The sequence below is a fragment of the Rhodamnia argentea genome, chromosome 1, assembly GCF_020921035.1.
Source record: "Rhodamnia argentea isolate NSW1041297 chromosome 1, ASM2092103v1, whole genome shotgun sequence".
Classification (NCBI taxonomy): domain Eukaryota; kingdom Viridiplantae; phylum Streptophyta; class Magnoliopsida; order Myrtales; family Myrtaceae; genus Rhodamnia; species Rhodamnia argentea.
This window is the reverse complement of record NC_063150.1, coordinates 24531751-24585799: the sequence shown is the minus strand read 5'-3', so window position 1 is coordinate 24585799 and position 54049 is coordinate 24531751. Positions and strand designations below refer to the sequence as shown.

The window sequence follows — 54049 nt, the reverse complement described above, 5'->3', positions numbered from 1 at the left end:
TTTTTTTTGCTGTCCACTGACTATTTTCGAGGAGAAAGGGAGAATAATTCGTGCTACATTAATTCATGTAAGCAAAACTTTGGGGCTGAAAAGTTGTATTATTTAAGAGAACCGACGATTTCTTATTTCGCCAGGAAATTGATTAGAAGAGGTATTGGTGCTTTGGAAAGTTTTTTGCGTGGAGGATAAAATTTCCTGACTTTAGTGACAATAATCGTCCTTCTCTCACAAAAAAAAAAAATAAAAAATAAAGCCTTTGAAATTTTGTTTGTCTTTCCCTATCTAGAATTTGCTTAAGTCTAATGACCGGCAAAGGTATTGGTTTGAACTGAAATCAAGATTAGTTATTCGGGGCAATAAACTATCCTTTTTTTTTAATTAAGGAAAGTATAAATTAAGTTTTAAATTAAATCATTTTATCACGGATAAACGAGAATAAAAATGAAGAAGGGCACCCGATAATAAGAATATGGTAACAAAAAAAAGGAAAAAAAAAGTGTAAAAAAAAAAAACCTTTTTAAAACAACAAGCACCCCGATACGCCGCCTTTAGCGCCCGCCGCCAGCGGCACCCCGCCGCGTGCGGATCTTCATATTAGTAAAAAAATTTTTTTTTTACTTGCCAAACTTTTTTGTTTGAAACAAAAAAAAAAATTTGTTCCGAAAAGAAACGTTACCATACACAGCCTTAGTTTAATTTGATGGACTTTCCTTTCGGGTGCGCTTCTCCCATGGAAAATTCAAAATTTTAAAAATATTTTATCAAAAATAAATGAATGAAATATATTTTCATTACCACTTTTCTCACTTGGGAAGGGGTAGGTGAGAGGGTTCGAATCCTCACTTTCAAGGGGAGTTGGGGTGAGGACGCATGAGAAGAGAGCAATGTTTTATAACCTGTGCATACACACAACATATATGGTGGCTTGTAAATAAATAGGATATGGCCAAAACATATATTTTCATTACCATTTTTGAAAAATATTTTATAAATTTTAAAATTTTCGTAAAACAAAGGAAAAATTTTAAATAAGGACATAAAATGCCAAATCGGTCTCAAATAAAGGCTCGAGTTTGTTCGCCGATCAAATGCTCGCCAACCAGCAAGCATGTGACTTTTCCAGCAAGTGGAACAAGGGCATTTTTTATCGGCCGACGAACTCAAGTCCTTATGTGAGATTGATTTGGCGCTTCAGGCTTTTATTTAAGATTGATTTGATACTTTAGGCCTTTATTTGAAATAATATCCACTCCCGATCATTTTTCGAGAAAATCAATCCATTTTAAGTCTTTTATTTGAAATTTTCTCCGAAACAAACGGGCCGTTAAACATCTCCTTCATTTAATTAGCAAAAGGAAAGGAATTCTTTTGTTCTTGCATAATCACGAGCGGAAAAAAAAAAAAAATGAAAATCCCAAAAAGGGAGATGAAAAGAGAATCGGGATTTGCTTAAGCTGGCGGATCTGGGCATTCGAGGGTCACATGGAAATCGAAGTTTTCGAATCTCTCTCTCTCTCTCTCTCTTCGATATATAAAAAAAATATTCTCTCTCTGCACGTGCGAGTCACGTGCCTCGGACGAGAAATGTGGGGGATGGATCGCGCCGGGTCGGACGAGAAAAGAGCCATTGCCCGTTATGATCCGTGCTGCAGCGAAGACGGTGCGAGTAAGATCCTGATCTTTGACCCCCCAAAAAAAAAAAAACCGGATCAATTCGGGACGGGTTTGTACCCGATCCCCGCGAAGGCCTAGTCTCCCCGACGGCGACAGAATGAGTCCATCGCCGGTTCGATCTTTCATTGCTCGCGGAGTGATCCCGGGGGGAACCGGACCTCGCCCGCGGCTCTTCGCCCCCGCCACTTCGCAGCTGCATCGCTCTTTCGAGGCTCGAACCCCCCGTACGCTCTCGATAGTGATTGCAGCGGGACAAGACAGAGACTAGCGATGACGAACGAGCGGAGCGCGCGCCCCTCAACAACACTAGCGTGATAAGTTTTTGGGCAATTCTGCAAAACTTACTGCACCTATAATTATCTGCAGAATCATTTCTTTAAAGCAAAAAGGGCTTTCGATCTTTTACCATGTTTGGCAAAGATTCCGGGACCAGCGTCACAGCTGTTGCAATCTCTCAATTCGAGCATTTAAGGTTGTCAGCTATGATTACATGTGTAGCTTCGCATCGGAAGTTGGAAAAAAAATCCCCCCAAAAAAAAAAAAAAAAAAACCTCGCTTGCGTTGTATAAAAGTCACATTGTTGTGTTGTAATCGATCATCATTATTCAAGAAAACAGATTATCTTTAGAAGTATCGATTATCTAAATGACCCTCCGCTTGGAGATCTGCCAAAAATTTTAGGGTTTTTTTTCACCTTGCTATAATGGGGATACAAATCTCAGGATCTTCACAGGTTTTATTAATGGCGGGGCGGGCCACATGCAATGTCAGCAGCAGCAGCACCCTACACGGAAAAGAACATGGCGATTACGCTCTCCAAAACGCTCTTTTATCAGCAAAAGTGAACAGTTCGAATTAAACCTAGTGACAGCTTCTTGATCATGGGCGTGGCACCTAGCTTAAGTGCAGAGATTAGGTTCTTGATGAGATGACGATGAGGAGCTTGATCTTGGGTTAATAGCACTTTTTTTAAGGACAAATTGCTTCCGAGCCATGGTTTACTTAAAGTCGCGGGGGAAGAGTTTTGGAGAATATGTTTTGCGTGAAATACGTAGTGATGTACTCGGATGTGCATGTACGTCCGCCAAGATTCAACTTAAAAAGATGTTGAAACAGGGAAAAAGTGACAAGAAAGTCGTAAACCTATTGTGTCGGTGCAAATCAAATCCCAAATCTTTCGATTGGATCGATATGGTACTAAGCCTTTTTCATTTATGCCATCATTTTGGCCGGCGAGGGTGAGTACATCACGGAGGATAGTTGGCGTCAATGTCGGTGACTTTCGGCTAGAATTGGCCATATGAATCTAATTAAAACAAATACAAAATGTTTAGTATTAAATTGATTTGAGAGTTGAATTTGACACTGATACAAATAGTTTTCACCGTCAAAAATGGGAAGTTTCATCAAGAAGGTGCGTCAGCTGCACCACAAAAGAATATCAAAGAAGGCGTGTATGGCGAGATTCGAGAAGGGTTTCGCTGTATTGAAGTGGCCTAGCACGACAAGGTACGGATTAATGATGTTTTACTATCGAGGGAGGAGAAAAAGAAAACGCCACCGCCCTTCGCTTCCTTGCTGTCTCCTTCTTCCTCGGAACAAATGATTGAGTTTGTTTATCCTTCTGACCAAGAAAAAACATTTATAATCGTTAATTCATAATTTCGACAGTCAGTCTCCTCGGTCTGTCGGCTCCCTTCGAGCGGCCAAGCGTTTTCGTTAGAAATCAACCCCGAGAAGCTTAAATCAAGCCGTTTGGAGGGAAGAGAGACAACATGAATATGAATCGCGAAGATAAGAGCCTCGCTGTCCGTGCGCTCCTTTTTATTGCATGTGAAGCAATTGGTCCGTCCTCTAACCTAAAACAAGTTCACAGATGTTAGGATTCGACATGCAATCACGACGAAGTAAATAGTAAAAGCAAGAAAGATAAATCGAGACGCGAGATTTTATCCCGATTCATCCTTAAACTATAGCTGCATCTAACATAGGACCCACTATAATTAGCACATCGCAACTCTTGTTATATCACTTAATTACAAGAAAAAAAAACATGCATATATATATTAGTAATTATTCATGGACCCAAAGCCCAAACTACTAATGAAAAATATGAATTCAAATTATAAAAACTTTACGGCGGCTCGAAGGCACCGCCCCACGACCCCTATAGAGGCAGCCCTCGGGCTCCTACCCGCTTATTAGGAAATGGGACCCGATGATTTTCAGTTGAAGGGGAGTGTGAACTCATACCTCAACGAGAGAGATTGTAAGGCCTAGGACTGACCAAGGTTTTACGGAGGAGGAATTGGGAGTGGTGGGAGACTTGAACTAGTCTCTCCCTCTCTCTCTCGTTCTCCAACACTCCATCGCTCTATTCTGGTCCCTTCTTGTTCAACATTTCCATCTTGGAATTTCTCCACACATCACAACACAACCTGCCTTAAACTTTCTCATGCCGATATGGTCTCTAGGATTTGGAAAGGAAGCAATTGTTCGATCACGTCGCGGCCTCCTGATTACGAATTAATTTCCCTCCAAGTTAGCCAACATCACAGTGTTATTCGCCCGTTGATTCGCATTTACTCTGGTCTTGCTGACTTCTGTTGCTGCATTACGAAAAATTTCATTCATCGGTATCCTTAGTCTTGCGGTAAGTTGCTTCTGTTTGCGAATTTGGTGCTTGTTTACTTCGTCTACTTGGTGAATCGGCAAGGAATTTATCACGCTTCACGTGATTGCCGGCAAATGTTTGTTTGAGAAGATGCAGTGGTTTCTCTTCTTCTTTCTGGTGCTGTATGTTTAAATGTAGCAGTAGCTTCTTTCCTTAATTCTGTCATGCAGCATTTGCATGGACTTCCTTTGTTTCGGGATCATAGTCAGTCCTATATCAGAGGAAATGCCGATACTTTGATCATTTCGTTTACTCGAGGGACCTCGGCAAATTCAAGATGGCCTCGAATGCCAAAGAGCCTCAGCACGACTAGAGGCCCAATTTAGAGGAAGGGCATTTTGGGCTTGGGCTCGCACTATCCAATCCGCAACCTCAATTTGGGTTGTCGAACAGAATGAGCCCAACGAAGGCCCATTACACTACTAAGTCGCTGGTGGCACACTCCGATGAGCGCACTGACTTCCCAACTGAAGGATACTAAATCCTTGTTTCTAAACGAAACACGTGCGGAAAACATGCCCAAAGTAAACTTGAATCACCGATCGTTCACGAATATCACATGAGGGACGTATCAAATAAGCCACAAATTAGATGTCGCCTTTGCAGTCTTGAGAGGTTCGTCGCTTTGATCACGCGTTGGAGAATGGAATGGAGTTTCCCGTCTCTTTTTTTTTTTTTTTTACTGCGTTCTATGTCTATACTCAAAACTGATCGTTAGAGAAGATGGGAACTAACGACGTTTTATTAAAGTGATATCTTCTCGTTCAAACTTGATGATAATTGCCCTGTCTTTAGGGGAAAAGGGGAGTGGTTGCCTCTATGGGGGGACCACCGTAACCCCTATAAAACCCAACACCAACAAACTTGATATGGACCATAGGAGCATATTGATTGAAGTTGAATTGTCTGACTCCACTTCCACACAATCTAAATCACATTCTCAAACCCATATCAAAGCCCGGGAAAGATAGGGTTTCGGCATAGAGGGCCTGTCGGACCTGCATGGTGCTCGCAAACCCCTCGATCAGCTTCTCAAAGGAGTCTCAATACACTCAAGAGACTTTGTCAGTATTTTTACTCGCCTGAAAATGACCCGTCGACTACGCATCTAATCGGAGCAAATCCTGATAATCAGGCCACGCAATTATGGATCATAGATCAATCAATACCCCATGTAAAGATTGCTTTTATCAAGTCGTGGCCGATCTTTGAAAAAGAGCAGACCTGCTTGGTTGATTCGGTAGAGCCGCAAGTATGTTATCAAATTTGATCATCATGTTTCCGAAAGCGATCAGGACCCCGAACACGCAGAGTTACAGGAGCATCCACGAAGGAAAACAGATTAAAAGGCATCATTAAAACCTTGAAACAACCCTTAACCCGCACGCGACCGATATGAACATCTCTCGTTGCCATCCTCTTACCCCACATTGCACATTGGATGGTCATAATCTCTTCTCCCAGCTTCGTGTGGCCCTTTTTGGATTGATTCGCATAATCAATCCAAAAAGGAAACCACGGATTTTGGTCCAGTTCTGAAACTGGGCCATGAAGCCCATAGTACTGGGCCGATCACAGGCCCAATAACAGCCCAAAATCTTCTCGAGCCCAGCGACTCCGGCTACGCGAGTACGCACCGCGCGCGTGGATGGCGTACCCCCCACCCAACCCACCTAGAGAAGAACCAAAGTGGATTAGGCTTGCCGAACACGGGAAGAGAAAAACAAATACAAGAATCAACGAAAGGGGTTGGCGTTTCGGGAATTAGGTCAACACATTCCCATAAATATCAAGATCTCTCCTTCCCCTTCCGCCCATCGCTCAGCTTCTCCTTCATCCGTCGTTTATCTGTCACCTGTTGCCTTTGAATTGAGATCTCGATTTCTCTCCTGTAAGATCGAATTCTGTGAGGAAGCTTTGAAGGCCTGTTTGACGAGGTAAATCGATTTCTCTTCCGTATTTTTTTTTTTTTGGGAAGGGGGGTTGTTGGGGTGGGTAGGTGACGCTGAATTTTGCGTTTATGGGGCTTGTGGAATTTTATGTTTTGAAGTTTTCTTTATTTTGAGGCTGGCCATCTTGATCGGTTTGATCTTGTGTAGCTGATCCGCTTCCCTTCGTGCAAGATTATTAAATATGGGATTTTGAGGACGTTGTCGTGTTCCATCTGCGGTTTCATCGAGGGTGTTAGATGTCGGGTGGATCCAAGGTTTTGATTTTTATGTGAGCACGAAGTCGCTCCTTCCCCGGCCGTCTCGATTTTTGGAGGGATTTTCCGTGTGGCGACACGTAATATGTTGTTGAGCTAATTAATCGCCTTCTTGGGATTTTTTTTTTAATGCAAATCGTCTTCTTGGTTGATTGCTGTGTTCAGGTAGGCATACAGAAGTAATAGAGGGGAGTGGATTTAATAGTTGATGAAGAAAAATTGACTAGCTTCTTTCTGTGGGTTGTAGATTTTGTGAGTTGTTCAGATCACCTTGTTCTACTTAAATAGTAATTGATGACTGTAAACTAAACTAGCGTTTTTCCTAAGGATAGTAGGAGTTGTTGTGATTGCTTTATTCCCCTTGTCTAAATTAAATTTGGCTGTGAAAAAGTAAAGTCTGTTGATTGATGCATGAGAAATATCAAGTCGCAATTTAGCAATTAAATCCATGATTACCTGGATTTTAAGAATACCATAGTGAGTCGTTACGGAATTTAGGCGAGGTTTAAGGCGATCCATGTTGCTGATGTGATAATCACGTGGCCATCATTCTCCCTCTAAAATTTTCTTTGGAATGGAACTTGCAGGAATGATGTCCTTCACAAGGAATTATGAGATGAAAGGGGGTACATACCATGATGGTTATTGGCCATCCAGTATAAACAGCTTCAGCAATAATAATTACAGAACCAGAAACAGAAATAGCAGTTATTTTGCGAATTATGACTGTTTCCATGGAAACTCCAGGGAAATCAGGGATCTTGTTGACAATTTCAACTTTGAACATATGAAGCCCAATGATGTGCCTTCCATGAAAAGAAGAAAATATTCATCGTCCTCGTGGGGAGCTTATGATAACGCATCTCTTGCTTGGAACAATAGAATACCTCTTCCTGCAAGAATAAATGCGGATGCATCTACTTCTAGCAGTGGGAAGCGTGAGAGGTCTCGACTAGAGGATGATGAGGTGGTATTCATGTCAAGGGATGAGATTGAGAGACTTTCTCCATCTAGAAAGGATGGCATTGATGCCCTACGAGAAACCCAATTGCGATACTCGTATTGTGCTTTTCTTCAAGATCTTGGATTGCGTCTCGACTTGTAAGTCCTTGTTCTTGTGCACTATACTTCTTATGCTGCACATAAGTAGATGCAAGTGGCTTCATGTTTAGTAATTCTGTTTTTTGATTAGTATGAATGTTCCCTGTAAAACCAGTTACTCTCTATTATGCTAAGAAAATCGGTTATTTAATGCAGGCCCCAGACCACCATCGGAACTGCCATGGTTCTTTGCCACCGGTTTTTTGTCCGAAGGTCTCATGCTTGCCATGATAGATTTGTGAGTTTCCGATTATCCTTTACAGCCTAAGAATTTTTTAAGCTGAATGAATTCTATGTTATCGAAATACTGTAACTGATCTAGTTGTTAAAAGGTGCTTCTATGAGCTAAGTGGAGCCTGCCTATTACATTTGTCTTGATGGATCTCTCTCTCTCTCTGGGCATCTGAACCTCTTCCTTGATTTGCTCTGAAGTTGTGTACTGTTCAGCCATATATGTGCCTTAGTGAGTCCTCTTGAAGCCATTTTCATGTCTCTGATGCGATAAATTGAGTTATCTGCTCTGGTGAGAACAGTTTTTTGCACTTGTGAAGTGAAGTTTTTCCATTAGATTTTTCATGAGGGGATATGGAACTATCTTTTTATCATGTGATATTATCAAACAAATTTCTTCTTGGTATGCTTTATAGTTGTGTTCAATTCAGCCTTGGGATGTGTTTGAATGGTTCGCATCTAGTCTATTTTCTTCTTTTTTATTGATATTTCTTTGCTGGTAAGCTCTCATGTGATTTACCAATAACTTTTTAACTGATATCTTTGTTCCAGTTAATTGCCACTGCTGCTCTGTTTCTAGCTGCTAAGTCAGAGGAGACACCACGTCCTCTGAACAATGTCTTGCGGGCATCCTGCGAAATCTTTCACAAACAGGACATTTCTTTTTTGTCCTATCTACTCCCTGTTGTAAGTATCATAGACCTTCTCTCTATTGGAAAAGTTGGTGCAGAAACTATTGAGATGCATAAATGTCATGCACAGTTCAATTTGCATAAATACTGGTTTTTCACTGAGCCAGATCTGCAAATTTTTACTCTCTGTAACAGTTCTTATTTTTGGCTTCTGTCAATTCACATAGGTTGTGGAAAGATGCATCTGGCTGTATTAACTCTTGATTACGTTGAGCAGGATTGGTTTGAACGATATCGGGAGCGAGTAACTGAGGCTGAGCAATTGATTTTGACGACATTGAACTTTGAGCTCAATGTGCAACATCCATACACTCCACTTACCTCGACCCTTAACAAGCTGGGTCTTTCTCAAGGTGTTCTGTTGAATCTGGCTCTGAACCTGATCAGTGAAGGGTAAGTTGACAATTTTAGTGCTTTATTTGCTGTTACCTTGTCGATGGGAATCTTGGAAGCTCAAGCGCACCTTGAACCAATGATGATATGTACTGTACCTTCATCTTGTACATTAGAATTTAGCACCACCATGTTGTATTGCTACATTTTGCTTTATCAAACTGCAATTTGACATAAATTAGTAAATTGAGGTTGGGCTTCTCAATGTTTGGTGTGGGCATTAGGACATTAGCTGAATTTATATAGGTTGGAGAAATCTTCATGTCAGTGTGCAAGTTGAGGTATGGGTTTCTTCGGAGACGAATTCTTCATGCTTCTTTATATGATTCTCTGTGCTTTCTGTTTGATTTCCCTCTTTTGAGCAATGGGGTATTGATTTGTTTGGAATGGCATATAATTGCAGGGTCTATACCAGATTAGAGTGCTCGTTCTTAATGATATACTATGCTGGCGGATTGATGTGCTGTTCATGGAAAGTTTTATTTTCCACTGGAGTGCTGGTTTATGTTGACTGGCTTTATCTTGAACACATTCCTTCACATTTGTTCCTCCTCGTCAAGGATCACCCCATCATGTTTAGAGCCCACTTATCTATCCAAACAGCTTCCACTTTTTGGGTTGCTTTTGCCATCAATTTGCAAGTTGCCTTGTTTTCGAGCGAACAATTCTTCAAGTAGTGCGTAGTATTGGACTTCGTCTACTGACTTTTCTGCCGACTTCGAGTGCATGACTATCGTTTGACATGATTTAAGATGGTAACTATGTTCTTTTCTGAATAGGGGTTTCCAGTCTTTGTTAGTTATCCCTGCTTCTGGAACAAATTATCTACTTTGCAGCATTATCGCTGCAGATTTTTGTCAGCAGAGTCTTTTCATTAAGTTCCCGTTACTGCTGCTTTTTCCCTCCTTATTTTGAGGAGGCATTTAGGAACCTTCTCCGTGTTTAAGCACTCGCCTCTCCTCTTGACCGTAGTGGTTGACATGACTCGTATATGTACTGGGTATTGGTTGTGAGGTAGGTTGGTCTTGGTTTTTAGTGTTGCTCGCGAGAAGGTGCTTGCAATCCAGTCATCCAAAGGAGTAGGGTAATCGACATTGACTTGCGTCAAGCGAAGGCCTTTTTATGGAGATTTAATCATTCTTTTATCTCATCTTAATTGCCTGGCTTCCTAATGCATAATAAGCATAATTTGTTCAATTAATCAGCGATTTGGCTACTTTTTGGAGAAAATTTAGGATCTAGCTGATCTTTAGTGGAGCTTGAGCCAGACCAGCTGTAAACATCCGTCTATCTTTATGCATAAATCATGTCTATTCTTGTTTTTCTTCGGACTTTTCAAAATATAAGTTCCCATTGATGTTTTTCTTTCATGTTTCGTTATGCTTCAGCTTATCTGTGGATTAAGCACTTTCCAATACTAGTTTTTAAGCCCGAGTATGGAGTTCATGGTGGTCGTCTAGCAAGGTTTTGAAGGGTTATAATGTAGAATCATTGCTTATTGACTGGTGGCAATAAACTTGCTCTCATATCATACTTTTGTCGGTACCCCTTTTTTGTGATAGACTTTTATGTCAGTTCAGTACTCTCACTTTTTCTTCTTTTCTTTACCTTTTCAGAAAAAAAGATAATGATCTATTCTCATGTCATGTGAAAACCTATTTTTCGGATGGAGGGAACTTAACTTCTCTCTTGGTATATTGATATCCGTCTTACCTTTTGCCTTTTAGAAGAATTTCTAGAGGAAAAATTGTCTCCACATACTGAAGTGGTAGTTTATCAAGTCTACTCATGCTACTAGGATCGATTGAGTCTGGTATATAAGTAGTAGGTCTGTTTTTCTACCTGAAAATAGAAGTTCTCTGACCAAAGTCATCTTTTGTGGGGCCATATGGAACCATTTTATGTTGGCCGGCGGCTATGCCATGTAAAATATCTCATGATCAGTTTCTTTCTTCTTCTTTTTTTTCCCCCAATTGGATGTTGGCAATTGGATGGGATGCAACGAAGTTGGTTGTTGGGTTCACATTCTTAAAATGTCTAGGGTGTGTTATGATTGCTTAATACAAGCAGGAGTGCTGTTATAGCTGACTGGTTTTTGTGTTCATACCGTCCATCAAAGGTCATGGGACAATGCTGTGGGATGTACCTCTCCAAATCTTTTTCCTTTCTAGTTGGAAAAATGATTTTTGCTAAAGCTTTATTTGGGGTCCTCCGCGAATCCTTACTGTATCAGTTTTTAATTCTTTATGGCCGTCAATGTAGGTTATGTGGCTCCTTTGTTTATCTGCAAAAGGGCTATATAGCTCCTTCAACAATACTTAGTACTGCTGCCAACCATTAAAAGTTTCAGAAAATTTTCGAGAAGTTGATGAATCCAACAGTTGACACTTGTCGTGGCAAAATAAAAAGAATAGTTGGACGATTCTATACCAATTAAAATAACCATGAGCCATGCCATGGAATTTCTAGGTTAGCTCATGAGTCTTAAAATTAAATCCAATTCTGGAGCTCTGATGTGGTGTTCTTTTTTCCCATAATCTAGAGAAATCTCATCTCTCTCTCTGCGCCCTCACAGTATATATAATTTATAAATATTGTGTATATGATACAACATATGATTATGGTATTGTATTCTTAACTTTCATTACTTTTTCTCTATTCTCTTTCTGCATTCATTTCCATCATTTTCTATTACCATCACATCTACTGAGAAAACGATTGATCTCACTTTTACACACGGTTGGGTATGTTCACCAATAAATCATTTTTCTCTCGAGATGAATTCTCAGTATTCTTATTTGACGATTCCCTATGATTTTAAGAATACTTGAATTCTTGAATCGTGGGAGTAACATTGGCTCACTGCATGCATTGTCCCTTCAAAAAAGAAAAAAGAGGCTGTTGGGGAAAAATGAATGGGGAAAGGAGGAAAAACAAAAGAATGGTGGATGAGTGGAAAGATAGAAAGGAAAGGTTCATGTTCTTTATATTTTCTTTTGAGTATTTTTTCTGAAATTTACAAGAAAACCACTCTGACATCTTGTTAGAAATCCCTTGAGGAGCTTTTCTTATGTCACTGGCTTCCTGCGAATGTTTTCCCTGGTTGTGTAACTTTACGAAGTTGCATTCGAAAGAACCTCGAACTGTAACACATGAAGTACAACAGAAATTCGGCCCACGGAAATGCCTCATATGCTCCTTTCTGCCCCTACTATTGTTGGATCGGGTCTTGCTTCATAATCCCTTAGTCAGGCTTATGCATGCCGCGTGACATGAGGATAGGCATGTCAATCTTGAGGATTGCTGAGCGGAAGATTCTGGCACTTGCACGAGCAGTCTAGCATTGCTGTGAATTGTGCTGCTGTCCTATTTACTTTCTCATTTAAATTCAATGTGTCCGTGGAGTCCAAAGAGAGCCCCTGCTGCTGAATTTGGAGTTGATATGTCATCTGTATGGAATTAGATGTTTGCATAGTTGCTACTGTTATCATCACCTCATCCAAGAATGTTGGAACATAATCCACCAGGGTTGCTGCTATACAAATTGGTAAGGGTATAAACTTGACATGCATTTATTTTCTCGCATACAGTTGCTCTTGTTGTCTCAGGACCAGTTGGTAACATGTCGAATATGCACGTTCATGCAAAGCTGATGTGAATCTTGCTGTCGTGGGACTAGTTAAGGAGATAATATAATTATGGAGATAATGCCTAATACTAATTTTGTATGACATCTATATGGCGAGGGTATTGTTATTTCATGATTGCCATTGCAACTTTTGTGCGTTGTTTATACTTTTTCCCTTGACAATGTCAATCTAATGTGTATCGGTTTTTAGGCTTCGGAGCTCGCTTTGGCTCCAATTTAAACCCCATCAGATTGCTGCTGGAGCTGCGTACCTTGCTGCTAAATTCCTCAATATGGATCTTGCATCTTACCATAGTATCTGGCAAGAATTTCAAGTAACACCATCTATTCTCCAAGGTAATAAAATGGCATATAAGTCTGCTTTCATTATGTTAATCATCACAGCTGCTTCTTTAGATTTAGATAAGATTCTATTCTTTATACATGCATATGCTCTTGCCAAGAAAATTACATGGCAAGAGCCAAGAGCTCTCCCTAACTTCCCTTTGTAAGTTTAGGAGGTTTCACTAGGAGCTTAACATGTAGAGTCTTTTGCAGGCGAGGATGAACATATTTATATGGTTTTGAGCATTGTGGCTCTTACTTGTGGTTGTGGATATATGTCAGCAGTTAGCTTGTCACGATTGCTTTTCAATGTTAAATGTCCACCCAAGTTTGTGACAGACCATAGCCTGATTGCATCCGCGATTTTTTTTTTTTTTTTTTTTTTGCAGATGTAGCCCAACAATTGATGGAGCTGTTTTAGGAAATCACAAGCTGCTATTGCTTGGCGATATTGTGGCTGCTCCTTCTAATCTTTTTTGAAAGATAGAGGCCTTTTAATGTCACGAGGCCGGGGGGCCGGAGAGGCACCCTGTGGTGGATGTCAGCTTCGCGATGCATGTCTTATCAACAACATTGTTGTTGTAATTGTGTCTTGAGTTTGAGTAGGTGGGTTGTACAGTGAGCAGAAAGCAATGAAAATGCAGTCACTGAAAAAAGCTCCTAGTTGAGTTATGCATTTCGTAGAAAAAAAGGTATGACATTGTGGAACATACTTTGCAAATGAAATGAGCTTTGAGACTCTGCTTTCCCAATACCCTACTTCCACTCGCAACTTGTTTACTTCTACCGTTGGCCGGTACATTTTGTCACAGCGGCCTCGGTCATATTCTTGAACTTGGGACTTTTGCTAGAAGGCTGAGAGTTTTGCTGGAGGCCAGAGACTATATCGTCAAATGTTTTTTAGTCTCGACTTAATTCGGAGACAGCGGTTATGTTCCAAGTGATTACACGCATGAGCATAAATTTGAATTGCTTAGGCAGGGTTGAAGACAAGATAGAGGTCTAATGGTGGAGTGTCGTCAGATGTCTTTGGAGCCTCTTTTCCTTCGTTGGCCGAACTCAGTGCAGTCCCGCGGTCGAAAGTGAATCTAGGCTTTACCTAGCGCAAGGTTGAGCTTGTTTCATGGAAAAGCAACAATAAGAAAGAAATTTTCCTAACTTAGATAATCTATATCACTTAGAAAATCGAACTAACATAAAATAGTTCTACTGTCAATGAAAACGCTTCGGCATATAAAAGTTGATACTTTAGAAACTTTTTTATTCTTGAAGTTAGTGATTTTTTGCGGAACTTACCATTTATGGCCTGTTTGGTAACGATTTTGATTTTTCGATTCTGTTTCCCTAAACAAAAAATGATGAGAAACCTGTTTGATAATTTAAATAATTTTGATTTTCAAATTCTTTAATTCTATTATTGGGAATAGATTTGTAGCAAAAACAAGAATAAAAAAACGTTGATACTTTGTTCTAGAATCACTTTTCAGAAACAAAACCAATAAAGTGAAAATGTTCAAAGAAGGCTCTCACTTTGTTCCCTCAACAAAAAAAAAAAGGACGAAGTTTGAGGGAAGAATGCTCGACTAGCCGCCTTCTTCGCTCTTCCGCCACTCTCGTCACTCGACCCGCCGGCTCCACCATTGCCCGTACGCCGCCAATCGTCGACCCCCCCATCCACCATTGTCGGTACTTGACTGCGGTCGGCCATTGCTTGTCGACGAGGAAAAAGGAAAACAAAATAGAACTTAAAAATTAAAATAATGTTTTTAAAAAATATTTTAAAATAATAATAATAAAATCAATAAATTTGTATTTCATGGAAAGGTTTTAGCAATATCATTTTTCTTAACAGATTATAAGAAACAAATATTTCATAAAGTAAATAGACAATTACAACAACACAAAATAAATAGATTAATTACATATTAATTGGTGATGCTATATAGCTTGAATTTATAGTGATAAGACGTAATTATTTGACTTAAAAGAAAAAATTGAAAAGAGAAATTGTTCCCGGAAATTCAGAAATTTTGTACAGTTACCAAATGCATTGTTATTTCGTAATAAGAATTTTATGCGATTATCAAACTTGTTCCGATTCTCTAAAACTTATTTGGTGAATAGAAATTTTTTGGATCAAACATAGGCATTTAATGGCCATGAATGACTATGGATAATGTGAGTTTCGTCACGGGGTTAACACATTCAATGGCCATGATCATATCAGTCTACATGAATCAAGTCATTTCAGTCCACATCCTCAAGGTTGAACTAAAGGGAGGGTGGAAAAACTGAAGCAAGCAGTCAATTTTTTTTTTTTTTTTTTTTTTTGGGTCGAAGCAACAGTCAAATTGAAAACGCTTAGGGCTCGTATGGTAACACTTCTCTACCAAAAATCAACTTCTGACCAAAAGTTGATTTCTCTACTTCTCCTCAAAAGCAGAAGTTGATTTTTTTACCTCTGCTTCAAATTTACTTTTGATCGGAGTAATTCGTTTGTTAATGATTGAAAATTTCTACTTTTAAAATATTATTAGAAAAATCTTCGGCGGGCGGGTGGCGGCTGTCGGACGGTGGGCGAGTGGACGGCGGGCGGTGGCGGAGGTCAATTGGCGTTGGTCGGCGGAGGTCGGTGTGGTTGAAGAAGTGATTCTAAAGCGGAGAAGTAAAAAATTTTTACTTCTCAAAGTTGACCAAAAACCTTGCCGAAAGTTGAAAATCCTACTAGAAATCAATTTTTTTACTAAACGAATTTCTATTTCAATAAGATTTTTACAAAAAGGATTTCCCTGCAAACTTGACTTCCGGCAAAGAAATTCAAAAGCAGAAGTGTTATCATGCAGCTCGTTAACTTTTAGGCTATGGTGCCCCCCAAACCTACTTTTGATCATTCAAGGTTTGCCAAGTCAAACATGTCGACCTCAAACAATTTCTCTATCTTTGGGATTGTGATCTTCTCTCCGGCACAATGATTTCCCCGGACTCTATTCTTGAGACAAAGACACTATAAGTATTATTATTCTTATAATACGCTAATTTGAGTGTCATAATTTTTTTTTCAACCACTCAAGTGTCATAATTTATGTACGATACTCATTTATAAGTGTCATAAGTTTTTTTTTTCTCACTTGAATACCGTATAACTTTCAATCGATCACTTTAGTATCATAACTTTTTAAAAAAATATTTAGCACAAGTGTCATGGCATGTCAGATTTCATTTTTAAAAAAATGGTACTTAAATAATCGATTTGAAGTTAGGACACTTAAAGTGAATTCTTTTTAAAGTTTTGACTTTAAAAAAAATTATGTGTCTTACAAAAATTATGATATTTGTGACGTCATTGTCTTAAAAAAAATTAAAATTTACCTGCGAGGCGGAACGCCCTCCCGTTTTCGGCATGAAGAGTCCGAGGAAAGTCAAAAGTGGTCGGGGGGACAAGACATGGCGGTGACAGCGATTCGTTGAACACGTGTTCGAATTCCAGTACGGAACGATTCGACCTCGTACTATGCAAAAGGGCTTGTCGTGATAAATCGAGCGATGTGCTTGTATGCAATTTAACCACGATGTGAAATGGGTATCACGCCGTGCCCGTAATTGCGAATATTAGGTTAGTTTCTTGTCCCAAAAATTCTACTTTTCTTTCGCGTTCTCTCTACAAAAGTTCCCACTTTTAATTTGCATGCCACAAAAATTTCTAAATTCTGTTTACCGTGACACGATAACTCTCAACTTATTTTTTTTACCGCTAAAAATTCTAAACTCGTTGCCTTTTCTAATCCTACATATGATAGAAAGAAGAGTGCAAGTCTCTTTATTAGTTAGAAGTCTACTATGATCTTTTAGAATAAATAAATGGGCAAGTGGACTAGTCCCCACTATACCCGCATGCGGGTGCTCGTGTGATTGTGCGATTTTGACGCGATTAGTAAACGCAGTTAGCACTTTGCATCTTGCGGTCCACAATTGGCACTATTCAACATCTATTTTTTCTTATTTTGTTTTTTCGAAATTACAATATTAATTAACTGTTGAACTCTATCGAAATAGTGCAACTGTTCATGTAGGAGTTGAAGTTAATTTCTCTTTTATTATTATTTTTATTATTCAATTGCAAATTTTTAGTACTCTCGGACAATGAAAAGTTGCAATTCTTCAGACTTGACAGTTTAGACATGAAGAATTGCGTCCGTTCGAGTCATCAATTTTATACCTTCAAAAGTTAGCAATTTTAGACCTTCGAAAAGTGGCAATCTTTCATACAAAACAGTTTTCGGAAAATGAAAAGGTGTAATCGAATTAGCCGTTATTGGATACAAAGAGGTGTATGAGAATTAATCATTTTTCAAACGCGAAAAGGTTTGTTCTTTTCTCATTATATATTCACTTATTCTTTTCATTTTAAAAGATTACTCTTCTTCAAATTTTCAGAGTTTCACTTCTTTTTAAAATAGATACAACCTTTCTTTCTAATTGTTTCCTAAAAAGTTGTCAGAGAATTATTAGAATTGCTATCTAATAATCTTGCTCGAGACTCTGTTGTATCCTGGATGATCTTTACCGGTAACCATTAGTAACGTTGTGGGGCAAATAATTCCTTAAAGAAGGTGCTATCACGCCTCATAGTCTGATTCTATTGTTCATTCTATTCTCATCGAAATTTCCCAACATTTGTATCATAGTGGGTATAGCTTGAGATTTTTTTTGTGATATTAACCCTTTGCTTAAATAAATTTTTCTGGTTTACGAATTTTCTTATCAAGTCCATCTGACTTACTCCAGCTAATGTAGTGATTGGACGATCTTTGTCCGTGACGTGAATAATTTTTCTTTTTCTTTTTTAATTTAACATCCACGCAGGCATCCATATCGGCTAAATTTTATCCGCATCACATACGTGCGCCATTTACTTGGCCGAACCTTTCCACCCACGTCCATGTAGGCATTAACATATTTTTTTTTATCCATATCGTACTTTGGTATCGTTCGACGACTCCACACATGCATTGATCCTGTTGGAGAACCTGCTCCAGATCGGAGCGACCACTCAACCTAGCATATCCTCCTACCCGTCTCGAGTTCTCTCTGCTCGGTTCCACAATCAATCCTAGATCCATCCATTCGAGGGAGGTCTAACAACCTGAGATCCTGTTTCAAGGGTGCTGTGAGGTAGAGGTATGGTCAATTACATTTCTACCTCATTTTGCACTTTTGTTGCTTTGAAGATTATCGTCTAGTTTTGTTAGAGCAGGTTCGATGCTCTCGATTTGATGAGCCAAGCGGGAAAGGGACTCGGAGGCGTAGCGAATAGATTGACAACTATGCTGCTCCTTAAGAGATTGGCGGAATCTGGTCAGTTTCGATATCGGATGGGAATTTTTTAGAATATCTTGCCAAATATAAAATAATCGATCAAACGGTTTAGAAAAATACGTGGAATTGGTTTGGAAAAACGTGAAAGTTGAATTTTTCCTAAACCATTGAATAATAGTTGTTCTCATCTCCGTGATTGTTAGAAATAGCTCCCGTCCGCTTGAAAATAGAACAAAATAATTGTCTAAAAAGTCGTAGACTTATTATAAGGCGACCAATTCGGTTCTAAATCTTTCGATTGTGCCGGTTTAGTCATAAACTTTTCAATTATGGCAATTGAGTCTCAAATCTTTTGATGATTTGCCGTTTTAGTGATAAACCTTTTAACAATTTTCGAATTTAGTTTTTTTTTTTTGCCAATTATCCAAATAATATGTTTAAGATTAAATTGGCAAAACTTCAAAAGATTTTGGACTAAATTGACATAATTGAAAGGTTTAGGACTAAATTGACAAATCATCAAAATGTTCAAGAGTAAATTGATAAAATTGAAATGTTTAGAATTGAATTGACCGTCATTCGGTGTGTTTATGACTTTTTAAACAATCTTGTCAAGAAAAAGCAAATGAAAGAACCAAACGGCTTAGGATATTCACAGAATGATTCCCAAATACCTTAAATTAAGACTATTGCGAAAGATGCTTGAAATGAACCTCTTTTGGCTTTAGATCTTACGAAAAGGACATGCACATATCTATAAAAGAAAAATTAGTTTTTAATCTATAGCTTAACAATTCATTAAAAATCATGTTAATGGCCTCTGTCGGACGGGCAATTTGGAATGACCTATGTTCGTTTTTATTATTGTCTTTTTCACCTGTTGCGGTAGACATCTTTGACCTTTTTGATGGAAAGTAGCTTAGGATGCGTATGGTAACACTTCTGGAAATGAATTTCTACTCCGGAAGTGCTTCTGGAGTAAAAATCCGTTTAGTAATGTAATTTCCGAAGTAGAAATCCGTTTGATAAAAACTTTTACTTCTAAAAGAAATTTCTATTTCTGAAGTTATTTTTTTCCCAATTTGAGAAGTTAAAAAAAGTAGCTTATTAACTCAAGAAATACTTTTTGGACAAAAAAAAAAATTCACAAAGTACTACTCGCCTCATCTTCTTTTCATTATGGCCTCACTCTCTTTTCGATTAGGCATCGTCTCTGCTGACTTCCGCCGCTGCCCACCGCCGACCACCGACACCCGCCGTCGCCCCTGACAATCGCCAACCACCGCCGGCCACCACCCATCGTTGCATGCAACCATCGCCAACCTTCAACCATCGATCGTAGCTTCCCACCGTTTGCCTCCGGCCGTGACCGCCCGCCACTTGCCGTGCCCTCCGCCCTTTGCCGGTCATGATCGCCCACCACCACCATCCGTTGGCTGCTGAGTCGCCATCTCCGGCCTCGGAGTAAAAAAATAAATAATAATTTTTTAAAAAGTAAATAATATTTTTTAATAATAAAAATGGTTTTTTAAATAAATTTTAAAATTTTCAAAATGAAGTGGAAATATTTCTACCACCGACAATAATTCTGGTAGAAATATTTCTCACGCCGACAATAATTCTTCATAGAACATTTTCTATTAATAATATTTTAGAAGTAAAAATTTTTAATCGTTATCAAACGAATTTCTATAATCAGAAATCAACTTCTGAAGCAGAAGTAGAAAAATCAACTTCTACTTTTGAGTAGAAGTAGAAAAATCGACTTCTGACCGGAAGTTAATTTCTGAAGCAGGAGTGTTATCATGCGCGCCCTTAGATTTCCATGACTTATGGTGTTGACATGTAAATTCACCTAGTATTATTGGTATGACATATAAAATATCAAGGAGAATGAAGAAAATGACTTCTTATTTTCGTATAAAACCTGAATAGGACAAGGCACAATACGCTCGGCTTCATTTGTCGACACGGATCAACATTTGTCTCGTCGCAATTCAATTATTTACTATGCAGGTAGACACGAATTGTCATGAATTATTGAATACGATTATGATATGCTAACACAAATTGGTGGTCACCTAATGATAATACCGAGACAAATTGTGCACGTGAACGTGTTAAAATGTTATCCTTTCATTAATTCAAATTTAGCAGTCACGTCCAATATTTCCATATAGTTTGGGGTCTATATTTAACATAAATCAAAAGTTTAGGGATCATATTGATTGAATTAAAAATTTAATGATTATATTGTATATTAAAATAAAGTTTAGATATATAAAATAAATTAAAAATTTAAGGATCACGTTAAATATCGGGTAATAATTCATAAAAAAATGAAATGAGAAGTTGCCTTTCCTATTGGACCCCGAAGTTGTACGAGAGTACTCTGAAAGCGCGGGAGGCACTTTGCCATTTCAGCCCCGCCCATAAAAAAGGTGTTTCCATGATCGGATCATCCGGATTTGGACAGCCCACCATCATGGGCCCCAACCATACTTTTCATAATTCTTTTTTTTTTCTGGGTCGGAAAAAAATCATAAATCATAATTCTTTTAGTTATACAAAATGTACCGATCTTACCCAAAAAAAAAAAAAAAAATCTAACCGGGTCCATTGTTCGCGTCGAAACTACGTGCTCCTCGAACATCGCTAATTGAAAGATTTCGATCTGAGCATATACGTCCCGTGAGAATAAGCCCTTGAGGTGTAGACCCGAGCTTCAAGCAAGAATTAAACTTTTTAGGACCCCTGATTGTCTACTCACATCGAGTCGACGAAAACAGTACTCGTAAAAGGGATCGAACAAAGAGATCTCATGAACTTTTAATGTGATTTCATTCGTCTCTATTTTTATTAAAATTAAGCTATTTATTGACTCTTTTTTCCATTAATTACCCGGATATCTTCGGATCGTGAAAAGTTAAAATCAGCGGCGTATATCCGTATGTCGATAAATAATTTTCACTTCAATTTTTTTTTTTTTGGTCAGAATTTTCACTTTAATTAAATCAGATGGTTTTGCGTTAAAAAAAAAAGTCAAACTCGGACCAAGTTGTAGAACGTTCAAGCTTTGACCGATAAAAGACCACTTTGCTCAGTTATCTTAAAGTTAATCTCGTGATTAAGTTGTATAATTGCGAGCGACATCTCAACGCCACGACCGGCGTACGTAATCCTCGTCGTCTTCTTCTTCATCGCCATACTCCCTCCTTTGGAACGCGTGCCGTACCGGATTTTCTCGCCCAAATAAATTTTCCCAGGAAAGAGACAGAAAATTATTGACATTACCCGGAAAGCTTACCGAGAGGGAGCGGCAGAGAGAAAATCTCCGTTTTCGCGCGACCCGGATCAGCAGAATATCACGATGGACGTTTCATCGCCGGCTCAACGACGCCTCAGGGCCGTTCGCCGCCACCTCGCCGCGGCCGCCGATGGCTCCGGCTCTGGCTCTCGGCTCGCCGCGAGCCCCACGGCCGGCGAGTTCTTCGTAGGTGAGCTACGTCTGGCTTCACACCTCTCTCTCACACTCTCTCCTTCTCCCTCTCCATGAATTTTATGCGTCTGAGCGGTGGTGAAGCAGTGGCTTCTTGACGGCGGCGTGGTTGTGGTCTCTTGGAGACGGGGAAGAATGAGGTGGCTTTCGATTTAGCTTCGGCGTTATTTTGAAAGCAGTGTTGGCGAAGGCTTGACTTTTGCTTTCGTGGTCTGATCTTTGTTGATACCGCGACATGGTTACTACTCGAGAGGACGCCGTGAATACGACTCCCTCTTTTTTGGATTCTCAGGTTGCTTGGCAAATTTATGATTTCCGTTTGTGCTTTTTGTCCTTTTGTTGCTATGAATGCCTTTAGACTTTAATCTTTCATGTGCGGTTCCCCAGGTCCACTATCGGTACAACGCAGATTGCTTTGAGTGGGATCTGTGGTGTCATTTTGTTGCTATGAATTCCTTTAGACTTTGATCTGTTTGCGCTTCACTTTTTGGTGATTGTAACGCATGGTGTTGATGATCTCACTTATATTGATTTCTGAACGACCTGAGTGACTCTTTTTTTTTTTTTTTTTTTTGGGATTGCCTTGACTTATTGAGGTGACATGGATTTTTGTTTGTAAGGGGACTTTGCATTGTCAAATCTGTAGAGTCAGTTCAGGTTCTTGATTACAATTTGTTTGGATTGTCCTTCCACGGGGCCGCTTTACTTGAATTCACATCTGATGATATCCTCCCTGGGAAGAGGTTTCCTTTCCTGAACATGAAGTGCCTTTGTGATCGTAATGATTAGTTGCATCTTTGGTGAACAAACGGGAAGTATAGGGTGAAATTTGCACCAGTGACCTTTTTCCCTGGATCCCTCTTGAAAGAACAAGATGGATATAAATAGTGGAGGACATAGGGACAAGAAATGTGAGCCATATTTTACTTTGATGTCATTTTTTAGGAGGGAATGCACATGCAATTTATCTTGTATGGCCTATCGATTAGTTGGTATTTGACATATAATTTGAAAATCGTTTACTTTCTTTTTCTCTTTGGCTTGTTACTGTTGAAACCTTGTGCATCAAGCCCTATTGTGTTGCATAGGGCTAGTGCATACGTGCCTTACTAGAAAGTTTAACCAATCGATAGCCTATGGGGCGACCAATCGATAGCATTAATTGGTTGGTTAGGAAGAATATCAAAGTGTTGTTCATATGTTGATACGAGATGCACATACAATTGATATAGTATAGCCTATCAATTAGTTGGTATTTGGAAATAATTTCAGAATCATTTATTACTTTTTCTCCTCTGGCTTATTACTGTGGAAACAAGGTGCATCAATCCCTATCATGCTGCATAGGGCTAGTGCATACGCGCCTTACTAGAAAGTTTGACCAATCGATAGCCTATGGGGTGACCTGCGTATTGTTGAATTACATGATGCGAGCATTACTTTTTTGAATTTCTATATTTGGGAGGTGATGAAATCCTTCCTCCTGTTCAAGTTAATAATCCGGCATTTCTATTTCAAATTAGTGTAACAGCTTGTCCATTTCATTGTAATGTGCTGAAATATTTGGTATTTTACCCTTGCTAGTTGCCACCATATATAAAATGAGAGTACTTTAGTCAATATGGTCTCATATCTACATTAATCATATCAGTTGCTCGTATTGTACTCTGAGCAGAGCAAGGGTATAGCGTTGTGCTTCCAGAGAAGTTGCAGACCGGAAAGTGGAATGTATACCGGTATGTTGTTATATATGTCTTCAACTCTTTGCTGTATTGCTTCATCACACTAAGCTAAAGTTTGGTTGAATGATAACAGATCTGCGAGTGCTCCTTTGAAGCTTGTGAGCAGATTCCCTGACCATCCTGAAATTCGTACATTGCACGATAATTTTGTGTAAGCATTCCCCATTTGCTGGGTTAAAGCTTTTCATTCTTCCATGTTTTCATCTTGAAATGCTTTCAGACTGCTGCACCAATCTTTTCCTTTTTCTCTTGTGACTTGGGTACTGTATGATCCTTCTCTGCATTCATTTTGTTGAGAAAATAGTCTAAAATGTCCTCTCTGATAATTGTCATACAGGCACTCCGTAGAAACCTTTCGAGATTACAAATATTTGGGTACTCGAGTACGGGTAGATGGAACCGTTGGAGAGTAAGTTTAGTGTTTGCTTTCCTTGTCTATGCATACTTTGCTATTTGGCGTTGGTACTCTTTAGTGACATTATTCCAATATGTGCTAAAAGGTACAAATGGATGACATATGGAGAGGCAGGCACTGCTCGAGCAGCTTTAGGTTCCGGGCTATTATATCATGGCATTCAAAAGGTGAACTATATGCTCTCGATCTTGTTTATTTCTATTCTACCTCAACTTGGAAGCATGTACTTGACTTTTCCTTTGCAAAAGTAACTCCGAAATCAATCTATATATGTTTCTTTTCAGGGATCTTCAATAGGATTGTACTTTATCAACAGACCAGAGTGGCTTATTACTGATCATGCGTGCTCCGCATACTCTTACGTTTCTGTTCCTCTATATGACACTCTAGGTATACACTTGCTTGTCGAGAGAGCTCTGTTTGAAGCCTGAGCACTCCATATTTATCTTTTTTACTGGATGTACTTTCGTTCCTATCTTTGCAGGACCAGATGCTGTCAAGTATATTGTGAACCATGCTGCAGTACAAGCCATATTTTGTGTTCCCCAAACACTCAATGTGGTTAGTCCATCCCTTTTCCGTCTGGGTGATGACTGTTTATTTGAATTGGTCTGAAAAGTGGAATTGACTAGTATTATGATTTGGTCTCATTGGTGCCGGATGGTTTGAGGAGGAAATGGGGAATTCCTCTTAAGACTTTCTTTTTTCAGCAGCATAGATGTTATGTTGCCTTATATGTTCTGATTGCTCTTTCTAAATTCTGCTTCATTTGTATTTAGTTGTTGAGTTCTGTCGTCCTCACTTTCCTTTGAGTTTATGCTGAATTTGCAGTTGTTGAGCTTCCTTTCTGAGATTCCAACCGTGCGGCTTATAGTGGTAATTAACCAAGCCTAATCTTCTATTTAACCTGCAAGAGATGATAATATGCTGCCAGATGTTTAATCTCTTTTATCTTTCTCAACCCTATGCTTGTTTATTTCATAGGTGGTTGGAGGCATAGATGAGCAAATTCCATCACTTCCATCTACAACTGGAGTAAAAGTCTTAACATATTCCAAACTAATTAGTCAGGTATGGCATAATTTGAGGCAATACATTTCTTCTGTAAAATGAAAATTAAGCTGATCTATAATTGTTGGCGTCTATCCTGAAGATAATGCATCAAGTTGATCTTATCTTCCTTAGTGAAGTCACCAAAATTATAAATCTCTCATCGTTAGGAGGGGCTCCGAATAATGTTTATTACGTTTAAGATTGTCTATCTGAAGGTTGAAAGCTCTAGAACCGTCAAGCCTTTGCTGGGGGAATAATTGTTTATGAAGAAACAGTGAGAATGAGTGCCATGCTGTAAATAATTTATTCATGGAGGATAGTGAGTGTACTCGAAGCCATGATTCTTGACTTTAGTTATCTCCATGTCGACATTGATTTGTTCCTAATGGCCATGTAGAAGACGGGAGATTTCTTCGTCCACATATAAGCATTGTTGATAGCTGAGGCAATCATCTTTGGTCACATGGAATTTTCCTGTTTCCAGTGTCTGAAGAAAGAGTTCATCATTATATTTGCACATTTATTTACTTTATCTGTCACCTACCGTGACTCCCAATCTTGTACTATGCTTAATATATGTTTTCCTGAGAGAGCAATTTCTCTTAATCATGTATATTTGTTAGGGTCATAGTAGCATTCAGCCATTCTGCCCACCGAAACCAGATGATGTTGCAACAATTTGTTACACAAGTGGTACAACTGGAACACCAAAGGTAAATACTGCTTTCAGTGAATTTCCAGTCCTTTTGTTTGAGCTTTGATCCTTGCAACGGTCGAATACTTACGGTGACTCCTTGTTTCTTCTGTTAACTGCTTAGGGAGCTGTACTGACCCATGGAAACTTCATAGCTAATGTTGCTGGCTCCACTTATAGTACTAAATTCTACCCTTCTGATGTGTAAGTAGCGGGCTTTCTGACTAGTAGGTGGCATATGGTCATCTTGTTTGCCACCTTCTAATTACTTGTTCTGTCTTTGCTCACATGACCTTTTATTTGTGCAGCTACATATCATATCTTCCGCTCGCACATATCTATGAAAGAGCCAACCAAATCATGACAGTTTATTTCGGAGTTGCTGTTGGATTCTACCAGGGGGTACGCTTATTGAGACATTACTAATTAGTTAATTTTTCTATTACTTCTAGTGAATGATGCATGTCGACATGTTTGTTTTGATGTTTGTGATTTTAGAAGTTCCATGCTACTGATGAGGTGATTGAGGAGAAAAACAAAAATGTGAGTTGTGAGGGAACAAAGTCAGTATTTGCTGTTTAAGAACAGATTATTAGTCAGTGGGGTTAATTGATGAATTTAACTGAAGGCCTTGAATGCTTATTTGGATCCATTGTATTGACATTTTCATTTGGAAGGTTCCCTTGGGAAACACATGTTTAAGTACTTTACAGGGTTGTGTAAGGACTTAACTTTGAAGTAGTTCATTAGGCACATGGGAGAGCCATGTTACAGATTTTCTTAGGGTCAGATCTGTATTGAGATTTTCTCTCTCTGCCAATGTAAGAGACACTGCTGCAGCCACTCAGAAACGAACTTTCTTTCAAATAAATCATTGAAGTTGCATATCTTTTGAGCACATTCGTGACTTAAATGAAATGATAGAACAGTGTCTGTCTGTAAATTGCATTTAATCAGTTACAGTGGCTAGAGTTTCTTCACTGAATTTACCATGAAGACAGTTCATGTTTACCAGGTTGTTGCCATGAATTTTGATTTGATCCAATCCATTAGTTATAGAGCTATCAACTCGATGGCAGACATTTCTGGAGCACCTGTAATAGAGGGACAGATAGTTGAATTTTACAGTTTACTTATTGTTCTCTTTTTTCGCCCTGTTCCGTACTCCTTATTCTCCTTGTCTAGGTTGTTTCTAAGTTGAGATATGATCTCAATTTGAGTGGGAATCTGGAAATTCTTATGAGCTAATATTTTTTCAGAATAAGGAACTTGCTTCTCCAAACATTTATTTTTTCGTGAATGAGATAATTCATATAAATCAATGCGAGGTAGAGTGGAGGAGAGTGCAGCAACGGCATATTCATTACGTGTGGAAACATGTCCGAATACATGTAGTGCTGTCGTGAAGTTAATGGTTAAGATGTGATATGTTTCTGCACTCGCATATTATGTACTGTTTTCATCTTGTTATTGGATAACTTTTTAGGAAAGCAGAGACATGTCATTGGGATTCACGGTACATTATAGGATAGACCTTAGTTTCATAAAGTTATTGGATATAGCCATCGGCAATTGTAAAAGAACTAATGATTTTGCATTATAGTTCCATTTTTTGCTTCTAGTGGCTTGAGATTTTACTTATGTGCATCCTTGATAAGAGTGGCCTTACATGCTCCTATATTTTTCTGTACAGGATAATCTGAAATTAATGGATGATATGGCTGCCCTAAGACCTACCATATTTTGCAGCGTACCTCGCTTGTACAATAGGATATATGCTGGGTAAGATAGAAAGTAAATTTATTTGTTGTCAGATGCATAGTCATGCAGTCAATTCAATGAGTGCCTCAAACTTTGCAGTATTATGAGTGCTGTGAAAACTTCTGGTGGACTGAGGGAGAGGCTATTTAATGCTGCATACAATGCCAAGAAGCAGGCGATGTTGAATGGTAAAAAAGCTATGCTAGTCATTCTTCCAAAGTTTATTGTGTTTATCTCTTAAGGTTTCACCTTGAAGGCATTTTCGTGTGTTTTCTTCTTTCCGGGGAAATGGATGTTTCAAAGATCATAGCAGTGCATACTCTGCCTATGTTGTCATAGCTGCGAACTGTTTCTGAATGCTAAAGATGTACTATTTTGCTAAAGAGTGAAAAGGCAAGAAAGGGAGGGAAATGGAAAAACGATCTTTTAACTATGTTGCAGACGGCTAAAGAGATAGAACTTTCAAGTCTGTCAAGGATATTGCTCGTTCAACTATTAAAACACATCAAAGAGGCTTGGAGGCTTAAAATTTACTAAAATGATAAGCAGTCAGCACCTCCAGAGGGTTCTAATGCAGCTTCATTGTTCTGCTTGGCAGTTTGCTACAAGTTCCATACCTGTTATTTGATGGTACTGCCCTTTTCTTCGCTTAGGGGCACATTTTTAAGAACCTGGCATTTGCACTTAATTTCTGGCACTGTGAAATGGTATCCTTGATTTATCTGCCTTGTAGATATGTTAGAACTACTCTTGATTTTTGTAAAGCTTTATTAACTCTCTTTGTGGAGTTTGCCACCCCCTGGTTCCCTTGCAGGTAGATTCTTGTTTACCTATCAACTGAAAAGCTTATTAGTATCTGCATAAATAATAATTTCAGGCAGGAACCCATCTCCCATGTGGGATAGATTGGTTTTCAACAAGATTAGGGAAAAGCTCGGTGGAAGGGTACGTTTTCTCGCATCAGGCGCTTCTCCCTTGTCTCCGGATGTGATGGAGTTCTTGAAGATGTAAGTCGACTTCTTTTCTGGAAATTTTCATTTGTCGTCTGCTGATTGAGTGCTACACTTCTAATAGATCAATGCTAGCTTGTTAGCTTGTTCACTCCATGGGTATTATACACTTACGTGGTTATAATTGAAAATTTTTTCAAGGAAAAGCATTCTCTTCACTTCTTTCAATGTTATCAACATTATTTGAGACCGATAAATGTGAACTTCATTTTTGGTATGTAAGTGGTCAATAGGTGAAAGGTGAGGTATGTTTTTGGTAATTTTTTTCGATGTATTTGTTTTCGTTAGATATGAATCTGCTTTGGTGATGGGAAGTGCTTTACATTTTCTAAACTTACCTCTTAATTTCTTTTCAATGATGGACAAATTTGGTTTTCATATTACCTAAATGACGTTTTTGGTCTCTTTTTTAGAATTTCAAGAAGGCAATTTGTCATTTTGTGCACCTCATTAATTAGAGGAGTTGACTTTGCATAGTATATATTATTTCAAGAAGGCTATTTTGTCATTTTGTGCACCTCATTAACTAGAGGAGTCAACTTTGTATGGTGCATACAGATGTATAGATCATTATTATGTTATTCTAACGGGCATGTTGAATTTTTCTTCAGCTGCTTTGGTGGTCGGGTAGCTGAAGGATATGGAATGACGGAGACTTCTTGTGTCATAAGTGCTATGGATGATGGTGACAACCTATCTGGTCATGTTGGCTCTCCTAATCCAGCCTGTGGTATGTTGAACATTATGACGTGATTGTCATTGGTCTTCTGTTTTTGCAATCGACATCGCTTACTCCATAACATTAGCATTATGACAGTGCGGCTCCTGTTTGCATACGATTTTAGTTTACTTTTACTTCTTATTGACTACACATCACACAAAATCAATCATCTTATTTCCAAAAAAAAAAAAAAAAAATTTCATTTCTGCTTTTTCGGTCCTGCTTTACTGGATCGTGAGACAAATATCTTACATTTAATCAGGTTTTATTCTTGGTTATAGAGTATAGGGAGTTATTGGTTGTTGTGCTGTTGCGGTAATAAAGAGTGAAGGCATTTAATTCTGGCAAATAACGAGTTCATGAAAAGTTTTGGTGATTTCCTATGTGAAATTAAAAACAAATGCCTAATTGTAAAATTTCGCATTATTTCACCACACTCATTATATTTTGGAACCAAGGATTATCTCAACTTGGTTCTCATTTGGGGACTGATATTTAATTTATGGAGATTTTGGACCTGATAGCTTGCATGAATTAATTCACGAAGTAGAAATAGTATCTTAGATTGGGTCTCTTTATGAATCTGAACTTTTTTGTTCCCTGCCTATTCTTGTTTTGGGTCGATATGACAATTAAGTTTCTCTGTTTCAGAAATTAAACTTGTGGATGTTCCAGAGATGAACTACACCTCTGAGGATCAGCCTTATCCTCGTGGTGAAATCTGTGTCAGGGGTCCTATTATTTTCCGAGGCTATCATAAAGATGAAGTGCAGACGTATGTTATTTACTTTGTTTCTGGATTCCTTTTTATGGTTACATTTCAAGAAAGTATTGTATGTGCTGAATTTTGTAGGAGAGAAGTAGTTGATGAAGATGGATGGCTTCATACTGGAGACATAGGATTGTGGTTGCCTGGAGGCCGTCTCAAGATCATTGACAGGTGAGATCATTTAGTTTTGCAACTTACTTATTTGATGAATCAACCAGCTTCTTCTGAGATAATTAACAGTTTGTAGTTGATATAATCTATGCTCTGCGAATAAGTGTGCAGAGGACATGATTTTAGTTTGGTCAGTTCTGCATTCAAGCTTGCTCCTTGTCAAAATTTATGGCTCCAGTAACTGCCATGTTTACCTTGGTTACTGGTTCTAAGACAAATTAATAGCTGGCAAAATGTTCCAGCTCCCAAAAATGTTTTCACTCCGTAAATTGTCAGGCCACAGTCTCTGTTACTCCTGCACTTGGTGTGTCACCTTGTTTTTTGTTGTATTAGGATGAGGTGAATGAATCTGGAGATATGATTTCTGTATCTCCAGTATCATGACAATAGAGCTATGTCATATATTGCTTTGAGGATAACAGGACACAATGATGAGTATATGTTTGGTGTAGCCTTTAGCTATTTCTTTGACTTTTTGAAATTGTAAATTCACTTTTGTTTAACGTCAAGTGTCTCACTCTTAGGTCAAAAGACGTATGAATGATAACATTTAATATCACCTTAAGTATTCAAGAAGAGCTTTTTGGTTTGGTTTCAGACCAAACACTCTATGCAATGAGCAAGGGAAAGGTTTTAGAGTTCCATTTGTAGTGTGTAGTGTACTAGGACCAGTGAGATGGATATAAGAAGCAGTTTCTTCAAGTAATTTTTTGCTTTTTCAGGAAAAAGAACATCTTCAAATTAGCACAGGGAGAGTACATTGCTCCCGAGAAAATTGAGAATGTTTATGCGAAGTGCAAGTTCATCGGACAATGTTTTATTTATGGTAAGATGGTATGCTATGATTGATAACCCCAACCCCCTCCTCTCTCAGCACTTCCCTCTTCTTCAAGGATCACTAAGAAACCTATCCGTTTGCTTGTGATAGGTGACAGCCTGAACTCTTCTTTGGTAGCAATTGTCTCTGTGGACCCAGATGCATTGAAAGCATGGGCTGCTTCTGAAGGAATAGAGGTGATTTGTCCAATTTTTTGTTTGGTTTAGACCAAAGGGATTCTAAGTATTTGCAATTGTGAAATTGGCGGTTCTTGCTTGGTCTGTTTGCATAATAGTGTTGTACGATATAGCTGGCCACTTTACTGGTAAGTTACGCTGGCAACAAAATATGTCTTATGGAGGATGACATACTTGAGGAACAATTTGTTTTATGGTTTGTTTTGCCATGTTCAAATATCTCACGTAACATTTATACAAACCCCATCTACCCACAGACCAAAAGGAAAACACAGGCATGAAAGTAAAATGGACTGACATGAAGGAATTAATTATTTTGCTAGAACTTGCAAGATGTATTTTGCCTCTGTATTTTTGTCTGCTTGGATGACATGCAGCGGGCTGTGGGTAGAAAACTGCATACAGACTTATGCTTCTGTGATTGCCAAAATGCAGTATGCAGATTTAGGACAACTGTGCAACGATCCAAGAGCACGATCCGCTGTTCTTGCTGACATGGATGCCATTGGTAGAGAAGCACAGGCAAGTCCCCTCTGAAGTGTGCCAGATTTACCTATATCCTTTTTTCCCGTTCTCACAGTTCGAGTCAACTTGAATATTATGACAACTTGAACAATAAACTGATATTAACACTTGAATTTGACTCCATATTTCAGCTAAGAGGCTTCGAGTTTGCGAAAGCAGTGACATTGGTGCCGGAACCACTTACAGTCGAGAATGGGCTTCTTACGCCAACCTTCAAGGCAAGTCATTCGACATGGAAAGCTGAGATTCTTATTAGATTCCAGACAGATCAGTACTATGATGAATGCTTCATCATCCTGGAATCTCTCATCATTTCTTTTCTTGGTCGACAGATAAAGAGGCCTCAGGCCAAGGAGTATTTTGCACAGTCCATAAGTAACATGTACGCGGAACTTTCTTCGTCGGATCCCTCTCAAAAGATGTTATGATGCAGAGCATGAATCAAAATTGACGATTCTACAAGGAATGACAGGACAACAGCGGAACTTCTTTAAGAACCCAATCTGGCATTCTACTTCGGTTGTGTCCTTGTTCTTCTCCAAATAAGCTTGTATCATAATTGGAGGAAAATTCTGTGATCAATCAAGGTCAACAATTCTTTATCCTAATAGCATGTGATTTTTTCTTTTTGTCACGCCAACCATAATCTTCGAAAGAGCCTAGTGTCCCTCTTATCTTTTTTGGATATGCGGAAGGGATGGATGAACCGGGTGGCTGGAGAGCTTTTCATAGACTCTGGATGTTGTTCTCAGAATCAATAGAGCGGCCAATCGAATCTGGCTGGGGAGACCATGGATGCTGAATTTATTCTCGGATTGGTTTTCGTTCGGCAAAAGTACAACATGAGTGCCAATATTTATGTACAACGCTCACTTTAGTGTCAATATTTTTTTTTTCAGGTCACTTAAGTGTTAATTTTTTTTTAAAAACGGCTATTTGAGTGCGAACTCCGGCGAACTTCGCCGGAAATCCTACGTGGCGTCCACGTGACTCGCTGGAGCTTCCAAGTCAGCAATAAGAAAAAGCAAAAAGTTAAAAACATTAAAAAAAGTCAAAATAAAAAATAAAAAATAAAAAAAAGAAGTCTAGTGCAGTGGAGCCCTTGCTGTCGCCGCCTCCACCATCGCCAGCAATGGCCGGCGAGGGGTGGGGGATGGCCGAGGGGGATCGCCGAGCCCCGGCGACCCCTCCCGGGGTCGGCAAGGCCCAGCTGTTGCTGACCTCGCAAACCCACGACGAGGTGTGGTTGGCCTCACCTAGCGACGGCCAAGCCTCGCCGAGTAGTCGCCGGGCGAGGCTGGCCGCGCCTAGCCTCGGCTCGGCTCGGCTCGACCTTGCAGATTTGGGTGAGGTCGGCCTCGCCGACTTTGACGAGGTCTCTGCGGGGTCATCGGGGCTTGGTGACCCCCCTTGGCCATCCCCCCACCATTGTTGATTGTTGTCAGCCAGGGTTAGGGGCGGAGCCCTCGTTGCTGCAAACTCATGGTTCACTTTTTTTTTTAGGCTATTTTTCTTTTTAACTTTAATTTTTTTAAAAAATGATTATTTTTAAGTTGAACAACCATGTGGGTTGATTTTTTTTAAAAAATTGACACGTAACATTAAAAATTTAATAAAAAATATCACGTGTCTTGTTTGGCTGGAATTAGCACTTAAATAATCATTTTTGGGTTGCATTGACACTTCGGTGATCGTTTTTTCTTTGATTTGGTACTTAAGTGATCCGAAATAAAATATTGGCACTAAAGTGAGCGCCGTACATAAATATTGGCACTCCTGCTATACTTTTGCCATTTTTGTTCTCTCTAATCACTCCCATAACTAGGAACTAAGTAGGCCTTTTGAATTGAAACCGAGCAAGAATAGTACTTCCATATTGTTTGTGATGGTTGCTTGAAGTTGTTCCTTAGTTTATAAGTGATACTGCATGTATGAGTTCGGCGCCATGGTCATCATAGTCAACATCTCTCCCACTTACATTGCCACCTTCATAGGCACCACCACCATTGCCACACCACAGCTAACCTACCACAAGTTTTCCATTCATACCGTTATGCGAGGGATGCACGATCTCTAACACGACAGAATAACACGACTTAAACATGACACGGGACTAAGATTAACAGGTGCAGTATCAAAGGTAATCGTGTTCGGCTCAATATCATGTCAACCAGTAAGACTTGATTAATAATCGTGTCGTGTGCGTGTCCAATTTTGTCAGATACAAGATACAAAATCCACTCGGACAACCTGTACTTTGACCCGTTTAGACACGATTAATTAGAAGGTTATTTCTTTCGTATCATTCAATCTTAAGATTTTAAGTGGGTGATGCCACGTATGAAAACGCCATGTAATTTGATTTGACAAATATTTTGTTGAGGGATCATTGTGATTTGTCATATGAAATAATAAGAATATTTCATGTCAGAGTTCGTGTCGGCCGATTGATTTGGTGTTTTGAGAGGTCATGCGACCGCGTCAAGTCATTGAGCTATTATTTAATCATGTTACAGAGGTTGCGTCGTGGCCTTCCGTTAATTTTTCGGATCGTAATTGTGTCACAAAGATCGATTTACAGTTAACTGATCCTATTACATTCGGATTGGACCATTTCGGGACGTACCTTTATATCGACACAACACGAACATAGCAAAAAATCAGAATCACCGCCCCTATACCAATGGCCTCCATCGTCTAGCTACGTTCGCCATTCTCTAACTTCACCCCTACCAGGAGTCGACCACTCTGCCATCGCCACCACTGCATCACTAGCATTATCATGAGCTCCACTATCACCGCAATAAGGCCAACTCTTACCACCCAGTCCACCATCACCAACAGGCAACAACTAGTAGCAAAAGTTTTTTTTTTTTTTATAACCGAGATTTTCGGACCAGCTTGCGCGCACCTCGACTATTTCTCGAGGGAGACTAGCACAGCAATCCATAGCCGTGACCCTCCACTTAAATCATAGGTGCTCAGCTGGGGCATCAAACTAGTAATAAAAGATTTATATGAAAATTATCCAAAATTTTTTAAATTTATTAAAATTATGTCAATTTAATTATATATATATTTTGGCCAAAGGTGTCCTAAAATTTTTACATTATTGTCAATTCAATCCATCAATTGGCAGGAAATTGCTAACGTGACGCGACCAATGCTGACATGGATTTTTGTTTTTTCAAAAATCGGAGTCGAATTACTTTATGAAAAGAAGATATCAATGAATTTCTATAAAATGGTTATTGTCTTCATCGTAAGATATTATTGAGAAATAGGAATCGGTGTAATCAAAAGATTTGTTGACATTGTTTTTTTTTTTTGGTAAGGAAAGGTTCACAGCTCTTGTTGACATTGTTTTTTCTTTTCCTTTTTCATTTTTTTTCTTTCTCTTTTGTTTTGTAGTGATCGGTTGGAGGAAGAAAGAGAGGAAGAAGAAAAAAAGAGAAAGAAAAAGAATAAATACATATCAAATAATGGGAAAAAAAATCAATAATGACACATGATTGAGCAAGGAAATATATATTGAAAGTATTTGGATCTTTTAAGGAAGTTTATTTAGGATTAAAAAAAACATTCTAACGTTAAGTTAATATCAAAATATGAGTGAGGGAGAGAATACATAATACGGTTTTTAACTTTACGCATTTGTCCAGGGATTCACAATTTGTAAGATAAGCAATAATGGACATGTGAGAAAGGAGAAAATGATCTGAGATCCATTAAAAATAAGAAATCCTCTGTGCTTTGCAGAAGAGTACGGACTACTTCATGTAGGGAAGAATAGATGGACGCACATCGGTGGAAACTGGAAAGCATTCTCCACCTGTTCTGACACATTCTGACGAGCTGGATGTACCAATCCCTGTCACATCCATCTAGAAATCTTGGTTTAAACACTCTGCTACTTGGTGAAAGATGCATCCTCTTTGCATTTATTTTGTTTCATTCTCCACGAGTATTGGAATAATCTTGTCGCCCCAAAGAAACATATTACCATTTTTTTCAAAAGGAAATCCAATATTATTCTTGTTTCTATATTTTCATTATATGTGTGAATGCGAATCTTTCTGTTCGGCCATATTGAATTTCGAAGTTGGTCTTTCCGATCAAGACGAGGCAAATTCATGCCGGTAAGAATGTGAAGAAGAACGAAAACAGAATGGTTCCGCCCATTAAAAACTAAGAGAGGATGCCAACTAGAAAGAAGGCATTCACTCAAATAGTTGAATGGAGACCTTACCCCCCTAGCAAGCATGGTCCTCTACCGATGTTTTTTTACATCCCACGGTTTTGACGGATCGCTTAGCCTTGTTCGTCTTCGGCGCAAGAGCACTCGATCGCTGAACTATTGCTATTATGCACTCTTTCAAGAGTGGCTAGTTCTAGGCAAAACCTCTTGGCTGTCTTTGCACCCTTGTGATGACTAGGGTTGCCATTTCCATTATTAAATAATTTCAAGACTAAAATGGATCTTTAATAAGATCGTTTATTTACAACGGAATGGTATACAAAGTCAACGGATCTCGCGGCCGGTTGACCAAAATGTGGATCCCAAATTCCATGAGCAATATGTCTTACTTGTAAGGTGTCCTGTAACCATGCCTCAAAATTTCCTTGCTAAGCTACATGAAACAAATTTTCGAAAGTCCACAGAAAAATTATTACTAATTGCCCGAAGTGAGAAGTAAAAATATTATGATAAAGTCGTTCCTCAGTAGTATCATCATGACTCTCAAAGTCATGCATGGTTGCAATACCAAATCAAATACGATGAGTAGTGGGGTTCCGAGCCAAGCCTTGCCTAATCACCATGATACTTAATCCCGATCACTGGATCGTTACAGGCCTCTTGAATCTTCTATTTACCTACTTATTTTTCTTTGATTTGTTATTTTTATTTATTTTTGTGTGTACAGAGTTCCAAGATGAAAACAAACTTAAGGCGGAAGATGGATGTTCTAGGCATTTAGAGGTAAAGCCTTGTTTCGGTGCGGGCCGCTAGAGTGGTACCAAATCGAGGCAAACTTTGAATACTAAATATGACCTTCAAATAGTAGAGGTTAAGGTCGGCCGTTTGGATGATGGGGGATAAGTTTCATTGTCAAGAGGAAAGTAGGTTCTTTCAAAATTGACCATCTGTCACTCTGTTAGAGGTGCTCCGAAATGTCTCATGAGTCGGTGCCTTTCGAAGCACTTTCGGGTGTGCGCTAACGTTTGATTGCAACTAAAGCTTATAGCATATGTTTCTCTGGTAAATCCATTTCCTTTTCTTCACTCCTTATCATGATTGTTTTTTATAGTAATTCGTATGTATCTAAGTTTTGCACCGATCTCGAAAGTTATGACATTACTACCGCTCTTTCGTAATTGCAACAACCATCATGCTTAGAGCCCAACAGCACACTACAAGTAAGGGCATATCGTAATCGTAGCATTCGTTGTTCTTAGTCTTCCGCAATTAACAATAGTACCTGTCACTATAGCCGTTGATATCCTCTCTTATGAATTGCCGAAAAGCAGTCGTGACCAAGGCTTTGTTTATTTTGCGGTAAATGAATGATTTGAAAAATGACCACTTATATAGCTCATGAGAAGGAATGAATAATTTTCTTTATTGTCCATGAAATGTTGAGACATAACTTCTTGTCTATGTTGAAAATATTTTTCTCGACTAATTACTCTAAGCAATATAAGCTATCATATTTAGAAAAATATTTTTTGAATCATTCATTTTTCCTAAAATAAATGGAGTCTAAATTTAGCGCTTTTGAAAAGGCTAAGCTGTTTTAGAGTCGATTTAGGTTCCACTTGGAACCTAGAATATTTCCGTTGAAATCCATTCACCAATTTTTGGAACCTGGAACCTACCATGTCACAGGTTTCAAAGTAGGTTCCAGGGTCTACCTCAATTCCACTTATATTCTTAATTGAACTACTGTAATGAATCATTGCCTCCGATGGCTATCATTTGCAGCTATAATTCAATGACCACAATTCATATTTAGATGCACGCCTAATATGAAACATTAAAGTGAAAGCCTTGATCATGGTTAGTGACAAAAATGGAAGTTTGGACTAGTAATTTTATATTACACACTTATCATCGAATATCATAAAATACCGCATGATCGAGAAGACATAAAACTATAAAACACAAAGATTTGTCTATAGGTTGTAGATTTCATCTGGAATCGGTTCCTCAATTTTTAGAACCTAATATCTACTCTGCATATCATAAAACATGGAATAGGATGGATTTTCCAAATTTTACCCAGCAATCATTCCCACCCCCACGCCACCGGAGGCTTTGGAGACGAGGAATGACGGGTTTGATGATACCAGACAAACAAAGCAAACAACTCGGGCACTGAATGTTACTTTGAAGTGAACGGACATTCCATGACCCAAGGGGTTTGCTCTTATTGATTGCATCGCGTCGCATTTTGTCGTTGTAGAAAAAGACAATGTAATATTTAATTGGAGTTTTAACATGTCTATAAATAAAATAAATACTAAATAAGTCTTTCTGCTTTTTGGCTAAAGAAAAAAAAAAAAACTGAATAAAGTCACTAGGCCTACTATCGAAGAGTTTTAGGTCCCTCGAAATACCGTGCCAAGTTTGCTTTGAGAAAACGACGGCCGGTTTACACGGGTGATCAGTTCTCGAGTGGTCCGGTTGCCACCTCGGAATTGGAGGTGCTTGCAATCCCACCGGTTCGTCTCGGTTCTCGAGCGATCTAGTGAATCGATTCTATTATATATCTTTTAACATTTGAATTTCCTCAACAACACTTAAGGGTTGTGAATTGATAAGCACCTAAAATCGTAGAGCGCTATAAGTACGAAATCCAGCTAGGTATCTCGGTGATGTAGGCAAAGGAAAATTGAGCAAAACTTTCTTGGGTTTCACTTTTGTCGAACCTCTTAATGTCGACCCTAGAATATTTGACAAACGGAAAGAAAGTCCTAAGTAACCTCTTCTCGACGCTGTCCTGCTCTTGCAAAACCCATTAAAGCCAGACCTAATTAAAGTATGTATCGATACTGGACAGTTACGACACTAGCCACGTTGGCATGACAATTAGAATCATCACTAACTTTCTATAACCTCCGACTCCTTGAAAAAACCACAAGTCAAGGTTTCTATTACGGAGTTTCTTCATCTATGGCTAGGAAGAATAATTATCATGAGATTGCATTTCAATTCCTAGGTCTCTCTTTCTTGTAATCTCCACTGTATCAACCAAGCTACATAAAATAAATTACAAGACTAGATGTTTTAGATTTCCTTTAATGATTTTAAAGAAATAAAAATAAAATAAGAAAGATAATCAGTTTGGTTTGGAGTGTCCAGATGGGTGCTTCCACCTCTGGAATTGGGAATTGGATCGGCGCTCTCGAGAATCGCCCCGACTCGGCCGGTCCGGTCCGAGCGATTCCGTTTGCTCACCCTTATCGGCATATAATATACGGGTTTGGTGCGAAGGACTCAACAAATCTCAATAGAAATAACATGATCGATTTATGTACATGTGATTGAGCTGTACTACAGGCATTTCATACGACGAATGTGTCAATAATGGAAAATTTCGAGAAAAGTTTCTTGAAAACTCGCTTTCGATTCCGACGCAAGGTACTTATTTGATCGAGGTAAATGAACTACTTGTTATATTATCAGGGCAATGTTTTCTCTTTCTCGAGAAAATAGGTATTTTGTAGATAAATCGTTTAAAGTATTGAAGGATTAGTATATCGCGATTTGATTGAAATTCGGATTTTTTTTAGCCAAAAAAAAAGAAAAGAAAGGTCCAAAGCTTGACTATTTTTTGGTCAAAACAAAGCTTTAATTTTTTATTTTTTTTTTGGGTCGAACAAAGCTTGATTTCGCAAGACACGTTCAACGCGCAAACATTGGAGGTCTTGAATGAAAAGGGAAGCTGCGTGCGAGGCACGACCAAAACGGAAAAGCAAGAAGGTGGAAGAAGAAGATGAAACGTAGTTTGGTGGAACATTCCGTCATTGGGAATTGAAAGTTGAAGTCGAGGTGTTCGTCTCGCCTTCGTCGCCAAAGCTAATGGGGAATTCTGATTCACAGTCAAATCACTAGCTAGCTACAGGTCAAAAGACAACCTCGGACGCGCACTCGCCGATATTGCCCCGACAGCGAGCACCACTCGGTGCGGCGGAGAGAGAGAGAGAGAGAGAGAGAGAAGGGTCACCCGCCATTCTACGCCTCTCGAGCACTCTGTCTTCTTCGTGCTTTCACGCTAGTTCAGTGGAGCTGAATCGTCGATCCCGGGTCGTGCTCTTCGCTTGGCATGATCCTCCCCCTCCGCCTCACTTTCGTGATTCGTGCGGGGGTTGGTGCCTGGCGGGGGATATTGATCTGGGTTCGGAGTTAGGGTTCTGGGTCGGGATTTGATTTGAGTTCCGAGGATACAGGGGCTTGCCCGGCCGATCATGCTGTCGAATCACCTGCAGAACGGCATGGAAACGGCCAGGCTGGTCTGGTCTCGGCTTCCGAACTCAGAGGACGGCGAGTTCGACGCGGTCGGCATCTCGAAGAAGAGCGACGGAGGCAGCGTCGAGAGTCTTGACTACGAAGTCATCGAGAATCATGCCTACCGAGAAGAACAGGTGAGTTTTCTTTTTCATTTGTGTTTCGGAGGAATTATCAGATTGGAGGCCGATTGCGGTGTTGTGGATCTCGATATGAGTCTGAGCTTCGAGTTTTTGCGGGTTGATCGCAGGCACAAAGAGGGAAGGTATATTTTGTGTATCAAGTGGCGGTGAAGTGGTTCTTTGCTTTACTCATTGGAATTGGTAAGCTGATCCGTGCATTTTGCAGCTCTCGTTGGTAGGCCGGAGATTAGGGCTGCTTTTCATGATGTTGTGTTTGAACTGAACATAATTTGTAGGCCAATTAAACAACGTCTATGCACTATGCACTTCAGTGGTAGGTGAAGTGACTCTTGAATGGCTCAAGTGTGTAAATTTAGACCGATGATGCGGTTGACCAGATTAATTTCGGAGTTAAGTTCTTTCTCCAGAGAACATTTTTAGAAAGTGCTCAAACAGACCATCATATGTTTTTCTGTTGCCCTTTTGGAATGAAGAGGCAGATGGAATTTAAACGCAACTCCTTGCTGTTTATTGTTACCTGTTCAATTTGCCAATAAGTAAGAAGAAAATGAACTGCTTGTAGAAGTTTTTGGGTGCCTCTGCATCAGATAATTGTGGTAGTTGTTGCACTGGTTTGAACAGAAACTTCAACCAATTTCTGTATTTTCGTTACTATGTAAATTTAGTTGATGTCGTACTATCTGAAAGCTTCTGACTTATTATGGTTATTCTCTTTGTGGCGTTCTGTAAATTTTGGATGTGTATTTTGTGAAAATTTATTCCTTATTTGGTTGTTTGCTTTCAGGTACTGGATTAGCTGCTGTTTTCATCAATATATCCGTCGAGAACTTTGCTGGATGGAAGTTCCATTTGACATTTCAAATAATTCAAAAATCTTATTTGGCTGGTTTTGTGATATATGTGTTATTCAACTTGGCTCTAGTGCTGTCTTCTGTATATATAGTTACGCATTTTGCACCAGCAGCTGCTGGTTCTGGCATTCCTGAAATTAAGGGTTATCTAAATGGTATGCTCGATCGGCATTCTGTATCTTTGTTTTTCCACAATGTTTGGCATCATTTGTCCAGGAATACTCATTGTTTTGAATTCAAATCTTCAGGAGTTGATATTCATGGCACTCTTTTCTTCAGAACTTTGATTGGAAAGGTAAATCACTTGTCAATTGTTTGCTGTTCAATTATGTTATTTCTCTCATGGGCTGCAATGGTCACTTAATCTCTAATTTCCACAGATATTCGGGAGCATTGGCTCTGTTGGGGGTGGCCTAGCTCTTGGAAAGGAGGGTCCTCTTGTTCATACAGGTGCTTGTATTGCTTCATTGCTTGGACAGGTTGGTGCACACACCACATCCAATTCTTTCTTAATAAGCACCTTATTGTTTGTTTTAAGGGCGCTGCTTAATTTTTCACTTTTTCCTTCATTATGCGGTTTTTTTGATGATCTGAGGGTTGAGCCAGATCGGCACTTTATCATTTTATATACTTGTAACGGGAAGGGTCTATGTATTTTCATATGATTAAAGGCCATGGTCCTTGACTGCATGTTTCATTGACAACTTCTTTAGATGCTTTTTTCGTTAATGAACACATTTAGCAATTTAAAGACTTGAATTAGCCAAATTCAGTATTATTCTCTCTATCTGGTGACCTATTTATGTGCTTCCTATTTTAGTCTCGTGTAGCTTGAGGATAGGTGTAGCCGTACATGTTTCTACTTTTGACATTAATTGAACCAGAGTTTATGTGAGATCCAAAAGAAAAAAAAAACGGAGTTGATGTACTAGGCTGTAAGCGATGAAATCGAAGAAGTTGATAGAGAGAGATAAATATTTCATGGCTGCAAGTTTGCTAATACACGTTGTGCTGCTTTATGCATCCGCACCTGCATCAACCATGTGGTGGATAACAGATCGTTTCCTGAAAATACTTGGAGGAACTGGCTGTTCTATAAATTTAACGATATTGTTGTCTAGTTTTGTAAAAATTGGATTAGAATTGGTGGGAGGGAATCTGTGTGAGATTAGTAGTTGTTTTATGTCTTGTACCCCAAATAAACCTCAGCTGGTGTTTCACTAAAGCGGAGGTTCTTGCGCAAACCTTATTAATCATCAGAAGCAGAGACTGATCTGTTGGATGCTGTTTCTCATATATTTTTCATACCATTGTTTCTGCTTACAATGATGCTCCTTTATTTGCAATCTTACATTTCATCCAGTAATCCCAAAGGATCAAGTGATCAAGCATGGTTGTGTCTTTGCCGAAGGTCATGAACACGGTTTTTTTTCTTTGATGTGATTCCGAGTTCAGGGGGGGTCCACAAAATATCATGTGAGTTCAAGGTGGCTTCAAGTCTTCAAGAGTGATCGGGATCGCCGCGATCTTGTAAGTTTCTAAAGCCTCTTAGATTGATGAGTGAGGCACCTCTTTGGCAGCATTTAGTTTTTTTCCCTTCCTTCTATTGGCACATGGACTCATTTATTCGTCTCACTCATGGTTTCTTGTGGGGCTTTTTCATGATCTGTAAGAATTAAATTTTGAAGGGACACTAAGTACAGTAAAGAAAAGTTAAGTTTCCCCAAAACCCATTTTTTACTTGAAACACATTAAATGATATCCTGCTTCTGCTAGTAATCTCTTCGGTAACATCTGAATTGCATTGTTTATGCTCAATTGACTATGGAAACCATTAAATTTGATACTTTTGACTGCTTCATCCCCTATTCCTTTTGCTGGTTTAATTTGGATGTTTGTACTCCATAGACCGTACTGAATATGAGGGCCTTCTTTTATCAGTTTAATCATGGGGAATTGCTGTTCTGATTGGAGGTGTTGGCATCCACTACTTCCTGCTGTCTATATGCAGAACAGAATTTTCATTTTGCATGTTATTCTTTTCTTTGCTTATCAAAATAAAGAGCATGTCAAAGCTCACATGTCCAATCTATTACGGTAGCAATGTTATGCCTCTGAAATGCCATGTCTTACTGTCAATCTTTTCAATATTTTGCCAAGGTAACCTGTGGATGTGCTGCTGGCGTTGCTGCTGCCTTCAGAGCTCCAGTTGGTGGCGTTCTATTTGCGTTGGAAGAAGTTACGTCGTGGTAAAACAGTCCACCTGCTTTTACTTGGTTAAGCTGTGTTTCCTTGATAGGATTACATGCATGAATTTGTTGAAGAATCAAGAACAAAATATCATTCCAGATTTATCTACTCTATGTTTTCTAAGGTGGAGGAGTCAACTTATGTGGCGTGTTTTCTTCACTTCTGCAATTGTCGCTGTTGTCGTACGAACTGCAATGGGTTGGTGTAAAAGCGGAAAGTGTGGACATTTTGGCGCGGGTGGATTCATAATATGGGACATATCAGGGTCAGTTCTTATTGTTTAATCTGGTGAAACCTAAGAATTGTTTTCGGGTTTTTCTAACTAATAGACTTTTAACGATGTTTCGTTGCAGTGGTCAAGAGGATTACTCATTCCAGGAGTTACTGCCAATGGCTGTCATAGGAGTTATTGGGGGTCTCCTTGGTTGGTGTTTTTCTTAGTTGGATCTCATGTTACTGTTTCTGTTTGCCCTCTGATCTGGTGGATATTTTTTTTATTTTTTTTGTAGGTGCATTATTTAACCAGCTTACTTTATATATAACTCACTGGCGTCGAAATTATCTGCACAAGAAAGGGAACCGTGTCAAGGTAAACATTCAATGTGAGATGGTGTGCATCTTTTCCAAGTGTTTACTTGCCCAGACCTTTTTCCTCTTATATTCATTTTACATCATCTCATAAAAATATTTGGAACAGATAATTGAAGCATGCCTCATATCTCTGCTAACATCAGTGATATCCTTCGGTCTACCATTACTACGCAAATGCACTCCCTGTCCTGAAACGGATCCTGCTTCTGGTATAGAATGCCCAAGTTCTCCAGGAATGTCTGGAAATTATGTGAAGGTACAATTGTTTTTGCCATCACTTCCATTATATGGGATGCGTTAGTGGGAGGGGAGTGAATCACGAAAATCATTACTGCTACTGCGGAAATAAAAGTTTCATAGTGGTATTTCATTCTTCTTGTTAGTTTTTGAGACAATTTGATTCACTAGTTATCTTTTTGGCCCCATTTTCTGGAAAAATGTGAAAGCCAATCTATTGGATTATAATATCCGTTATATCTTGATTCTCGTATCAAGCCAGTAAATTTTTACGATAGTACTTAACCTAAATGTGGCAGTTAATGGGGCGTACTTTCGTTCAGCACTACGAGTTAGCTTTAAGTAGTTAATTCACAGACGTCAGGTCAGGAACTCTTGGATCACTGCGGTGGTTGTCTTTGTGATAATTTGATTGTTCATTACTTAGTTGTTTATATCTAGACAGTTTTTTGTCATGTTTGATTGAATCGATGACTTGCAAGAGGAAAAGCATTTGGTAAGGTTCCATTCAGTCTCGGCATGAGTTCCTCCCTTCTGTCAACTGTTCCCTACTGGCCTTACTCTCCACTATTTTCATCTCTCTCTATCCCCAGACAGGGTGATTTCTTGTTATATCGAGTTACTATCTGTACTGGTGCTTTGTGAAATAACTTTGTATTGTTTATTGAGTAAATAAATTCCATTTAGTATAAATTACGACGCTGAACTTTTAATTTACTAAAACATAGCTTAAAACAGTTCAAGGTAGATTTTTGTTTTATTATTTTTTTTGTGTGACAGCATGTTCAATTGCATCTCAGTTATTGGGCGAGATTTATTATTGAATAATAAATCATATTTTTTACATCTGTGGCCTAAGCTATCCTGCCTTAATCAAGTAGGAACGCTTGCCTGATTTCACCTTTAATGAACTAGTCACTGAATGTGATAGCACTTCCTCTCATAGATGGTTCTTCTATCCTTGCAAGGAATATATTCTCTGTATACTTCTAGTTTTGGTTTTGCTGAATCTTGGGTTTATTTGATTTGATTTGATTTGCAGTTTTACTGTGGCAGAGACAATGAGTACAATGATCTTGCTACTATTTTCTTTAATACTCAGGTAATCTAATTAATTGATGCCTTTGTGGTCTTTTGCAAAATTATGTATCCTCCAGCCTATAATTTTGTATAATTTTGTGCGCATTTGGTAGAAGTATCTTTGTTGGCAAAGTAATAGCTCCCTGTGAATAGATTTGCTGCTGATGGAAGCTCCTATTTTAACTGATTCCAATCGACGAAATCGACTTTGTTGTTTCAGGATGATGCCATCAGGAACTTGTTTAGTGCAAAGACAATTCATGAGTTCAGTGCTCAAAGTTTGTTGACCTTTCTGGTAAAGCATTTTGCTTTGCATCTGTCAATTATTTTGTTCCAACTCCAAGAAATGCTACACCTTTGGGTGGAATTTTTTTTGAAGCTGCTTGTTTCATAAGATTTGAAAATAAACATGCTGTCATCACACGCTGATAAATCCATGTCTCTGTTTCTGTTTTGTGCATATTTTGGTATAATTGGAAAGTAACTTATGTCTCTTACATCCTACCACCTCCAGGTTATGTTTTATACTTTAGCAGTGATCACATTTGGTTCTGCTGTTCCTGCTGGTCAGTTTGTTCCTGGAATAATGATAGGATCGACATACGGACGCCTGGTTGGCATGTTTGTTGTCAACTTTTACCAGAAGCTTAACATTGAGGAGGGAACGTAAGCCTCTTCACTTGCTTTGTAGTACTTCTGATTTCATTTGAGGATTGACAGTTCCACATGCATAAGGCCATCATTGTTTCTGGTGTGCCGTCAATGAAGCAAATTTGCTGCGGATTTAATGCTAGTAGTGACTGCTGTTTTCCTCAAAGTACAAGTTTCACTTTTGTTGTTTAATCAATGTGGAAGGGTTGTGAGCCTCAAACCATGTGTGTCCAAACCCAAACCGCTTGACCTGGCTGAACTGAAAAAAAAAAAAAAAAGACACTTGGCAGTTGATCCGTCTTAAGAACGGGGTTGAACTGGATCTTCCTAGAGAAGCATACATTTCCGTGTCTCCTATGGGAAAAAACCATGTGAGAACCACTCATCCAGTCATGTTCACCTTCTAATCTTGTGCACATTGCAATCAATCGATATTGTAAATAAAGACGCAACCAATGCAAAGAAAAAGCTTTGGGAAGACTTGAATTTCAGTGCATGGTATGGACATGATAGACCGCTAAGCCGCATCCAAATACTGTTTTATCGGCCTGCTCATTTTTTACATAAATAAAATCACCAAATGGTCATATTGGTTACACCGTGATCTAGTGACCCGACCGGTTCACTCACCCATATGGTTTTAAAAAGCTGTTTAAGAGCCTGTTGGATATTGGTGTAGCTTTTTATGTTGTGGTGGTGCTGGCTTGTGCTATGGCTTAACTGTCAAGGGCGTTCAGCAATGTGTCAGCTGTGGTTGAACTGTTAAGGGCATTTGGCAACATCTTTTGTGACACGCTTGTGTAAAATAAGTTTATAAATTGTTAGTTTTGTTTTCATCTACTTTTTAACCTGTAAAAGCATACAGCCGCAGCTCCAATAGTACTTTCCCTTGCTTTTCAAAAGTTCTAGCAAAATAGCTACAGCTGCTTTAGAATTTTGAATGAAAGAAAAAAGGCCAAAGCAGCTGTGCAATTTACCAAATGCTCCCCGGGGGAGCTTTCAGTTTTAAAAAGCAGCAGCACCCTCTCTACATCTGGGCCAAGCATCCAAATTCGACACAGATTAGTCGAATATATTGGTTGTTTTACATGTTATTCATCTTGTTCTTGCTCAATCATTCGTCACTTGGTTTAATTAGGTCCCACTGCTTGCCAAACTTGAGAGAGATGACATATTAAACCAGACCTTGATATGCACTTATTCACTACACCTTCGAGTTAATTTGATATTAGTGCAACATTTCAGGGATTTATCCTATTTGAGGAATGTACTTTACTGACATATTTGCTGAATGAAAACAATGCTCGGACTTCACAGATATAGGAAATTTGTGAGATAATGCTGGGAAAATGGAGTTTTGATTTTCATATAGGCTACCATCTTCCACCGGATTTTCAGTTGCTCCTCCTTTAGCAGTGAAATGTGTGAGGATTCAATCTAGCATGATGCTGTCCACTACTTCATGTGATTCAAGTTGAAAGCCATTAATGGTTAAAGAAGTGACAATTTTGGAGATGCACTCCTACCATGGGGAGATACCATCTTCTTCCAACTTGCTATGTTTTGTTTCCATTAAAATTGGAGGCCGTCTTCTATTTTTTCGGTATCTGCTGACTGCTTGTGGACTTCTTTGCAAAGTTGTGCTCTCAGACCACTCCTCCCTTTCCCCTTCCTTTAGGCTATTTCTACGTCTGTCCACAACCAAGTGCAGGGATAGCATGCACAAGCCTCCAAATGAGGGGTCCATCCTCAACCTTTCCCTTCTGATTGAGTGCACATGCCATAAAAGGCACAATTGGCTGGGCTCCCTCCATTTTTACTGTGGCTTTTATTTCCTCATGTCTTTCTAATCACTCCTCCTCTTGTTTTATTTTTAGAAAGCATTTTTGTGTCCTTATACATAGACCAAATTCGTAGATTGTTGCTTTCATCGATTTTCATGTATTATTTTTTTCTTTCTCTAGGTATGCATTATTGGGTGCTGCTTCCTTCCTTGGAGGTTCAATGCGGATGACTGTGTCGCTTTGTGTCATTATGGTTGAAATAACAAACAATTTGAAACTTTTGCCCCTTATCATGCTTGTTCTTCTTATATCAAAGGTATGCCTACATCAACGTCATAGTGGAAAGACGCAATGTGTCTTTGCAGGGGTACTAAAGTCCATTCTGCTGCAGGCTGTTGGTGATGCTTTTAATGAAGGTTTCTATGAAGAACAGGCCCGGTTGAGGGGCATTCCATTGCTAGAATCAAGACCTAAATACCAGATGCGCAAAATGACAGCAAAAGAGGCTTGTGGAACTCGAAAGGTGAACATCCTTCCAGAGATCAATAAAACTCAAATCATTTTAATATGTGGATCAGGAGCTTCTGTTTCCAACACATACGGGCACACAATTGTGATTTCAATAGGATATTAAGTCTAAATCATAATTATTCTATTGTCAGGAATGTGCACCCGTGCACCCTGCTTGTACTTTTTGAAATTTGTTACTGGCACTTGAGCTTTTCATTCTGGTGTATATTCTCACCAGTGTAAATCTTTCACTGCTATTTGGTTCAAGAAAATGAAAATTATCATACCGACCATCAACTGCCTGTTCCCCTAGCTGGCTTCCCCTCCAATTTTCCAGAGGAAGAACTCTATGTTAAACTTGGTATTTTGTTTATTGTTGTGGATATGAGATAATACTGTCATTCGTCGTACTGTACAAATAGTTTTTGTAGTATTTGCCAACTTCTTAAGTTAATGCCTCATTGCTTTATATTGTTTGGCAAGTAAAATGAAACTAAGGAATCATATGATGTGGAAGTTTTATTTTGATTCCTATATCTTGTAAGCAACTTTAAGAAAATTATGGCATTCCATCAACAGTTAAAGCTTTTGTGAGGTAATCTGATCTCAATGTTGCCTTTCTTGTCAGCAATATATCGGCGTACGTTTCTAGCTAGTTTTACTGTCTCTGGCATTTGATAGTTTGATTGTTGGCGCTTATCATGGCTCAGTTATTAAAATTGCTCTAAGACGTAGGACTGGAGCTGCATGGTGCACGCGTTATTCTTAGCTTTGTTGTTGTATCCTATATTTATTTCAACACTCAACACCGTTTCGCTTTTTTCGCTGTTGCTGAAGGTGATTTCCTTACCGCGTGTTGTCAAGGTCTCTGATGTGGCATCTATCTTGCGGAGCAACAAACACAATGGTTTTCCTGTATGCAAGTACTTTTTCCTTGCTTATGCTGCTTCATTCCATTTAGTTCTTGATGGTTCTTCTGATGTTTCAAGTTACAATTTCTCTCAGGTAATAGATCATACAAGAAATGGAGAAACACTGGTCATAGGGTTAATGCTGCGCAGGTAGTGTGCTTATGAGTTTTTACCTTCTCTTCCTTTATAATAAGAAGAGTGCCGGTTAATTGGAATTGGAATTCTTGGTACAGTCATTTATTGGTGCTTCTGCAGTCTAAAGTAGATTTCCAGCACAGTCCTTTGCCCTGCGAGGGATCTGGGATTATTAGGTAAGCCAAAATCTGATAAATGTTCTTCCCTTTAGTGCTCTGATTTTATGAAAATTTTGAACGATGCTTTTTTATAATTGTGAATTTCAGGCACAATTTCAATGAATTTGTCAAACCTGCTACTAGTAGAGGTTTATCAATTGGTGATATACACTTAAGCTCTGATGACTTGGAAATGTATATAGATCTAGCACCATTTTTGAATCCCTCTCCTTATGTAGTCCCTGAAGACATGTCTTTGACGAAGGTGATGGTTTCTTTTCCATTTGGGAGATTATTATCCTTAGGCATTGGCCTATGAGTTGATAAATGTTGCTTGTTGCTGTCTCTGTAGGTTTACAATCTTTTCCGCCAGCTAGGTTTAAGACATGTATTTGTGGTGCCTCGTGCATCTCGTGTTGTTGGTCTGATCACAAGAAAGGATTTGCTGATTGAAGAGGTAATGTAGTTAATAGCCACTTCATGGTTTCAAGTGGGCAAATTTTGCTTGGTACTTCAACAGATGAGCATGTATTTGTGTTGCAGGAAAATGAGGATTTGGATACAGTGGAGCTTCAATCGACCAGTGTAAGGTCTCTATGTTGCTTTACTCATTTAACATGGATGTGCATATTTATGCGTTAAACTGAAAAAGATAAATGAGGCTTTACGGCTTTAGCCAGATGTCTCCTTAAGTTGTGTGCTGGAATGAGCTAAGACTGATTCGCAAGAAATGGAGAAAGGATTAAATAAAAAAGAAACTAGAAAAGGACACCGCTGGTTTTGCTAGTAGAAAAGTTCTTTGATAATTTCCGGAGAATAGAGAGGCTCATCACTTCTTCACTTTCTTATGAATGGTTTCATTGGGACCTCTTCTTGCTTGGCTTTTACGAAAACAACTGCAAGTTAATTTTCTTTATTGAAAACTATGTGATCTTGATGCTATTACATTGGCACTTGCATTTAGGAAACAGGAAACAAAGACGTATACCGAGGGCTATGTTACCCACATAACTCGCATTTTACAAGATTGTCTTAACCTTTTCAGTGTGTGTTCATTTGATGCAAAGATGAGTTAAGTAGACTGCTCTTTATCAAATTTCACCTTACTTGCGTCCTTAAGTCTATATGGGAAATTCAATTTTTTTAAAAGAATGTCATTTTTCTGGAAGTACTTGGATCCACTGCTGCCTATTTACCTTTGTGATACTACCAGGACAGTTTTCATAGGCTATGATGACCCAACTGTACGATCCATGGTCCTATCATGATCAGAAGACTGTAGCATTGCTCAACTGGGTGATCAAAACTTACTTTTTTTCCTGATAGAAAATATCTAAAGGTATCATCACTATGTTCAGAAATAAGTGCCAGATTGTTCGCTACATGCTACTCCATTTTAAGGTGGGGCGCTGGATCAATTGTGACACTAGCTACACTAGTAACTGCTCCATCTCGCTAGTATACAATGACAAGGAAATTTTTGGAGAAAATCTGTTTCAGATGGAAAAATGTGTATGACTGTTTCTTGCATGTTAGAGCAAAATCATTCCCGGAAAAACCTTAAGCTAAAGAGCTCTGTTCTAGACATATGGGGCCTCCTCTCCAGATTTGGCCTATATTCTTCATCGTCTCTGTATTAATTGCATCAAGGTGGTCTGATTTTCTGATGTGAGAAAAGTATCTTTTCGGTTTGGTTTTGTTATGCTGGAGGCTGGAGGTTATTTTAGCAGTTATTTTCTTTGATTAGTCTTAGCGCAATGGACTGCCATTGCTGTACATCATGTCCAGCATGTCTTCGCTACGAGTGCTTCAACAAGTTAATTTCTTCATCTCTCCTCTTTGTTCCTAGCTCTGAATTCTGAGTTTGTTGTACTAATCGATTGCTTTGTTTTGGATGTCTCTGCAGAGGTCGACGCCGTGATAGAAGACTCACTGGGACTGCGGATATGGAGGATCCACTTCTAAATGATCTCCTGGTCCAAAATCGTACATCAAGCTAACAGGAGTGATGCATCTTCACTGAAGCGAAATTCTTTCTGTTTCTGGCCCCGAAAAGTAATTAGTACGACCTGCATTTTCATGAAATTTACGGCCAGCGGCTTCAATTTTGGTGTGTCAATTATTGGCTTTCTATTGTGGAGGATCATTGGCTCCGTCTTCTTTACACTTTTGGCTTGATCCTTCCGCCAGTGAAATCTAATTGCACGTCTGGTCAGATAACTATTCTTTCCTGATGTATCGTGAGCTAGATTATAAGAGTTCAATCCAAAGAAAGAGAGGAAAGGGAAATGGCATCTAGTAACTGAAGGGATGAAAGTTGTGCTGCCCAATAGAAATAGGATTATTCATATACTTTTTTGTAATTGTGAAAATATAATTCTGTGAAAGGAAGACCAGGAATAATAAAAGAGAGATTAGAGACCTGTATGGATGCCAACCCGTGTTTGGCATCATTCACAACGATTCCAGATTCTTTATCGGCTTGCAAAATTCATACATAATTAAGATTTTAGTATTGCACTCGGAGGAGATTATTGTTCTGTGTGGGATGTTTGGAGATTGCACTATCTTTAATCCATATTAGCTTCAAATGATTTGTGTTATCAAGCTGCAAAGCCGGCTGGATTACTGCACTTGTTCTCTTTGTCAAAAATTGATCAAGAGAAGGTGATGTGCTGTGGCAAAAGATCGTTATGTTCACGAGGTGTTTGTGAAGTTTAGAGGTTACCATTCAAATCTTACTCTCGCCTTGATGCACAATCTCATTACAGAGCGAAACTACGAGTGTATGCAATGCTAAAATGACATCAAGAGAAACCCTCAACCAGTCTATTATGGGATTGAGAAAAGCTGGGAGACGTGGATTTTCTAGTTATCATCAACCAGACTATTATGGGATTGAGAAAAGACTACTTATTTTTTGTAAATAAATTTCTGAAAGCATTGTATTTGGTAAAAAAATTTGTATTTTTGATAATTGTAAGTCACCGACTCTCTTATCAAATTATCATCATTTGTTCAATTGTCTCGAAATTATTGTCCACATGAAGTAATTAGTAACTTTAATTTTCATAGCTTGTCAATAATGTAAAATTTCTATTTCTTCATGGAATTGGGCCCAATACCCAAACCTCCCTCCCCCCTCCCAACTTTAGTATTTGTCCCAACTATATTCATAACTTATTTTATCTCATAAAAAAATTCCAAAATGTTATTTTTGTCCTAATTTTACCAGTCTAATATCCAAAAAAAATCCCAACTTTTACTTTTGTTCCAATACTACTGGCCTAATACAAAAAAAAAAAAAAAACCGTAACTTTTACTTTTGTCCCAATTCCCTTCCCCTCATAATCACCGTTAGTTAATTCTACGTAGTATTTTCACGTCGTTAATGTATTACACCTCAGCAAGATTGACATGAAAAAATCCCTAAACTTCTCTTCTATTGTCTGCTTTCCCTATACATTGCCGGGAGATATAGAGCCACTTAAAATAACACGTTTCAGATTCTAACCGGCACTCAACGGGTCAAAGAACGGCTAGACGTGGAGATCCGACCATTTGGACGAACGATCTCAAATCCCGTTGTCCCCGAAATCTGTTGTTTTCGAATTTTGACGATTCATTGGTAAGTTCGGTGAGGAAATTCGAGCCACGTAGGATTAACTAATGATGATTATGGGTAGAAGGTTAACAGTGGTAAAATTGAGACAAAAGTAAAAGTTTGGGAGTTTTTATGAGACAAAAAAAGGTATTGGATATAATTGAGACATATGATAAAGTTAGAGGTTTTTTGGATGTTAAACCAGTAGAATCGGGACAAAAGTAAAAGTTGAGATTTTTTTTTTTTTGGGTATTAAGCCTAGGGAATTGCAAGTTTTATTTAAATTACACACCAGCTACTGATTAGTTTTAAGGTAATGAATTTGTTGTTACCTAAACTTTTGTTTAATGTCTAATCTCCAAAACTTTTTCCTTTTATTTTTTTGTTTAGGAGAAAAATGTAAGTATTATAAAGTAGAGGAAGTACAACAGCCTAGGGGCATTCCCCGAGCATTACAAAAGGAGCTAATGATTTGAAAAAATGGAGGTAGGAAGTCTCCATGTAGTAGCCAATCAAAAAATTGTTTGGGAAAATGTTTGATTTTTTGATAGAGCGAAGCTCGACCTCTTACATTTTTACACACCTTGGCCAAAATAATATAGAAGTCAATTGACTTGTTCTCAAACCATCTCATGTTGTGCTCCACCCAAATTGAATATATGGTCGTTAGGAAAGATAACTTGAGGAGTTTGGCCTCTAAGTCTTTTTTATTTGTAGCCCTAATCATCCGTTGGAGTTCCTCACTCCATCCTTCCATAGGACGCCTTATCCCGTGTTGTGCTAGGATACGATGCTATATGCTGCTTGTCCACTCACATTGGAAGAACAAATTTGATCTGTTTTCTATATCAGCTCTGCAGAAATTACATCGAGCATCAACTGCAGGTAGCCATTGTGCGCCTATCTCAGCTGTCGGTAATCTATCTCTGCACACTAGCTAGCAAATAAAATTGAGTTTGCTAATGCCTCTTGTCCAAATTAGGTTACCCCATTCCACAAGG

At 38.8% G+C, this 54049-nt stretch overlaps 3 protein-coding genes across 9 annotated transcripts; all 3 read left to right on the top strand.

Moving 5' to 3' along the window:
* The first annotated feature begins 6054 nt into the window (after positions 1–6054).
* LOC115753604 (cyclin-T1-4-like) lies at positions 6055–13693 on the top strand. 7 transcript variants are annotated; one of them, XM_048274307.1, is made up of 7 exons: positions 6055–6285; positions 6724–6806; positions 7142–7655; positions 7812–7893; positions 8439–8573; positions 8796–8971; positions 9375–11369. In XM_048274307.1, exons 3-7 carry the CDS (start codon positions 7144–7146, stop codon positions 9646–9648), a joined length of 1179 nt encoding a protein of 392 aa, XP_048130264.1. In that variant the 5' UTR covers positions 6055–6285; positions 6724–6806; positions 7142–7143; the 3' UTR covers positions 9649–11369. The 7 variants fall into 7 exon arrangements, with proteins under 7 accessions (XP_048130264.1, XP_048130253.1, XP_048130257.1 ...); XM_048274296.1 differs by having other exon boundaries at positions 6720–6806; XM_048274300.1 differs by having other exon boundaries at positions 6055–6287; positions 6730–6806.
* Positions 13694–21563: 7870 nt separating this feature from the next.
* Positions 21564–32284, top strand: LOC115753647 (long chain acyl-CoA synthetase 6, peroxisomal). The gene is made up of 23 exons (XM_030692347.2): positions 21564–21757; positions 23435–23495; positions 23575–23652; positions 23839–23910; positions 24002–24083; positions 24201–24306; positions 24401–24477; positions 24748–24792; positions 24901–24987; positions 25593–25682; positions 25788–25867; positions 25972–26065; positions 27357–27445; positions 27524–27612; positions 28302–28431; positions 29046–29164; positions 29807–29930; positions 30009–30095; positions 30818–30921; positions 31024–31109; positions 31545–31631; positions 31766–31852; positions 31967–32284. Exons 1-23 carry the CDS (start codon positions 21631–21633, stop codon positions 32060–32062), a joined length of 2097 nt encoding a protein of 698 aa, XP_030548207.1. The 5' UTR covers positions 21564–21630; the 3' UTR covers positions 32063–32284.
* A 7286-nt stretch (positions 32285–39570) lies between these two features.
* Positions 39571–51984, top strand: LOC115753616 (chloride channel protein CLC-d). Its single transcript, XM_030692301.2, has 23 exons — positions 39571–40280; positions 40394–40466; positions 41071–41292; positions 41386–41432; positions 41518–41616; positions 42593–42667; positions 43298–43386; positions 43512–43652; positions 43741–43811; positions 43897–43976; positions 44085–44234; positions 45258–45317; positions 45516–45590; positions 45810–45961; positions 47911–48046; positions 48122–48253; positions 49078–49155; positions 49246–49301; positions 49385–49462; positions 49553–49709; positions 49797–49901; positions 49988–50034; positions 51351–51984. The coding sequence occupies exons 1-23, from the start codon at positions 40104–40106 to the stop codon at positions 51442–51444; spliced, it is 2394 nt and encodes a 797-aa protein (XP_030548161.1). The 5' UTR covers positions 39571–40103; the 3' UTR covers positions 51445–51984.
* The last annotated feature ends 2065 nt before the right edge of the window (positions 51985–54049 follow it).

Excerpts from the sequence above, each read along its gene's own strand:
- LOC115753616 (XM_030692301.2), top strand. The coding sequence starts at position 40,104 with ATGCTGTCGAATCACCTGCAGAACGGCATGGAAACGGCCAGGCTGGTC. Across the intron at positions 43,812-43,896 it reads AGTTATTGGGGGTCTCCTTG|GTGCATTATTTAACCAGCTT; the intron begins GTTGGTGTTTTT and ends TTTTTTTTGTAG. Across the intron at positions 49,463-49,552 it reads GAGGGATCTGGGATTATTAG|GCACAATTTCAATGAATTTG; the intron begins GTAAGCCAAAAT and ends TGTGAATTTCAG.
- LOC115753604 (XM_048274307.1), top strand. The coding sequence starts at position 7,144 with ATGATGTCCTTCACAAGGAATTATGAGATGAAAGGGGGTACATACCAT. Across the intron at positions 7,894-8,438 it reads ATGCTTGCCATGATAGATTT|TTAATTGCCACTGCTGCTCT; the intron begins GTGAGTTTCCGA and ends TCTTTGTTCCAG. Across the intron at positions 8,574-8,795 it reads TGTCCTATCTACTCCCTGTT|GATTGGTTTGAACGATATCG; the intron begins GTAAGTATCATA and ends TACGTTGAGCAG.
- LOC115753647 (XM_030692347.2), top strand. The coding sequence starts at position 21,631 with ATGGACGTTTCATCGCCGGCTCAACGACGCCTCAGGGCCGTTCGCCGC. Across the intron at positions 24,307-24,400 it reads TCCTCTATATGACACTCTAG|GACCAGATGCTGTCAAGTAT; the intron begins GTATACACTTGC and ends CTATCTTTGCAG. Across the intron at positions 24,793-24,900 it reads CAACCGTGCGGCTTATAGTG|GTGGTTGGAGGCATAGATGA; the intron begins GTAATTAACCAA and ends TTTATTTCATAG.